Genomic DNA, 72,089 nt, shown 5'->3' on the forward strand with positions numbered 1-72,089 from the left:
GATTTGTTGGGAATTCACCTTTTGTGCTGGTATATGGAAGGGAGGCCAGACTCCCAATTTCATTGGAATCCCCATCCTTGGAATTGGCTCTCCAGCTGGAATTGATTGAAGATAATGCCATGTTAGTAAGAATGGCAGAGCTGATTGAACTAGAAGAAAAGAGAAATAAAGCTATGCAAACCCTAGAGATACATCAGCAGCAGATGAAAAGGAGTTTTGATAAGAAAACTAGGGTCAGAACCTTCAAAGAAGGAGATTTAGTTCTAAAGTGGGATGCAGATAGGGAAAAACTAGGAAGACATTTCAAATTTGATGCACTATGGAGTGGTCCCTATCTGATTGCTAGTTGCAAATAGGCTAATGCATTCCAGCTGAGCAGGCCCAATGCTGAAGTTTTGCCCATTCCAGTCAATGGGATTTATCTTAAAGCTTGTTTCTGATGAGAGTTGAGTTCTTGTATATAGGTAGTTTAGTTTCTTTCTATTGTTTCCTGCTTTTCAAGAAGTGCATGGGCACAACCGTCTTCTTATGAGGTAGCAGATTTTGAGGTGTCTCAGGTTGCAAAGGAATTTTTGTTTTTGTTTCCAGTTGCAGTTGCAGTTTTTTTAGGATTTCATGTTTTGATCTCTCACAGAAGGGTCACAGTATGCACAAACCCATTTTTTGACTCCATAGCCCAATGGATACATGAGGCCACTGGTCATACACATAGCAGGCTTGTGTCCCCTGTGAGTCGCCAGAAATGTTATCATTTGTTTGCTCCACCAGGATTCAATTTTGAAATGTCCAACCCGTCCAACGGCTAGTCCCAGAATTAATATTATTTTAATACCTAAGAGACATCAAAAAAATCTAAGCGATCAAACCTTGTAAAAGTTTCTACGGCCCGCAGGTTCTCCATCGCCAGATCTGAGGAGATCGACAGTCAGCGCTTTGTCACTTTTCAAAAGTTGCACGGTGGATAGCATAGCGACATCGTGCCCTGTTGATGCATGTCTGGTGGGTCCACCTCACCGAGCAAACATGTTTTGGCGGGTCAAAAAAGTTCCATGGTACCGTGGGCGCTATGTTGCTATCATGTGTTGGCCGAAAAATCTTCATAGCGACATAGCGCCCGACGAAAATGTCTTACGGCAGGCAGGTTGTGTCACCAGGAAATGTTCACGACGAGGGGTCAATTTCACGGGTTGGAGATGAGAAATAATAGTGAGGCGCTATTTCACCATCAAAAAACTCACGAGTTTTCCAATAGCGACATAGCACCTAACAAAAAGTTGCCGCAGAAAAGAACTTTAGGCAAACGAGTTGGGTCCCATTCCATACTCTGTTTGCCTAGTTGGAAGGGTCCTCAATCTACGCTAACAAATTAGAACCTACCATATGCGTGAGAGAGAGCTACTCAATGGGTCAAGGTAGTACAGGTCGCTAGGATATGCTACGTGGACCAGTGTGGGGTTGCTACATGTGTTATGGGACCAAGGTTTCTAATGTGATCAGTAGGATCAGGCAAGTCTTTCATGGCCATAGGATCTGAGGAGATCGACGGTCAGTGCTATGTTACTTTTAAGAAGTTCCACGATGAATATGATGGCGACATAACGCCCTCCTACCACGTGTCCAGTGAGCCTCAGATGTGCTTCGTCAAATGTTAGCGAGGATCCGTCAAATAGTTGGTACGTGGCCAGTTCCTATTCATTGATGTACTGAGGGAAATGATCTATCTTGCTCGCCATCGGATCAGTTCAGATTGATGATAGGCACCATCTCGCTATGGTGAAGTTGCACAATCTTTACCATAGCGACATAACGCCCATCTGCCATGTGGATCAGCAGGGCCAGGTCTCACCAAAGTACGCCAGGTGTCATTCGATTGGGGTGTGGTTGCTGAGGTGGTTCCAGGTATGATGGGCCCAGGGTAAGAATAGTATAGTGGTACGACGAGTCTTCACGATCGTCAAATTTAAGGCCAATCAATGGTTGGCACTATCTCACCATTAGAAGCTGCACAGTGGATACCATAGCGACATAGCGCCTTGTTGACACGTGTCTCGCTGGCTCAGCCAAGGTTGGCAGTTAGTAGCGGGCGGTTAGTGTGATTTTTATAGTTAATGATAACAATTTGAAGGGTGGCGCGATTAGTTCAATAAAAGGAGGTCAACCATAGAGGACTTCCTAGGTGGCCGAACGAAAAGAAGTGATTGGCCTGTGTGGTCTAGTTGATTTGTGAAATTAGGTTGACTTTCTGCCCCTACTGATTCATGAACCTAAAAAGTGAGGGTGACCGATTTTATTGTGTGATCTGATCTTCATGATCAATGCCACTGACTTAGAAGTGAATGCAAAGTGCAAGGACATTCTACCACCATTACAGATCTATCTACTATGTCAAGGGATGTTTTTTGGCACCGTTTTGTCTTCTCCAGGCTCTTTCTCAAAGGAATATCAAATTTTTTGGTACTCAAAACCACCAGATCTTTGATTGGATTTTCAGGGTCAGAAGTTAATGCCAGTAGGTGAGAAGTAAATGTAATGCAAAATATCCTCAGTTATGCCTGAACTATAAAGGCAATTTTGTGATCTTTTCTTAGGAGGACTCCTTTCTGATTTCTCTGCTACTGCTTGTAGATTTGTAGTGTAAAATTCCCTTTGTCTCTGAGCTGTATAACATTCTGTATCATCTCCTTTAGCCATCAATGTGTATGTGCATCCATCTTGCCTCTCATTGGTGTATTGTTGAGATCTGTGGCTCGCATATTGTATCTATTTTCGACCTATTGGATAATATATAAGTGAAATCCTTTTCCTTGTGTTATTCAGTTTGGTTTCCTGATCTGTATGTGGTTGTTGATTGACATAAGTCTGGGTGTGGCTGTCTTTTGAATGTTATCTTGGTTTTATAGTGCATATATGGGCAGAAATGAGTTTGAACACTCTATTTTGGTGCATCACCTCCTTAGATTAGACTAGGTAGATTTTCTTTCATGCTCTCCTTCTACCTTTTCCTCTCCAAGAGTAGTTAGGTCCGCCCTGATAGTAAGAGGAAGCCAACCTTCTCCAGAGACTCAACCTCGCAGTTCAAGTCCCACAGCTTGGAGGTTGTTTCCATGTTTCACTAGGTTGTCCTCGCGCATAGGCCTTGGACAAGGGTGCAAACCTAAGTGACAACAACAACCTTAAAGTTGGCTCATGCAATAAAAATTGCCCACTTACATAGTAGATTTCTTATGTGTCATTGTTGCCTCTGGGTTTAGATGGAACTTGTGTCTTGGTACCTTGAGTTAGATTTCTTTCAGGTTTTCCTTGACCTAGATGCTGATTTCAAATTTTGGGATTGTTATCATGTGTTGGACTTGAGATTATCTCCTCAACATGGTGAGAGTGGACCCTTTTTGGGTTACCATGAGATCGGGTGGTAGTGTTTTTTACTTTTACCATTGAGATCAAATAGTTTGATGTCGTTGCTGGAGTTCCTTGTTCTGTATTTCCTTTCATTTCACTCTTGTGTACTATGATGGATGGTTATACCTATGGTATTGTATTTTATTCCATGGATCTTAAGCTATGATGTAATCTATTTTATGATATATATTCTTTCAACCTTTCGTACCTTGTGACTTGTACAATGGATGATTGTGCATTCTAATTATTACGAAGTGGCATTTAGGATAATTGTATATTATTTAAATGGATTTGTATTTATAGTTATTCTGTAACGAGGAATTGTTGTATATTGGATTTAGTATTAATTAAACTTAAATGTGATTCTACATCATTGGACCCTTAAGAATTGTAATCTATTTTATGGTACATGTTTTTGTGTATGTTATTGCGTTTGCTATTTTTATAACTATTGTTGTATATTATCTTTCAATTTTATTTTTTTGGCAAACTTAGTGAAACTTAGGTTAATTTCTTTTGGGTTCCCTGGTGAGGCTTTACAAACAATCTCCCCATTTGGCATTAGTGAGAAAAACACTTGTCATGATCAAAACTTAGCATGCTAAAAACTTCAAAAATATGTACTCCTCCTCAGGATGTACACCATACTTGTAGCTCAGTCTACATATTCTAGTATAACTTTCATTTTCAAAATATTTTCTGAAAATATATTTTTTTTCCACCATCAGAACATAAATCTTCTTCCTACGTCATTCATTCTTATTATTTACTTCTCCTTTACATTCCCATAATTACTTGATGATACAATTTCCCCCTTGTTTTTGTCACTTGTGCCTAGAAATTGTATTCAATTGGGGCTTAAGGAGTATACCAAAATCTTTAAAAAATGGATGGTGCCATCTTATGATAATAGCCATTGTGTTTTCCCAATTAGTCTTCAAGGTTTGAAGGACCTACTTTCCAATTTTTATCTTGGCCACCAAATTCACCATGTTATATGCAATGGATAAGTGTTGGCTATGTACAAGATCCTTTGTAATCTGTAGGTTCCTTTTCATTGCTTCCATATGAGGTAATAACCATCCTTGAATAGAAGTTACCTCATTTCTTATGTGGCATTCTTCTTGTAACAATTCTGACTGCTTGCCTTACAAAAATTTGATTTGTGTAAAATTTACCGAGACCAAACTTAGATCCTTGCCCAATGTTTTGTTGTCCTTCTAAAGATCAACATCAATCTTATCCATTCTCTCCCTTATTGATTTGTAGTATGAGGGGATTTTATTACACAATTTGGAAAATAATGTATTTTGCATTTCTAACTAATTTTTCCAAATCATTAATGAGAGTAGATAGCTCAATATATTATATTTCTATCTCTTTTGATACCTTGTCTAACATTTTGTTCTCAAATTTCCTTTCTGATCATTGCATAAATTTTTCTTAAGTATCTACATCTAGGTCATTCAATCTCTCCACTATCTTGATTATTAGTTTTCTCATCTAAGTCATCAACAACAACTGTATCAAGGAATATGTCCTTAATGTTATATAATACCTATTTATGTTGACGCTCTCTCGTCATTTCTTCTTGCTTGGCCTTCATTTCCAACAAATCACTTAGTATTCTCATTTGTTCTTCACTCAATTTTTTTGTGTCCCATTTAGGAATCACAATATCCTCATCCAAGGTGACATGTTTACCTTTGATTAGTGATGGAGACTTCATTATCTTCTTTAACCATTTCCCTTTGGAGTCTATGATCTTGTTACTTGACATTGTATGTTGTAGACCTTGTGTTTGTACTTCCAAACTTGGCTTATGTGGCTCCATCTTTCTCTTCTCGCCCTTCTAAGGAACATTACTTGGTGTTTGCTCCTCTTCTTTTATTTTATTAGTACCCAGTTGTTAGACTCATCTGTCTTATTCTTTTCGTCATCTTATGGAGTTCATTGGTTGAACTTGGCTTTCCTACCTCCTTTTCTCTCTCTTGATGAGGTCCTCAAGAACTTGGTCTATTACCTGTAGAAAATTGATCTGCTTGATCATTTAGGCACTTTTATTGTTTCTCTCCTTCTATATTTACATTAATATTTCTATTAGTGGCATCATTGTTCTTTTTCCATCGTAGTTGCAGTATTTCTTTCATTGGTCAACATACCCTATGGCTCGGCATCAACATCTTGTGCTTGACCTTGGCTAACATTTAAACTAACTGAAAACATAGGAATTGTTGGATAACTAGTGTAGAGTTTACTAGTTGTGTGCATACCTATATTCAATTTTAGGATAGTCCTTCACTTTCACAAACATGGGATTTTTGATCAACAATACTTCTTGTGCTTACTTCAATTGTGGAGCTCCCTCTTATTATTGCTCAGCTAGCACAGTCTTTTCTAGTTTAGATTCTTCATTGGTCATAACATTCATTGGATTCTCTTTAAGCTCATCTTCTAATGTATTTTTTTAAGTTTTCTTGCCACCTTTTTGAAACATGTCATCTTTGAAATCCTCTTTATTTTCCAATTCTATTTATTCATCTTCCTTATCCTCATTCTTTTTTCATCTACATGCATCAATCCATATATCTTATTCCATATAGTTTTACTCTCTTCCATTACAAGTTCAATTTTACCTTTTAGAATCATGAAATCTTAGTTTTATGAATAAATTTCTTAGTGTAATTTTTCATTTCTTTTTCAATTTGTTTCCAATTCAATTATAGCATAATAGTGGCAAGTGCTCCTTCCCTAATTCATATTTCAGTCCTTACTACAAATTGCCATCTCTCATCAACTTTTCTATACAATTCATTAGGAATCATTTTTCCTAACTCGAAGGGAGTGTATTTGAACTTCGCCATCATATCCAAAATAACTTCATCAACTTTATTCTTATCTACAACATCCAATTTTTCATACTTAATGAAATGAAATCTTGACAATCCAACACTTTCCCTAATGTTGTGAAAAATATTATAAATTATTTGAGGGGGTTTGTGCACTGCAACTCTAAAGTAACTTGTATCTTTTTATTTTATTCTTTCTTCATCATATTCATCATTTGCAATTATAGGCCTTCTCCTTGCCTTCTTCACTGGTCTTCTTGACTCTACTTCATCAATAATACTCTTCCTCTTTGTCAAGATCTTCCTTTGAAAAAGTTTAGTGGCCTTAGCTACTTCTTTCTTTGGATTGGTTGTAGCTATAGTTTTGGATGTTATTTTCCTTTTACTTGTGACCCTTGGTGGTGTAGGTGCATGCTTAGTGACTATCTTTAGGCTCTTCTTCACTTGAGGCTTGAAAATTACAATTTATTTTCTTTTACTCTTCTATGGCTTAGAAGTCACTATCTCTTTTCCCATTTCTTCTACTTCTTCTTCTTCATTTCCATTTTCCTCTCCATCCTCACTACTCATTTCCTCACCTTTTCCTTCATGTTATTTGTAGAGGTATCTCCTTCTCCTAATGCTTTCTCCAAGTTTTCAATCATATTCCTTATCTTCTTATTTATCTTTGGGGCACTGGTTTGTATAGTAGTCTTTAGATTTTCCACTTCATGCATGTTAAATATATCAGCATCCTTATCAACTTCCTCAGACAACAAAGTGGTAATTGATGTTGTCACTTTATGAATGTTAACCTCATATGGTAGAGGTCTCATTCATGCAACCCTAGGTATAATTGCTTGGGCATATGTATAATTTGTATTAGCTAGGACATATATATCATTGTATTACTGATCTACTAGGGATTGAGGAATCCTTGTCATGTTGTTCATTTTTCTCTTAAACTCTTCAAAGTATCAATCCATGATTATTTCAAAATTATCACCCATTTGACTAATGAACTCATTTATTTTTGAGTTACATGCTTCTTCTTATCCCAAAAAACATCACCAATAGTAGGAAATTAATTCTAAACATAGAAGAAAATAAAAACAATCAAAGAACCAAACTTACACAAACTATTCTTTTCTTTCCTTATACTTCCCAAGTTTTTAGCTAATTGTGTTAGTTGGAGGTCTGCAAGGTCATACCTATGCACTTTCTTAATAATTGTCCATGAAAAATCAATTGTATCACAAGGCATGCTATCAGGTCAGCTACATGATAGAATTTGTGTGCAATGAATCTTATAAACAACTCAATATTTGCATCCTTGATGGTAGAGATCCACATTCCTCTCTTGTTCTATTTTGCTAATGCATTTGCCTCAATTGCATCTTAACCTTGGAAATGAATAGTCTTCAACATTTTTGTAACTAGATAACCCACAATATGATGAATGATTTTCTTGGTAATCTTCACTGGTCCATCTTCCAACTAGATTTTAATATCCTGGATTCGACTCAAAAAATTTAGGGAATGAGTTAACCCTTTCTCATAAACCTACTTATTCTTATCTCTCAATCTTCCATTCTTGTACAACTTCTCATATGAAATCCTCATTTAAAAATCTCCTACTTCACCAATTTTTCACATATAACATGATCTCACATCATGAATCATGATAACCATAGGTGGGATCTATGATAGGGCACCTAAAGAATCATCCTCTGTCATAGTCTCTTGATATTCTCTAAATTTTGGCAGGGGGTAAGCTTCATGCTTAATCAATTGAGCATTACTAACCTTCAATTATATTTTCTTCTTAGCTATAGATGAACTTGATGCAATTCTTCTGATTTAGGGTCTAATCACAATGTTCTATGTAACTCAGTCTCAATACAACTTCTCACAATTCACTTATAATGCCAAAGGAACACACAAAATATTGTTCAAATAACTTAGAAAATACTTCAACTCAATTCTCTCTTTAAAGTCTCAAATGCAAGGTGCACAAAATGATTTAAAAAATTCACTATATAGCTCAAAATTTTAGTTTGATGACCTCATTAATACTTAGTACCTATAGTGGGTGTTTAACAATTGTCTTGACATTCTCCAAAAAACTTGGCATTCACACTTCCTTCCATTTCAATTGGAAAATACCATGACTTGGTCAATACTAATGATTATGCTTAGTCGCTTAACACTTTCATCCTCTAATATTGATATTTGATCATTGTTAAATTTTCAACTCAACATCTAAACACATTACTCAGTTCAAACTTAAAAATCTATCCTTATGCATCTAATCATATCGTAATTTGGACGTTCATGCATTCAATATTAGGAACTGGTATATGATTTGACAATTTGAAATATAGTTACATACATACCTCTTTGTCTTAGTTTGTAATCGGGGAATTGGGTGGCACAACTTAACCATTTGCACTCTTGCTTCCATCAAATTTCTTCTTCTAGGTTTGATTCATTTGGTTTCTCACTTCTTCAACATTAACCTTTTCTTTTCCATTATTCTTGTCAAAATTAGGTGTTGGTCCTTCATTCATATAGTCTTTTCTTAGGTGATCAAGATTCTGATAGTTAAAACATATTGGACCAAAATTTCTATAGTTTCCTGATCTTCCTTTGAGATGTATCCTTGCATAATTTGAAGCAATGTGTCCACACTTTTCACATAACTGATAAGTGACCCAAGTATTGTAATCCCAATTTATAGCATTTTCTTGCCTAGTTACATTTCCTTGACCTTTAGGTGTCCAACTATGTTTTGAATTAGATATGTAATATTGTGCCTTGTGACCATACTTCTAACATGTATAGAAATAAACTTCAAATCTAGATGTAGCTTGTGTCTTATTGGTCTTAGATCTACTTTAATGTGCTTGATGTCCATTCTTGTTTCAATTGAAAAAAATTCCATTGAATTTTGTCTTATGATTTGACTTGCCAATTTTTCTCCTACAAACATGTGTTGTATGGCTTGGTTTTCCACAATGATAGCATATAGGTTTCTTGTTTTTTGGTTTTACATTCCTTTTTTCTCCATGCTCTGATGGCTCTTCTTTCTTGATAGATGACATGAAATCAATATATCCTAATCTAGTAGTTCTTGGCAATATAGCTAGATAGATGAGGAATTTTTGACATTTATGACAACCTACATATTTTGGTATTACATTGTGAAATCAAAGACATAAAATGATCTAAGTATTGGACAATTTGCAGCAGCATAGAGAGAGATATGATATGTATGTGTGATAGAGTTTGAGTTAGCTCATGCATAGTTAAGAACTAATAGACGACAAAGTCATGATGATGTATGTCAGTGTGTGGATTTGTATGGACAATATGCCGATAGTTACTGAGGAATTACTAGTATAGGTAATTAATAGAACAAAACATAGCATGACAGTAAAATTGATTGTATGACTTAAGGAATTATTTTGGTAACAAAATAATTACTTATCCATGATGTGCTGACATCCTATATGTTAACCAAGAGTTACTTTTATAATTAGCCAAGCGTGTGAAAGCTTCAAGGCTGACTGATCAAGAGTTTTGATAAGTTTGCAAGGTATAAGTAAAGATCATATCTTGTGTAGCTAATGTGAAGTGAATAAGTGCTCTAAACTATTGTGAAGGAAGTTTATATGATATGTGATCTTTTTATAATGCAAGATCTAGTGTATGATTAGTGTAGTACCCCAAAATTGGCTTATTGCCATGATCACCAATTATGGTCTATTTCTGATCAATTATAAAGTCATATTTCATTAGAAAAATTCTTGTTCTAACATTCGCTACTTGACTTAATTGTCAGATGAAGAAAACCCTAATCTGCATTCATCATATTTTCCTATTTAATTCCTATAGTACGCACTCATATTAGCTACATTAAACCTATTTTACTTCAATTTAATTTAATCTAAAAGTATTCATACTTTATTAAATTAAATTATACCCTAAGGCTAATGTACTACAAAATTAAATTTGTTTAATTTAATAAATATGCCTATTCTAATTAATTAAACAAAATTATTTAATTAAATGGAGAAGCTACTTCTAAATTAGTTAAACAAAGTTATTTAATTAAAATGGGAAGTTATTCCTAAATTCATTAAATGGAGTTATTTAATTAAATGAGAAAAGTGTCTCTAATTAATTAAATAGAAAAAGATAATTATGAGAGCATATCTTATTTTTTAAAATTAAATATCTCTCCTGATTTTCTCTTCAGTTCAAGAATGGAAATTCCTAGTTCACTGCTAATCAAATTAGAAGTGACCCAGATCACTTACTCTCATACTAAAGTCTATTTGAGTTGACTGACTCTTACACTTAGCTCTAAGCCAGTTAACTCCCTCTAATTTGGAAATCTTCCACCTTAATTGAACCTCATCTTCAATCCTAACCATTGATTGAAATTGATCTCAACCGTTGATGGATTCTAGGAAAGTCTATTTAACAGACACTCATTTCCTCATTACAGGGGTTGAATTTTCATGCTATCGAATTGCTGTCGCATTTTGCACTCACTTAGCTCAATACATTCTCACATATTTTCATCATTTAGCTTAATTTCATTTAGCATTTAAAATGTATGCATCTAATATAGTTTATTTTAAAAGTTCTTAAGTTAGTTTGCATTATACATTTAGAGTAAATTTGCACATTCATATAGCTTAATTGCATTCAAATCCTTCATTCTTAGAGGGTCTAGTTGCCTACACCTCAATCTTGAGGATATTAATAGGAAAAATCCCTTTAGATAGAAGGAAATAGGTCGACTCGTAGGGCTAATCTTGGTGAACAATCTCATGTTCATTCCAGGATGAATCTGCGTATAATGATCGTGTTGAAGTGTCTGTGAGGTTCAGAGGCCCACATTTCACAGGTACAATTAGGGGATTCACAAAGTGCATTAGTGAGACAATATTGTATGTATATCTATACTTCTATAGTTACTTATTTGTATATTGCATGTTAAGGCAGTAGGCTCTTCTTGCATACATTGTAATTGTTCTACAAACTCCTAATAGGGTTGAAGAAACTCTTAATAGGGTTGAGACTTTTAATAGGGCCCAGTCCTCGAACAAGCACTCAAGACACTATATGTATTTGATAGACTCCTAATAGGGTCAATTTCATTAACAAGATTCTCTTGTTTAGTGGACCATCTTGTGGGGTATCATCCCCACCAAGGTTTCCCTAGTTAAAAAATAATGGTGATATGAGTTCTCTATGTGTATGGTTTTATTTACTATTCAACATTGTTAGTTTACTTTCATATGCATTTTATAAAGTAATTAACAATATTTAGTTGTGGGAAAAAAATTTTAGAATCCCCCTCCCCCTCCTCCCCCTCTTAGTATTATCTATTTCTAACAATTGGTATCAGAGCCTAGTTACTCAAAAGAGGCTTAATATCTTGAGTAAGATCCCTCTAGATATAGAATAGTTAAAGAGAAATCTTCAAGAAGCTCTTGAGAAAATTGATCTACTTACTAAAGAAAGAGATAACCTGAAAGATAGGTATGAAGATGCAAAATTTTACATTGGCAAATTGAAAGATAAGATTGATGATCTAAGATCTAGGAAAGGAATCAAAAGAGAATATTAGTGAGAATGATGAAGTAGGAAATCTCAAGAATGAAAATGTGATCTTGAAACATGAGTTGAAAATTGTTGAACTTGTGTATAATGAAGGGTGACTATATGATTGAACTAGATCTGAAATCTAAGAATGAAGACCTAAGATCCCAGTTGTCTCTAGTAACATCTTAACTAGATTCTATTAAGATAGATAATGCAGAATTAAAAAAGTACAATACTATTGTGAAAGGAGAATTGACACAAGATAAAAAAAAGTTAGAGAAGATTTATTCTAGTAGTGAGAAAATTGATGAACAACTATTTTACCAAAGATCATCTTATGATAAGATAGACCTTGGATATCTTATTGGAAAAAAGTCAGGCAAGAAAATTGAAGTTAGGAAAGAACTAGATCTAGTTGTTGAGATCCCTAAGCCTAAAAAAACTTATTAGATTAGGATAGAAGCAAGCATATCCATAGAAGTGTCTAAAGATATTGAGCAAGTTAACTTGTCTGAGAAACATGATGAAGCTAAGAAAATAGAACAAACACTTATGAAAGCTTGACATGAATTTAGAGGTAGATGTTTTATATGTAATGAAGTTGGTCATACAAAGAGATATTGCACTGGTAAGTCCTTTAAACCTATCACTAATTTCTATTATTATAATTGTCATGGTTATGGTCATAAAATAGTAGATTGTAAGAAACCTAACTTTGATAGTAGTAATGGAAATAGTAGAATGTTAAGGGACATTAACCCTATAGGTAATGAAAGAGGGAGATTACAAAGTAGATCCAATGATGGCGAAAGACCTAATAGAGAAAGGAACTAGATTGTATTTTACAAATGTAACAACCTTGAACATATTGCAAGGAATTATAGAGAACTTGATAGTTAGAATGGAACCAATCAAAGAAGGAATGCACCTATATGTTAGTTATGCAATAGCTTTGCACACACAACAAGATTTTGTAGAATGGATAGAAGAAGTTTCAACAAGAATCCTAATTATAGAAGGAATAATAACAGAAATGCTAGAAGAAATGCTAATTTCACTGATAATAGTCAGAGGGAAGCAATTATGAAAGATAATAATCCAAAAAATTCTTATATAGTTTTAGAAGAGTGGTATTTTGATGCACCTGGTGGAGGATTGAAGTCAACAATTGTTTGTGACTCATCCTATTTGAAGCAATTTGAGAAGAGGCAGGGTGTCATTTGATTAGAAATAATGTTAGAAAGTTAGTTAGAAGTTGCATAGATAGAAGAGAGTATAATACATAGTGAGGAAGCTATGGTTAAGTGTGCAAGTGTTTTTATGATCATAGTAAGTTGTACAGAAGAAATCAAGCTTATTGGTAATAAGAAATAGATTGTGAAGATAAAGTAGATATGCATTTAAGGGTAAGTGCACCAAGTTGTGGTGCCAAAAGGGGGGTATAAGTGGACACCTTTTTTCTGAAATCAGTAATTTTTGAACTTCAACAAGAATTTGAAGATAGTTACACTCAAAATTTTAAGATATGACAAAAACAAAAGTAGTAGTCATTTGAATCTAGTTTCTAAACTTCTAATTTTTTTTCAAAATGGTTTAGTTTTAGGTCCTTAAAAAAGGGGGCCACAAAAAGTGGTACTGTTTATTCCAAAAAAACATAACACAGTACAAAGTATGGCCCCCCTAAAATTTTAACTTTTTTTCTTGAAATTCTTTAATTGCTTTGGTCAAAAGTTACCTAACACTATGTAGTTTATCCCAGATTTTTCAGGTAATTTTATAATGTGTATTTCTTTTAATGAATTTTTTAATTAGACACATCCCAAAAATGTAAAATATCTATGTGCTCCCCCTAGAAATGATTGAAAACTAATCCAAAATCAAAACTTCTTTTTTTCAAAGTGTGTAGAATGGAGACTAGTTTCTAAAAAACTAAGTTGCAAAATTCAATGAATGAGCTAAAATCCATAGCCCAATTAGTACATGTTGGTTTTTGAAAAAAAATGGACATATATTAAAAATAAATTATAGATGAAAGGCTTGAAATAGTTCAAATAAAAAATAAATTATATGGTTATACAGCTAACATAGAGACCTACAATGTCATGTAACTTGATTTTATCAATGCTCAACCACAAGGAAACTTGAAGGAGAGAACACAATAAAAACCAATCATTTTTTATATATTTGCAGAAAAACATGTCTCAGACTGGTTTACAGACTCCAAACCTTTGGGTTGGATCCACAAGGAAAAACAAAACCTTAGGCTTGGTAGAATGCAAAGCTTTGAATAGCATGTGCACACTATAATACACACACTATTTAAATCTTTTTAAATTTAAGTCTTAATAGTGCATGCATGCTTTAGTGTGCATGCACTATTGAGACCTAAATAGTGCATAGCGATGGAAGGAGAGAGGCAAAGAGAGAGAGGAGAGGGGGGATGGGTGTGTGTGGGTGTGGGTGTGTGTGTGTGTAAGAGAGAGAGAGAGAGAGAGAGAGAGAGAGAGAGAGAGAGAGAGAGAGAGCGTAGGGGATGGGAGAGGGGAGAGAGAGAGTAGGGATGGGAGAGAGAGGAAGTGAGAGAGAGAGAGAGTATAGGGGTGGAAAAGAGAGAGTATAGGATGGGAGAGAGAGAGAGAGAGAGAGAGAGAGAGAGAGAGAGAGAGAGAGAGAGAGAGAGAGAGAGAGAGAGAGAGAGAGTAGGGGTGGAAAAGAGAGAGTACAAGATGGGAGAGAGAGATTGAGAGTAAGGGATGATAGAGAGAGAGTAGCTAGTGGGAGAGGGAGAGAGAGAGGAGGATGGGAGTGTGTGTGAGAGAGAGTAGGGCATGGGAGAGAGTGTGAGAGTGTGAGAGAGAGTAGGGGTGGTAGAGAGAGAAAGTAGGGGATGGGAGAGGGGAAAGAGAGAGTAGGGGATGAGAGAGAGAGAGGAAGTGTGAGAGAGAAAGGGTGGCAAAGAGAGTACGAGATGGGAGAGATAGATTGAGAGTAGGGGATAGGGGAGAGAGACTATAGGTAGTGGGAGATAGAGTGGGAGAGGGAGAGTGAGAGAGTGAGAGAGAGGAGGATGGGAGTGTGTGTTTGTGAGAGAGAGAGAGAGAGTAGGGGATGGGAGAGGGGAGAGAGAGTAGCCTGAGAGAGAGAGAGAGAGTAGATGGTTGGAGAGGGAGAGGGAGAGAGGGGGGAAGGGAGTGTGTGTAAGAGAGAGAGAAGGGGATGGGAGAGAGAGAGAGAGAGTAGGGGTGGAAGAGAGAGAATAGGATGGGAGAGAGAGAGTGAGAGAATGGGATGGAAGAGAGAGAGTAGACGATGAGAGAGGGAGAGTGAGAGAGAGGGGGATGAGTGAGTGAGAGAGAGAGAGAGAGTAGGGGATGGGAGAGGGGGACAAAGAGAGTGTAGCCTGAGAGAGAGAGAGAGAGAGAGAGAGAGAGAGAGAGAGAGAGAGAGAGAGAGAGAGAGAGTAGGCAGTGGGAGAGGGAGTAGGAGAGGGAGAGCGATAGAGAGAGTAGGGGATGAAAGAGGAGAGAGAGCAAGAGAGAGTAGGGGATGGGAGAGGAGAGAGAGTGAGAGAGCATAGGAGATGGGAGAGGAGAGAGAGTGAGAGAGAGTAGGGGATGGGAGAGAGAGAGAATGAGAGAGAGAGAGTAGGTGGTGGGAGAGGGAGTAGGAGAGGGAGAGTGAGAGAGAGAGACTAGGGGATGGGAGAGGAGAGAGAGTGAGAGAGATTAGGGGATGGGAGAGGGGAGAGAGAGCAGGGAGAGAGTGAGATAGAGTAGGGGATGGGAGAGGAGAGAGAGAGTAGGGGATGGGAGAGAGGAGAGAGAGAGTAGAGGATGGGAGAGAGAGTAGGTGGTGGGAGAGGGAGAGTGAGAGAGAGAGTAGGGGATGGGAGAGGAGAGAGTGCGAGAGAGAGAGTAGGGGATGGGAGAGGAGAGAGAGTGAGAGAGTAGGGGATGGGAGAGGAGAGAGAGTAAGAGAGTAAGGGATGAGAGAGAGAGAGTGAGAGAGAGAGTAGGCGATGGGAGAGGGAGTGGGAGAGGGAGAGCAAGAGAGAGTAGGGGATGGGAGAGGACAGAGAGAGTACAGGATGGGGGATGGTGGGCTAGGGAGAGATTTATTTTCACATAGTGTGTATGCACTATAGTGCGTACAAGCTATAGTGCATACACACTATGTGAAATCACTAAAAAATGGTCATAAAGCAAGTTTGGGCCCCTGCTGATCCATATTCTACTCTTTTTCTATTGTGCATTTTGTTGTTCTGGCAAAAAATGCAGGTTTCAAACTATTGGAAGTTAGCAAACACTATTTTAAGACTTTTTGAAGCTAGCAAACACCAAATTCAATCATTGGATACACTATTTGAAAGCTTTTTGAAAATTATTTCTATAGAAAAGGTTAGTGCAGTCCTTTTTAAATATTGTTTGTTGATATATAGAGACAAATTTGATGATAATTTGACATGTTGTTTAATATATAGTGAATTCATTGAAATTTTTATGTTTGAATGAATTTTTATTTGAAAATGGTTAGAAATTTGGCAAGTTGCTTGATATATATTGTGTATTCATTAAAATAATCGTAATTTTAATATGTATTTGAATGATTTTTAATTTACAAATTGTAAGTAATTCAGATGTTTGAATAATTTGACATATAGAAATCATCATCATGCCAAGGAAGAAACCAAAAGCTCAAACAACAGAAGAGAGGGAGGTAAATTTGGATTAAAAGATATAAAATGAAACTACTACGTGAATGAAGAAAATTGCAAAGAAATAATGAAGAATTGACTTTTGAAGAGGAACAAGAACCACTGATACAAAGAAACAAAGAGAAATAATTGGAAAGACAAAAAGAACGAATGAGACTATTACACTCAAGAAGAGAATTGAATTGTGAAGCTACACCATCTTCCAATGTTGGAGTCATATCATCCTCTCATGTTGAAGAGACAATAATTTGTAGATCTAATGATGTACACGCTCCATCATGTCATGTTGAAGGCATAACATCAACATATCAAGTACATGATATTCCATCTTTTGCATCTTATTACCAAGGTACATCATCTTTGGTTCAAGGTACACAAAAAACTCAACCTTATGTTGATGTTCAAAATGTTGAGGGAATGGAAGAGATTATAACACCTTCTAGAATTCATTTTAGAAGACCAAAATATTTGATTGATATTGATACTAACATTTTGAAATCAGTGCTTGACAAGATTAGCAAGTGTACTTGTCAAAGAAAAGTTAATCATATGTGGAGATTATTCTTTGAAATCGTTGATCGAATATTTTTGGAAAAATAACACACGTGTTTCCCCTAATCAAAGAGATGTTGTAAGAAGGAGGATTGGTAGCCAAAATCACAACCCACATGCAAAAAATAATTTGGACTCAACTTAGAAACAATTTTTTGCAAAATTTATTGGAATGTATCCTCAAATTTGAATAAGTCAAAGATTTTTTGAGAGGGTAAACCTTTTTATGTGAAGATAAATCACACACACACAACTTGTTGTAGGATACATATTGAATTTTCTAACCATTTTGATATTTTTAGGCATACATGTGTGTTTTCGCATTCTAAGTTTATTTTGCAGGATTGTGATAGCCACCAAGATCTTCAAGGGAATTCATATCCAACATTTTATGTGAAATAGGGGATGGCTAAAATTTTTACAAGACATCATGCTTGGATGGTACATGCTTATTTTGTGGTTCTTTGCAACTTTTATCAGCTTGTGAACATATGGATAGTACACATGGAATTGGAAATGAAATAGTAGATTATGAAAAATTTAAGATAGTGACATATGCTCTAAAAGATGGGAAACATGGTAAAAGATGTGATTTAGTCATTGAAAATATTCCAGTGTATGAGTTCATGAATTTTTTCATGAAAAGATTATTTATGAGTATGCAAGGCATTCACATGCTCGATAGTTGGATTTACAATTCAAGTTGTGCACGGATACGTTTCCACTAGATACCATTGTTTTAGTTGTAGAATTCATAGAGAAATATACACGACAACCACAAAATGAGGTGCAAGCAAAGTATTATACTTCTCAACAGGTTTCCATATTTGTTAACATAACATTCATGCATTCACCTACAAGTATAGAGGATGACAGGAAGATTTTGAGGGTGTACCATTTTTACATCAGCAATGATCGATCACATTCTACAAATTTTGTATATGGTTGTTTTCAACTATTTTATGGAGATCTGGCTAACAGGGGCATACCATATCATCAACACATTACTTGGTCAGACAATTGTGCATCTCAATTGAAGAATGCATGGATGTTCTATTGGTTGAGTAGGATGCATAGGTTGTGTAGAATTCAATATATGTGAAATTTCACAGAGGTTGGTCATGGAAAGGGAGAGCACAATGGTGTAGGCACATGCATCAAAAGAGCCTTAGCTCATGAATAACTAAAGTACAAAGATGGAACAATATTGATAGATGCAAAATCCATCATCTAGTGGTGTAACACTACAATGGGGCATATCTCAAAGCTCGTGCGAGGTGTGGATGTGATTCTAGGTCCTATAGGACCATGTTTCAAAGACCTACAATGAGCTCTCTAACTTTTTCGAAATCTTACTCTATTTTGATTTTTTCATGCCATCTTGGGTGATGCTGAAACTCATAGTGTTGGCCAGTACAAAGTTTCCAATTGCCAAATCTACCTCACTATTTGTCATGGAATCAAACTATCTATTTTGTTAGCTCTGAGTGGCTAGGTAAACCTTAGCCCCAAGCTCATCCAGTCATTTTGAGTGCTCAAACATTCCCATAGGGTAGTGATCTTTGATGGGGTATATCTTAGAGCTCATGTGAGGTATGGATGCAACTTTAGGAGCTATAGGACTATGTTGTGGAGACCTACAATAACCTCTCTCACTTTTATTAGATCTTACTCTATTTTGATTTTGCAATGCCATCTTAGGTGATGTTGAAACTCGTAGTGTTGGCCATTATAAAATTGCCAACTGCCAAATCTCCCTCACCATTCATCGTGGGATCAAACTATCTATTTTATTAGCTATGGGTGGCTGGGTAAACCCTAGCCCCAAGCTTGTCCCATCCCATTGAGTGCTTGAACATTCTCAAGCATGCCGAACCAAAACATCACTAAGGGTCACTAAATGCCATAGGGCAATGATCTTTGATAGGGCATATCTTAGAGCTCATGTGAGGTATGGATGCAATTCTAGGTTATATAGGACTATGTTGCAAAGAATTACAATAACCTCTCTTTCTTTTTGGAGATCTTACTCCATTTATATTTTACAATGTCATCTCAGGTGATGTTGAAACTCGTAGTGTTGGCTAGTACAAAGTTGCCAACTTCCAAATCTCCCTCACTATTCATCGTGGGATCGAACTATCTATTCTGTTAGCTTTGGATGGTTGGATAAACTCTAGCCCCAAGCTTGTCTAGTCTCATTAAGTGCTTGAACATTCTCAGGCACACCAGACTAAAACATCCCTAAGGGTCACTAAATTCCATAGGGAAGTGATCTTTGATGGGGCATATCTTAGACCTTGTGTGAGATATGGATGCAATTCTAGGTGCTATAGGATCATGTTATAGAGACCTGCAATAATCTCTCTCACTTTTTGGAGATCTTACTCCATTTGATTTTGTGACACCATCTTAGGTGATGCTGAAACTCATAGTGTTGGCTAGTACAAATTTTCCAACCATCAAATCTCCCTCATTGTTTGTCGTGGGATCAAACTATCTATTCTATTAGCTCTAGGTGGTTAGGTAAACCCTAGCCCCAAACTTGTCCCATCCCCTTGAGTGCCGAAACATTCTTGGGCATGCCGAACTGAAACATCCCTAAAGGTCACTAAATGCCATAGGGCAGCAATCTTTGAATGGGCATATCTCAGAGCTCATGTGAGCTATGGATGTGATTCTAGGTCCTATAGGACCATGTTGTAGAGACCTACAACAATATCTCTTTCTTTTTCAAGATCTTGCTCCATTTTGATTTTGTGATGCCATCTCAGGTGATGTTGAAACTCGTAATGTTGACTAGTACAAAGTTGCCAACTGCCAAATCTCCCTCATTGTTCATCGTGGGATCAAACTGTCTATTCTGTTAGCTCTAGGTGCCTAGGTAAATCCTAGCCCCAAGCTCGTCCTATCTTGTTGAGCACTCAAACATTCTTGGGCATGCTGAACCGAAATGTCCCTAAGGTTCACTAAATGCCATAAGGCAACGATATTTGACGGGCATATCTCAGAGCTCATGCAAGATATGGATGTGATTCTAGGTGCTATAGGACCTTGTTGCAGAGACCTACAATAACTTCTCTCATTTTTTGGTGATATTACTTTGTTTTGATTTTCTGATTCCATCTCGGGTGATGCTGAAACTTGTAGTGTTGGCTAATACAAAGTTCCCAATTGCCAAATCTCTCTCACCTTTCTTTGTGGGATCAAACTATCTATTATGTTATTTCTGGGTGGCTAGGTAAACACTAGCCCCAATCTCATCCTATCTTGTTGAGTGCTCAAATGTTCTCAGGCATGCAAACCAAATCATCCCTAAGAGTCACTAAATGCCATAGGTTAGCGATCTTTGACTGTGGCAACTGGATATGTCATCTCATCCAATGATAGAGACCCATGATAGAAGGTAAAGGGGTGATCATACACATCATTTTGAAATTTTTTTTATGGTAATAAGGTAATCCTTGTTTTTAAGGTCAAGGAACTTGAGGTCACCTATAAACCCAAATTGCCTTCGTCCTTCCAATTTTCCTTTTTTTGTTGTTTTTGTTAATAAGTTGACTCAATAAGTGTTTTGAGAGTCATTACAACTTATATAGCTGCATGTTATCACTAAATGGAGTTAGTGGAAGATGTTAACAATATTATTGGTTGTCTTAATAGTCATTTCATGGGTTTAGAACATAACCATTTCCTTTTGTGAAGAGTTGTCTGAAAATCAACAAATTACATGTTGTTGCAAAGAAAATACAGTCATAGGATGTTGGAAGATTGTTTTCACTCATAGGATGTTGAAGAATCTCTTGGAAGGTGGTGTAGGAGCACCCTTTCAAGGCTCCCACCATATCATTTTTGGTGTGATGAACTTCTCTAAAGAAGGATGTGAATACAATAAGGGCATTTAGCTCATGTTTGTGTGTCCAATCTAGGATAGGTCTTAAAGTTTCCTCTTTGGTCTCTGTTGAGAATTGCACCTTGAATTTGGGTTGGTATAAATCTTAGCTCTTTATTGGGGGAAGGTTGATTTAGGAGTTTTTATTTCATTTTAGGCATGGTTGTGCATTAAAAGAACCTTCCAAGGTGGACTACTTGTTTAGAAGACCAAAGTGCAGGAACAATGCATGTTATGTAAATTTGCCACCTTATGGAAGGGATGTTATTATGAGTTTGGGGATTCTTAGGTGAAGAAAGATAGTAAAATTTTAACTCCTAAGGATGTTTTGGAAAGGCATAGCATGGTCTTCAAATGTGATTCAAAACAAGATTAGTTGAGCAATAAAAATTGCCCCAAAATTGTTTGCAATTTTTAAAAGTTGCTGAGCAATTTTTTCCAATTGTTGCTAAAGACTTACTTTGTAAAGAAGATTTGAAAAAGACCTAAAACCTATCTCTAACTCAAGTATAAACCTATTTATTCTTGGAGGAACCCTAATCAAGGGTTGGCAACTCATTTCTGGTACGAATCTGTACTGTTAGAATGTATGTAGCAAACTGTGACTATTTTAGCACAGATTTTACTGGTTTTTAATCTTGTTTGGAGAAAAATCACATGGCTATTAATCTTTTTTTGCATGTTTTAGTTGTATTATTTTTTATTTTCCATTTTCCATGCATTATTTATATTTTGTGACCAAGTTTTGAAAGGTTTTGTAAATTTCTTCAAAGATACCTGTCTGCTGCCAGTTTTGGAGTTGTATATGATGAAAGGGATATAAGTCTTTTCGCCACAGTGGAAATCCCTTGCTCTTCTAGATTTCAAGGCTAAAAAACCTAATTTATTATATTATGCAACCAAGGGCCCTAAAATTGAGTGCAAATAATTCTTTGACCAAGCCCTAGGCGAGCTAGGCAATGCCCAACTAGGGACTATCAACAAAGAAAGAGTTCTCGAGAGCAAAGATTGAAGACTAAAGACTTGAATTTTTGAGGGATTGAAGAGGGGTATGAGGAGGCTCTAAATTTTTGAGGAGGTGTATTGATGAAGTGTGGAAGGTTTCTTAAAAGTGGGGACATCAGGCAGCCAAGAAAACCCTACCAAACACTCAATTTTGCTATTTTTGTTGTACAACCTGTAGGCACCCTCAGACCCTAAAAATACTTGAGCATGGGTACTATGTATTAATTTTTCTTAAGGCCAGAGGTGTTGAAAATCCAAGACAAAGGAGCTATTGGCTCAAGAAATCCGAGTGGAGGCCTAATTAGGGGCTCTCCTTGTAGCCCTTTTGTGAAGAAATCTTTAAATCGAGTACAAACCCATTGTTTTTATCCATTCAAGCATAGTACAAGTGTTCCAATAAATTGTTAGGACATTATGGAAACCTTGGTTGGATTGGGGAGTGCTTTGGTACCCTAGTAGACCTATAAAACCTTAGGAGGGATAGTGTTCCTAGAATAGTAAGGGAGTGATGTTGCAAGTTTGGATCAATTAACCTGGTGAGAAGGTTGGGAAAGGTCAAGGGATGTTCTAAGTAGCAAGAGATCCTATAGACCACATATGTGTAGAGAAAACACCAAGATTGCATGGGGACGGTGGTACTGGTGGTACTTAGGGTATAAGGATAGGTACGAGTATAGATATTTTTTATAATAGGGGAGGGGGGTACTTGGGTATGTCAAACTTTATTTTTAATTATACTTTTATATGTATAGAAAACCTAAATTTATGAGTCATGACAATTATTTTTCAAATCAAGAATAGTGATAAAGTTTGCAAATGTAATTTATTGTTTTCAATTCCAGATTTGTTATATGTTTGTAATAATAATTTATGATAAATGTTTAGATGGATAACATAGAAGGAAAAATTTAAACATGAATAAGAAGATCATAAATCATATGACAATGAAATATTGCAAATGATAAATTTTTGGCTTTAACACTGATAAAGTTTATTGTTGATCAATATTGTATTAAAGTTTCAAATTGATTAGGTATTGAATTAAGCTTGATAAACAAATAACAGAGAAGGAAAACTTTAAACATGAACAAGATCATAAATCATATGACAATGACATATTGGAAATGATAAACTTATGCTTGAATAGTGATAAAGTTTATTGTTAATCAATATTCTATCAAATTTCCAAACTGATTAAGTATTGAATTAAGCTTGATAAACAACGAGCTGATACACAAACAAAAAATTGAAAAAATAATCAAAAATCTCAATCAAGGTCCTTAGCTATGATGCTCTTCACCAAGTACCTGGTACTTGGGATATGTGTATCCAGTACTTGGGTATGTGGGTATGAGTACCAAGGGTGTGGGTACAAGTACCCATGCAACTTCACAATATATTATGATAACCAATAATATCATACATGAACGAACATATAATATATTATGATAACAAATAATGTCATACATGAATGAACATATAGTATATTACGATAACCAATAATTTCATGCATGAACGAACATATAATATATTATGATAACCAATAATGGCATACATGAACAGACATATAATATAAAATGATAACTAATAATGTCATACATTAATAAACACATAATATATTATGATAAGCAATTATGTTGTACATGAACAAACATATAATATATTAACCAATAATTTCATAAGTCTAATAATGTCATGCATCAAATATATGTCATACATCAAATATAAAATGTCATGTATACATCAAATGTATATTGAATATGTCCACTGACATAAAATCAAACATATATGTCCATTGATGCCTATACATGTGTGTCTATCAAATATATCTTCTCCTTCCCATGAGGGGAAGGAAAAATATCTCTAGAAGTCTTTGGTCATCATGTGGAGGGAGATGATGGGGATGATGGGGTCTTCCTCACATGCTTGCTCATCCTCTTGTTTAGGCTCTTCTCTAACTCGAGCTGATACAAAAAAAGTAGATATGAATCAATAATTATTATATATTGAAATCAAATATATGTACATACAAAATTAATTATTTTCTTACCACCATCATATAGTCACTTTGCAATTCCACCCCAGAGGCTCGTGAATGATCGGGTGTAACAAGGCCCTCCAACAATTCAATCAATATAATCACTTATAAATAACATTATAAATTTTGATACTAACTTTTTTAAACAACTAAAACCAAGAAAATTCTTTCATAACTTAGTCAATGGCTCTGAATTAGCCATAACTGCAGCCACTCCATGATCAATGGACTGCCAAAGATGAGGAGTCTCAGATGTCAAGAGCTACATGTCATACAATACACATTACATGTAACATGAAACATGAAACACATATAATCAAATGAATTAAATTAACATGAAAAAAATGTACCTTTACAGAGCTCATATCATGCCTAGGCTTAGAGTCCCTAGTGAATGTCAATGGCCCAGTAGAGAACTGGTGCACATGCATAATTTTTTTTTCAATCCTTCATATGTTTACTTAATAAATATATGTATTAATTTAAATGATTAAATCGATACATGCCTCTAGACTCATCAATAGGACAAAAAATGGGGTCAGGGGATCTCTACTAGTGTCGCCAACACTCTGACCCTGAATTTTGAACAATGTCAATACATGCTAATTAATTAGTCATTTACTATACATATGAAATGTGATCAAATTAGTTTATTGTAATTGTAATTTATCTGTATGTCAATGCCAAATGTCTCATTTAGGAACTAATCAATGATTATCCCATCATCCATACTATCTCCAGCATGATTGCCAAATGTGCATAAGGATCCACATGATGTGCACATGTGACTGCGATGCACAAAAGGCTCCTCCTCAACTAATGGACTCGTACAATGAATGAGGGTCTGTGTCAAAGAATTAATAGTCCCTAGAGTGTTGGCCTCTACATGTTCATTCACAACTAAAAGAATAATCACATGCTCACCCTGTGGCTTGACAATAGGTGCCCTAACTATGTTAGGGTCATGTTGTGCCCATCGCCTCTCAAGTGATGACCCCTCACCTCTACCCTGAGATTCTAATATATCAAAATAATTGGGGATCTCCCCAAGGACAAATTCACAATACAATTTCCTTAAGAAATACATTGTGACCTCATGATTATTGTAGGGAGGGGCATCAAAGACCATCCACCATCTATCCCAAAAATTATTTCTAATACCATCATGTGTGCACCAATGGATGGGGAACCGTTTAGTTGTCTCTCTAACAGTATTTTGTTCACTAGGCATTCTAAACAATGCACAAATGCTACCTTTTGGTATATCTTTTTTTTTTACATCTTGATATGATCATTTGTTTGCATAATGTTTTTTTTGTTCCTCCCTCTTTACATGTCAAATATCTAACTAATCACTAACAGAAGATACATGGGTCATAATGGACTCGAGGAAGGATGCCAATTATGCTCTCATTGGATTAGTTTGTCCACAAGCTTTCAACCTACCAATGAATACTTGTAATTCATTTTTCCCTCTTTCTATTTCATTTATTATGTTGTCTTGTGTGCAAGGAGGAGGTCTTCCAATCGATGTAGGTTGGAAAATTTCTTGTTCTTGTTTTGGAGGGTTTTGATTCTCATCTTATTGAGGGTTTTGGTTTTGATCTTGTTGAGGGTTTTGGTTTTGATCTTCTTGGGAATTTGTTGGTTAATTATTCACATTTCTTGATAAGAAACTAATTGCAATCTAAATTAATTAATTAATTAATTTAAAGAAAATTTGAAAAAAAACCTACAAAACAATGCAAAAACATATAAAACAATGCAAAAACAAGGGTAGAAAACATACGATGTGATCTCGATCTCGAACTTCGATAACGGGGAGGCATTTTGAGGAGGTGAGTGGCAAAAATCTTCAATCTTCAACTCATGTATCTGCTGTGAGGAGGAAATCTTGCAAAATAAACTTAAAATGAAATGGGTTGTGGGTTTGTAGCCCATTTATAAAAAAATTTGTTTCGAAAAGCATGTACATGCTATAGCATGTACGTTCTTTTTAAAACTAGAAAAAAAAAGGTGTCATCTTTTTGGCACCACAACTTGGTGCACTTACCCTTGATGCAAAGTTAAATTTAAAATAATTTAAGGATAGTGAACTAGATTTTTAGTACTATTTGTTTGTGTAAAGAATTTGGAGCATTTGTGAGTGATTTGACATCGAATTAAAAAGAAAACTAAAGTGTTTGAAGTGGTAAGTTGAAGAAGCCCTAATACATGATAATCGAGGTATTTTATGAAGCTTTCAGTTGGAATTTTTAGCATAGTCAATTAGCATAATGGAGAGCCAGTTTGTATGTGATGTTAGTGAGAGGCCAAGGTATAAGTTTAAGAAGCACCCATTTGTTTCTTTAATTGATGATCCTTTGGGAGCATTCTCAGAAATCCCACCTAATGTACTTCACATAGAAGATGTTAGAAGCTACATTCACTATAAATTTTAGAGTATTGGAATGAAGATATTCATATGGATGTAGGTATTATGTGTAATGGAAACCTAACCTTGAAACATGAGTATGCATACTTGAATGATTTGATCTGATCAAGTATATGTTTTATACAGAATTTGATAATCATGAATGAAGTAGGATTATTTTGAGTAGAGTACATGAAGAGATGTTTTGGGTAGGTGGTATACCTGTTGTAATTGACAATGACCTAATTCATAAGGTCACTAGACTGAGCAATGAAGGTTGTAATCCAGTAAAAGATAGAAACCTCAGGAAGATTGTCGAAAAAAATCTGAAGACCAAATTTGATGGAAGAAATGTGAAGGTTGATCTAATTAAGGATACTAGAGTTAGAGTGTGGAGAAAGATTACTAGATACAAGTGTAATCATAGTTCAAGGGTGAATTATGTGCTAGTAGGATTTTTACATGTAGCATATGTGATGTTTATTGAAAAGAAAAAGTTGAACATGTGTGAGATTGTTCAAGTGCAATTGTTGGACAAAATTGCAAAGATAAAGAAATCTAAGAATGTGGTTTTTAGATTTGAGTCTTTATTGATCCATGCTAGGATTAAACTTAGTTAGAAATAACAGTTACATGCAAACATAACCAATATCAAAAAATAATAGATTACACATAAGAGAACACAAGACACCAAGATTTAATGTTGTTCACCAAATCCCTAGGCTATGTCCACCAACTACAAGTACAATATTATTATTATCCATTGATTACATCCTAGTTACAATCCATAATCCTTTATAGCTCAATATTGTTGTAAGAACCAATATTTATATCACACATTATGAAAATCCCTAACCCTAAGCCTTTTTATACAAGCTATTTACCACTTACAAAATTAGGGCTAGAATAATAGACAAATACTAGCTGACACCTTTTACAATATAAGGTCATTTTTGGCTTCAAAAACCCCCAAGGGGGCATTTCCCCTTGACCCCACCCTTATCTGCAACAAGGAGCACACTTGGGATGCTACCCCAGGACCCCACAAGGGCACTACCCCCAAACACCCAGAAAAATAATATGGGGAGAAAAATGTGTCAAATAAACTTATGAGCTTGATTAGGCTTCACAACACAACAATCTCCCACTTGGAGACTGATCAGACTCCACAAAAATAACCTCCCACTTGGATATTGATCATAGCATTGCTAAACCTATAGCTCCCATTGGAATATATCAAACCACCCTAGACTCTGATGTTCTTTTATTTTGTTCAGTCTAGAAGACCATCTAAAGCTGAACAAGAGTTCAACTTCTCCCTTGTTACTACCTTAGTAAAAATATCTACTGGATTATCATCTATATGTATCTTCTATAGATTTAACTATCCATCATCCAAAACTAACCGAATGAAATGTTACTGCAACTATATGTGTTTTGTCTTTGAATTCAGAACTAAATTCTTTGCAAGATGAATGACACTCTAGCTATCTGTGAGCAAGTAATTATCCCTCTATGAATTTCCCAACTTTTCCATGAAGAAATGAAGCCATATCATATCCCTAGCTACCTCTATAGCAGCAACATACTCTGCCTCTATAGTGGATAAAGTATTAACTTTCTACAATCAAGAAACCTAGTTCACAACTGCCCCACAAACACTAAATACATAACCTGTAGTACTTTTCCTAGTATCAATATCCCCTACCAAATCTAAGTCAACATATCCCTATAAATTAGTAGTAGAGCCCCTAAAATGTAGACACTTACACGATGTGCCTCTCAAATATTTGAGAATCTATTTAACTGTATTCCAATGCTCAATTATTTGATGACTCATATACCTACCAACAACTCCCACTATATGTGCAATATCTGGTTTAGTACATACCATAGATACATCAAGCTTCCTATAGTTGAAGCATAAGGTACCTTAGAAATATTAATCTCCTCTTCTTGTGTCTTGGGACACATCTCCTTAGTCAACTTCAAATGACTAGGTAAAGACGTGTTGATAGCTTTAACATTCTCCATAGAGAAATGTTGCAACACCTTCACAATATAATCAACCTAAGATAATGCCAATTTCCTATTCTTCCTATCTCTACAAATCTTCATACCAAGTATTTGTTTTGCTACCCCCAAATCCTTCATAGCAAATGAATGTGCTAACTGGTGTTTTAGCTCTATAATCTAATCCATGTTGGACCCCGCTACAAGCATATTCAACATATAAACATAAAATAATATAGCTGTCATCACCCAACCTCTTAAAATAAAAATAATGATCTAAGTGACACCTACTATATCCATGCTCATGCATAAACTTGCCAAATTTCAAATACCATTATCAAGGTGCTTGCTTCAAGCCATATAAACTTTTCTTCAATCTACACACTAAGTTCTCCTTACCTTTGACCTCAAATCCCTATGGTTGAGCCCTATATATCTCTTCATGCAAATCACCATGAAGGAAGGTTATTTTAACATCAAGCTACTCCAAATACAAATCTTCAATAGCCACAATACTTAAAACAATGTGAATAGAAGTGATTTTAACAACAAGAGAAAATATCTCATCAAAATCAATGCCCTTTTTATGTGCAAATCCTTTTACCACTAACCTAGCTTTAAATCATTTCTTACCTCCATCCTCTTCTTTTAACTTGTGAACCCATTTCTTTTGTAAAGTCTTTTTATGTTTAGGCAACTTGCATAAATCTCATGTCTTATTTTTCAACAAAGAGTCCATTTCTTCTTTCATTGTAGGCTCCCCCTGAATCTTTGCATCCACCTACACAACTTCATCATAACATTTAGGTTCACCAACATTAGTAAGTAAAATAGGATACAAGGAAGGAGAAAATCTTTCTAGATGTCTACTTAGCCTTGTTGATCATCTAACATTAGGGGTGTGTGGTATTTTTTGTTGCAATTGTTGTAGATCACGAGGAACTACCAGAAGATCATCTTTTGGAGTATCATCCAACACTACATAATCATCTTCTTTCTTCTCATGTTGCTGCAATAGATCTTTGTACAACACTTTCTCATTGAATATGAAATCCCTACTTCTTAAAATTTTATGATTTTTAGAATCCCAAAGCCTATAACCAAATTTATCAATGCCATATTCAATAAATACACATCTCTTTGACATAGCTTCCACCTTGGTTCTATTTTCAAAATCTATATGAGCAAATGCTTCACAACCAAACATTTTGAGAAAAGAATAACTCACCTTCTTACCAATCCATGGTTCCTCTAGAATAGCACAACCCAAAGGAGTAGAGGGACCTCTATTAATCAAATATACAATAGTATTGATAGCCTCCACCCACATGTTTAAGAGCAGTCCTGCATGCAACCTCATGCTCCTTGCATGCTCCATAATAGTCTTGTTCATATGTTTAGCCACTCCATTTTCCTTTGGAGTCCTTGGAACAATTTTCTATCTATGAATACCATTAGCGAAGTAATAATCTTCAAATTCATGACTACAATATTCACCACCATTATTAGATCTGAGACATTTTAATTTCTTACCAGTCTTATTTTCAACCAAGCATTTCCATTTCTTAAAAGTTTGAAATACATTAGATTTATGTCTAAGGAAATAAACCTATACTTTTCTAGTTGTATCGTCAATAAATGTAACATAATAATGAGAGCCAAAAAGGAAAGATGTCTAAGCTTGTCCCCATACATCTGTATGCACAAGCTCTAATCTCTTACTTTTCTTTTCCTTCCAATCTTCACAAAACTCACTCTCTTTTGTTTTCCATACATATAACTTTCATAGAAATCCATATTAACACATTTCATACCTAGTAAAATTTTCTTTTAATGAAGTACTTTCACATCTTTCTCACTCATGTGTGCAAGTCTTTTGTGCCATAGTGTTGTATCAGAATCTATAATAACTATTTGTGCTCCCTACTCAACTGCAGCAATTGTTCTTGAACATTCATTTTCCTCTAAAACAATCAAAATAGAAAGAACAATATGACTTATACAAAGATATAAGGTTCTTACTTTCACACCTTTTTCTACTACAAGGGAATCTTTTGAAACCATCTAATTTTTATCATTAAAAGTAGCTACACAACCCTCATCACCAAGTTGCCCTGCTAAAATTAAATTCCTACTCATCCTTGGAACATGTCTTACCTCATGTAGTAGCCCATGATTCCCATTCCGAAACTTAATCTTAACTTTTCCCTCTCCAAAAATATGATAGGATTCATTATCCCGAAATAAACAAGCCCAAAATCCCTTCAAACATAATAATTAAAATAACCTCTATGAGGTGTAGCTTGAAATGAAGCACCATAATCTAAAACCCATGAATCATCAATACTTTCTAAAGACAAAAGCAAAATATCCTCTTCATATTCTTTACTTACCACATTTGCCTCCTTGTTCCCTTCTAGTTTATCTCCTTCATTGTTCTTTCGAATCCATCAATCTTTCTTCTTATGCCTTGGTTTCCCACAGTACCAAAAATCTCTCAATCCTTTGGATTTAGACCTCTTCCCCTTTGACTTTCCTCTTGATTTCTCACAATTTCTAGAATTATTTTCTCTCTTAATTTTTCTACCTCTGCTTCATGTGTTTAAAACACTTCCTGATGTAGATCCACCTGAGGTTTTCCTGGAAGTTTTCTCACTCAAAATAACACTAATCACATTTTCATATTTTAGGGTATTAGATCTAGAAATAAAATTACTCACAACCATTACTAAGCCATTCTAGCTTTCAAATAAAGAACACAAAATCAAGAGAGCCCTAATTTCTTCATCAAAATTAATACCCACAAAAGATAACTGACTAGTAATAGTATTAAACTCATTTAAATGATCTGCAAAAGATTCACCTTCTATCATTTTCATATTAAGAAAATGTTTCATGAGAAATACCTTATTTGAAGTAAAGGGCTTTTCATACATTTTTGCTAGGGTTTTTGTCAACTCTTCCATCATCTTTGCTTTTGTAATGCTAAAGGTCACTGATGGTGCCAAGCACAATCAAATACTTCCAAGTGCCTTTTTGTCTAAAATCTCCCATTCCTCATTTGTCATAGATCCCTAATTTTTAGTTTTTCCTTCCAATGGCTTCCATAAATCCTTTTGATAGAGATAGTCATCCATTTGCATCTTCCATAATTGAAATTTCTACCCATTAAACTTGTCAACCTTCAACTTACCCTCATTTGCCATCGCTCCCACTCAACCGTGAGACCTTCTTGTAGAGGATCACTAAAAAAAATGATAATCATCTAGCTCTGATACCACATTTTAGGTTTAACCTTAGACAGAAATAACAGTTACATGCAAATATAACCAATATCATAAAATAATAGATCGCACATAAGAGAACACAAGACACCAAGATTTAATGTGGCTTACTTAATCCTTGGGCTACATCTGCCAACAAAAAGTCCAATATTATTATTATCTAGTGATTACAACCTAATTACAATCTATAATTCCTTATAGCTCAATACCACTGCAAGAACCAATTTTTGCATCACATTATTAAAATCCCTAACCCTAAGCCTTTTTATACAAGCTTTTTGTTGCTTACAAAATTAAAGCTAGAATAATAGAAAAATAGTAGCCGACGCCTTTTACAATATAAGGTCATTTTTGGCTTCGAAGGCACTACCCCGAAAAACCCCCATGGGGGCATTGCCCTCGATCCCACCCTATACTATGACAAGGAGCGCACCTAGGGCACTACCCCAGGACCCTGCAAGGGTGTTGCCCCTTAACCCCCATCTTGGCAGTGTTTCAACCAAACACCCATAGAAATAATATTGAGAGAAAAGTGCATTGAATGAATGAGTCTGATTAGGCTCCACATCATAACAATCTCCCACATGGAGAGTGATCAGACTCCACAACAATAACAACCCATTCATTTTTCCATGCGACCAAGCAACTTCCTGGTATGACTAATTGGAATAGTAATGAGTGCACCATGAAGTTGATCACTTAGTATTATAGGGAAAAATGTGAAGATGTCAGGGATAAGGAAATTGAAAAAATGATGAAGGACTTTAAATTGAAAATGACATAGAGGTAAAGAATCCCTCCTATGGTAGATAAATACAAGGATGAAATGTTTTTTATGGTAGAAATTGATACAACTTGTATGGAGGTAGTGGAACCAAGAGTTAAATTCATAGAACCTATGGGTTGTAAAATGATTGAAGAACTCACTGAAGGTTATGCCAAAATTATACTTCAATCAAAAAGGCATATTGAATACCCTAGAGGGGGAACTCATGAAGAAATGATGAAGGAAGTTTACTCTAAACTTCACAACAAGGAAATCAAGAAGAATATTGAGAAAAGGATAGAAACCATTCTTAAGGAATCAAGAATGACAATGGAGGAATTTGATGAGACCAAGGGTATAGCCTTGGAAATGAGGGCCAACAGTCAAACAGAGGTATTGGTAGCTACTCCTATTGCCATATCAGCACCTTCAGAGAGAGTGACAGTAGTAGGATCTACTTAATAGATACCTATTACACCCTATGTCGTAGTTGCACAAGTACAACCTATTAAGGAGTAGTCTAGAAAAAAGTAGAATCATGATGAAGATGTGGTAGTTATAGCATCTACATAGAGGAAATCTAAAATATTGGTGAAGGTAAAGCAAGAACCTACACCATCCTCTAGAAAGAGGACCATGCAAACCACTAGTAGTTTGGGTAAGAGAAATAAAATATTGCAAATTAGTGAGTCTTATGATTCTAAGGAAGAAACTAAGGAGAAAGTTGTGGAATAGTTGGTGAAGGAAGAACACCATTTGATAAGAAATCCTGGAAACCTAAGGTTGAAATTTTGAAAATGCAAATTATTAAGAATGACAATTTTGTTCAGTTAAATAAATATTATAGGTTGTATAGTAACATGGGTAGAAGGCAGTTAGAAATACTATAGTGAGGAACATGATTTTGAGAAATAAAAGATTTGATAGTATTCAGAATCAAATTCTTGAAGACTTGTACAGTAGATCACTAAACAAGAAGAGAAGAGTAGTAGAGGAAGATATAAAATTGACAAAAAATATTATTAAGAAATTGTGTGATGTTAGCACTAATGAGGATATAGAAAGAATTTTGAAAGGTATTGAGCCTTTTTTGAGGAACAAGAGAAGATAAATTCCTCCTAGTAGTAGGGAAAGATACAAAATTGACAAAAAATATGATTAAGAAATTATGTGATGTTAGCACTAATGAGGATACATAAAGAATTTTGAAAGGTATTGAGCCTTTTTTTAGGAACAAGAGAAGAGAAATTCTTCTTATGGGAGGAAATTATGAAGAAGTAAACAAGGAAATTGAGGGATCCATGGTCCATTATATGAATTCTACGCCAAAAGCCATTAAGGAGAGTGTGAAATAAGAGAAAGAAAGCCCAGTGTATGTTGAGGCCAATACACCTATTGATGTTGAAGAAGAGGATGACTAAATTTAGATAATTGACTCACCTCCACATATAGTTATTGGGACTGAATCCATGCAAGCGGATAACACTCACATAACACTAGATGATAAAGAAAATCAATTTGTAGAATATGGGACCAACATTGTTGGTAATATCATAGCCTACTCTAGTTCTAATAAAGAGGATGATGTGGAAGAAGAGAAAGAAGTGAAGTAAGGAAGATGATAGAGGAATCGGAAAGAAAGAAAAAAGACATAAGGAATGAGGAAGAAATGAAGATAATTGAACTATAGCAAAAATGGAAGGTTGTAATGCAAGAATCAACATTCTTGCCCAATCTAAGACATGTAGAGATATAATCTAGGAGGGTATACTTTCAATGTGAAGCTGACATACCCTATATTGCACCAACAATTTCTTTTATACAAGAAGTTACACCCTCTTTAGCAACTACCAAGTAGCAGTAGTGACTAAATTTTTAGTGGTATCTAATGATGATGACAACTAGTAGGGTCTGATGACTTCTTTGAGAAAATTATTAGAGAAGAATAAGTCTATTAAGACTTTAGAGAGAACTTTGGTAAAAGTTTTGAACATAATGTAAATGATAGTACATAATACTGTTGTAGAACCTGATATTCAAAAGAAGGCTAAGGAAATGATAAGATCTTTTGATGCAGAGTTCACCACTTTGTATGATATTGCTTTAGTGCAAGCTTAGACTAAGCATGATGCATCACTATTTGACACAGTATGCACCAATGTCATAAATGACTTGTAGAATTTGAATGTTTACATTAAAGAGATGAGGGAGAGAATAGATGAAGGAAAGAAATTGTATGGACAATGTGTAATGTCATACAATCATCTATCACAATTTGATAACCAGATCAAAGGCATAATGAGTGAGCTTCAAACACTCACTATCAAATTACAACAACTAGATGTAAGCGTTAAGGACATTGAAGCAAAAATTGAGAAAGTTCACAATTCTATTAGAGGCATTGAATCTAAAAAGGAGAAAGTAATAAAAATATTCTCTATCCTTAGAGAATATTTATCTCTTCAAGTTAGTATTTTTTAGAGGCAATTGGAGGAGTACCTTATAGCTAAGGCATCCTATGAATAATTTTCCTATTCAAACTTAAGCACACTTGAAATTGCATCATATGTATTATGTGAACTTATTAGTATATCTAATACAGTCAAAGACAATTGGAGGAAGGAACTTGAAAAGCTAAGACTTGGTTTTGTAGATTGTATATCCAGAATTTCAAGTTGAACAGAGAATAGTAACATAATTTTGTTTTGTACATATTTTGAAACCTTTGTCATTGATGTCAAAGGGGGATAAGATGTAAATGTAAAGGAAAATTGTGTGTGTGTGTGTGTGTGTGTGTGTGTGTGTGTGTGTGTGTGTGTGTAAGGGGGAGCTTAGTTATGTATATAGGAAATCATTGTAAGAGAAGTGATGAGAAATGTAATGATCCATCAAGACACGAATAAAGTGTTCAAGCTTTGAAGGCTAGTTTTCAAAAATTACTTATTGTATTTATTATTGTTTTGTATAACATTATTTTGGGATTGAGCCAATTTTCCCAAATGTTTCCATCAATTCCAAAGGAAAAGATTGTTGGCAATATGGCTAGATAGATGAGGAAGTGTTGTTATTAATGGAAACCCACATATTTTGGTATTGCATTGTGAAATCATAGACATAAAATTGTCTAAGTATTGGACACTTTGCAAAAACATAGAGAGAGATTTGGTATGTATGGACAATGGAGTTTGAGTTAGCTCACACGTAGTTAAGGACTAATAGACAATAGAGTCATGATGATGTATGTCATTGTGCATTATGGACTATACAGTGATAGTTAGAGAGGAATTACCAGTATAGGTAATTAATAGAACATAACAAAGAATGATAATAAAATTAATTGTATGGCTTAAGGAATTATTTTGGTAACAAAATAATTAATTAGCCATAATGGGCCTACATCCTAGATGTTAACAATTGTTTTGGTAACAAAATAATTAATTAGCCATAATGGGCCTACATCCTAGATGTTAACTCTGAGTTACTTTTATAATTATCCAAGCATGTGAAAGCTTTATGACCAACTGATCAAGAATTTTGATAAGTTTGCAAGGTATAAGTAAAGGTCATATCTTGTCTAGCTAATGTGAAGTGAATAAGTGATGCAAACTATTGCGAAGGAAGTTTATATTATATGAGAGCTTTGTATGATGTAGGATTTGGTGTATGATCAAAGGATTCACAAAGTGTAGCAGTGAGATAGTATTGTATGTATATCTATACTTGTGAAGAAACTTATTTGTAGATTGCATGTTAGGGCATGGGCTCTTCTTGCATACATTGTAATTGTTCTACCAACTCCTTACAGGGTTGAAGCAAATCTTAATAGGGTTGAGGATTTTAAGAGGGCCTACTCCTCTAACAAGGACTCAGGAGACTACATGTATTTGATACATTCCTGATAGGGTCAATATCCTTAACATGATTCTTTTGTTTAGTGGATCATCATGTGGGTATCGGTCCCACTAGGGTTTTCCCTTGGCCAGGGTTTCCCTAGTTAAAAAAATAATGGTGTTATGAGTTCTCCATGTGTATTATCTATTTCTAATAGTACTAGCATGAGGTCTCCTTTTTTCTTTTAACTGTTCATCAAGTTTTGTCATAGCCTCACCATTTATGTTCATTAATTCAATTATTTTCTTTTCATCTCTTAACTCATATTTCAATTGATTTTTCTCAAATCTGACATTTGCAATCTTTTCCACCTTCCTAGAAATCTCATGATTGATACTTAATAACTTATTGACCATATCAAATTGATAGTGTGTTAGTCATTACACTTCATGGATCCTCTCATCAAGACTTGTATCCATTATCTTGACTTCTTCATCCTTTTTCTTTTAGTCGGTAACCATCACATAGCCTTACTAATTTTATTTTATGTTCTCTTTTTAGTGCTCTTACCTCTTCATTTAGGATGTTATTCTTCTCAAATATATCAGCTATTATTTCATTCGTTTCACTGGATCTTGCTTCATCACATAAGTCTTCAATGCATTCCTCCTTGTATTGTGTGTTATTTTGTTGGATTTCCATATCCTTCCTTTTGTTCAAGTATTTATTTAGTTCCTCCTTTGCAACCTTGACTTGCTCAAATGCAAGCTGCAAATCAAACTTTTGATTCTCAATCACCTTTTTCAATTTGTAGACTTCCATCTCCAAGATCTTTGACTCTCAAGTAGTTAGAATTATTGCTTAGAGAACTAAGCTCTAATACCAATTGTTGGAAAACTAGTGGGAAAGTATGATACTGAGAGGGGAGGGGGGCTGAATTAGGATCTTCAAAACCTTTACTTTTTTCAAACATAATCCATGCTTAACATCTTTACCATAAATAACATAAACCTTAACCTTGTATTTAATTAAACATGCAACTTTATGTAATATCAGATCTAACAACTACTTGCATGAATAAATCACATAAACACATAATCAACACATGACACCAAATTTATTAACTAGAAACCCTCCAAGGTGAAGCCAAAACTATAGTGGGGATGGCACCCAAAAAATATCCACTACTACAAAAATAAAGTGTGTTGGTTAGGGCTACGAAGTTTGATCACTTATAATTATCTACCCTATGAGGGGTCTACCTAGTTATGAGCTTACAAGATTTTTAAGTCTACCTCAACTAAAGGATTTAAACTACACAATTAATTGAGCATTGTGTTAAGAGATTTACATAGGCTTATTAGGACCACTATGTTAAGAGATTCACCTTGATATACTTGTTAGAATGTAACAGTACCTTGATCTTTTAGTTTGCACTTGAATTCTAATACAGATCTTCTCTTTCCAATTTGTAATCACCTCTTTGTGATTGATACACAATGACTACTCTCTACACTACTCAGTTTCCTTACTTTACAACTTGTTAATTCACCTTTGGCTTCACTCACATACAATCCTTCAACTCTCACTAACAAAATTCTAGCTTGGAATCATGCTTAAATAGTCATCTTAGAAGTTTCTAGATCTCAAGCAATGATCTAGATTTATCCTTTTTGTTGCTTATTCCTTCCAATTTTTTGATTGGTTGGGATTAATGATATTTAATTACCTCCTTTATTAACCCCTTGATCATTAAAACACACTTTTATCTTAGCAAAAATAGTTTACATAATATTTTGTGTCATTTTAAACATATATCCAAAAGCTGACTAACTTGGCACATATACCTTATTATGTTTGGTTATGCTTGATCTTTATGTTGTCCCTCAGCACATACTATACTCAGCTTTTACTATATTTCTTGACTCCTATAGCACTTGGCTCATTGTATAACTCGACAACCACTGTATAGTCAAAAACTTGTAATTTTCTTGGTAGTCACTATTTCTCGGCAACTACTAAATGTATGCACTTCTTCTTTACTTAACTTACTCTATATAGAGTATATCAGTCACAGTGTTGACCGACCAACTCTTCTTTGTAAATGACTAAGTGTTTTGCACTAACTTAGAATACTATGATTTTATTTAGGGTCAACAGGTTGTCCCTGAATGTATGAAATGAATTAATCCAATAATATATCACAAACTTTATAATTTACATTTATTGGAGTTACTATGGGTTTCCTTCCTTTTATGGAAGACAAATAACAACTAATTAAAATGAAGTTTTTGGTTAGCTAACACTTATTGGCTATCTATATATTTTTTAAAAGGTTTAGCACATCATTGCTTTGACCATAATAAATAAGCTTTTATTGATTGTTTGCCATAATAGTGAACTAGTGCGTAAATGAATATTAAGTAAATCTAAATAATTATGGATTTTCTTATCGATCATTTCCATTAATAATGATTGGGAAAAATACATGTTACATCCAAAAATTTTGACCTAAATAAAAATAATTTATAGTTGTTGAGATGATTAGTTAAACCAATCATTTCTTGTGATCATGTGAAAATAGAAGTTATAGTTAACCATTTATTTCATGTGAACTTGATTGTTAATAGTTATTATGTATAATTACTTAATGATAATGGTAGTTAGCTATTGTTTGTCATATATTTGATAATGGTAGTTAGTCATTGCTTGTTATATTTATTGGATGATGGTAGTTAGTTTTTGTTGCAAGTATCTATGTTATATTATAGTATTGATTTAAAATAGAAGAACTTGTTATTATCGTGGAAATATTTTATAGGTGGTTGTAGAAGCACACAAAGGGGAGAAAGCATTTCTAAATGGGAATTAAGGAATGGGGTACTACTTTAGTCCATCGGCCCAATTGCCAAGTATGGTCTTTAATTACCTAGGTAAGGATCTAGGGACTTAATAACATGGTAACTAAGAATCCAAGTGATTGGCACACATAGTTAAAGTATGCCTAATAGACTATCATGGTTAGAGTTAAGAATTCTTTGGGCACATCCCCTTATTTTTTGGTCTATGGAATAGATCCTATCTTTCCCCTCAATCTCAAGATTATAGTACTAAAATTCATGAGGGGATTTGGTTAAAGTGTTGATGGAATCCAAGACAAATTTATGAACCTTTTAGATTTGGAAAAGAAAAGAATATCTCCACTAGAACACATGTCAAAGCACCAAGATGTTTTCAAGTGTTGGTTTGAAAAGAGAGCCATAATAAAGGCTTTCAAAATCTTTGACCTTGTTCTCATGTGGGATAAAGCAAAGGAGAAATTAGGAAGTCACACTAAGTTTGAGCACCTATGGATCGACCCATGCTAGATTGTTTAGGAGTTAATATTTTTAGGTTGTCCACACTTGAGGGCGATGTTGTGATGTGGAGCCTAATCAGACTTGGAGGTTTATTTAGCATAGTTTCCCCCTAGATTATTTCTACGGGGGGTAGCACCCCCAAGATGGGTTCTGGGGCAAAGCCCCTTGTGGGGTCCTGGAGCTATTGTAAAATGACTCTACTAGTGTAAAAGGCATCGGCTGCTATTTTTCTATTAGACAACTTATTCTAGCCCTAATTTTGTAAGCAACAAAAGATTGTATAAAATGGCTTAGGGTTAGGGATTTCATAATGTACGATGATATTGTAGCTTCTTGTGGTTGTATTGAGTTGTAAGGGATTGAGGATTCTAATCACTAAATAATAATAATAATAGACTTTCTTTTTGGTGGATGTAGCCTAGGGATTGGATGAACCACGTTAAATCTTTGTGTCTTGTGTTCTCTTTTGTATGATTTATTATTTTTTGATATCGATTATATTTTCATGTAACTGTTATTTCTATCCGTTGTTGATCCTAACAAATGGTATCAGAGCTAGACTATTGTCATTTTTTTAGCCTAGACTGTCATCTCTTATTTTTAGTTATCCTCTATAGGTTGGTCTCATGATTGAGTGGGAATGAGAGCAGATGAGGGTAAGTTGGAGGTTGAGAATTTTAATGAGTAGAACTTCTAGTTATGGAAAATGCAAATGGAGGACTATCTTTATCAGAAGGATTTATGACAACCATTGGAAGGAAAATCCAAGAAACAAGGAAATTTGATAGATAAGGACTAAGACATTTTGGATAGAAAGGCACTTGGAAATATTTGATTATGCTTGGAACAATCAGTGACATTTAACATTACACAAGTGAAGAAAATGGAAGAGATGACACAAACCCTAGAAAAATTATGTGCAAATCCCTCTGCTTCAAATAAGGTATTTCTCATGAAGCGTTTATTTAATATGAAGATGATAGAAGGTGGATTTGTTGTAGGTCATTTAAATGAGTTTAATACAGTTACTTCTCAATTATCTTCTATAAATTTTGATGATGAAATTAGGGCTCTCTTGATTTTTTACTCTTTGCCTAAAATTTTGGATGGCTTGGTAATGGATGTTAGTAATTCTATTTCTAGATCTAATACCCTAAAATTTGATGATGTGATTGGTGTTATTTTAAGTGAGGAAAATTGTAGGAAAATCTCAGGTTGATCTACATCAGGAAGTGCATTGAACACATAAAGAAGAGGGAGAATGATTGAGAGAGAAAGTAATTCTAGAAATTGAGGAAAATCAAGAGGAAAATCTAAAGTGAAGAAGTCTCAATCCAGAGGACCAATATATTGTTCATACTATGGGAAACCAGGGTATAAGAAGAAATATTTTTGGACTCGAAAGAACAATGAAGGAGATAAAATAAAAGGGTACAAGGAGGAAAATATAGTAAGTAACAAATCTAAAGAGGATTCTTTGCTTCTTTCTTAGAAAGTGTTGATGATTCTTGGGTTTTAAATTATGGGGCTTCATTTCATGCTACACCCCATAGATGTTATTTTATTAATTATGTCCAAGGGGATTTTGGACTTGTTTATTTGGGGGATAATGAACCATATCAGATTATTGGAAAGGAAAAAGTTAAGATTAATTTTCATAATGGGAATCATTGGCTACTACATGAGGTAAGACATGTTCCAAGGCTGACAAGGAATTTAACTTTAGCAAGCAACTAGGTGACGAGGTTACTAGTGGTAATATGGATAAGTAGGATGAGTAAGGGTTCTCATTTATGGTAACATATATCTCATGATGAGATGATAGAATTTAAAGATGAAGACCCTATAATCTGATACAAAAAATTATCTAAGTGTTAGATAGTTTTAATATCAATATAGAGATAGTTTTTGATATTGCAAACTCTATAGTGAAAATTGGCACATGCGCAGTTGAGGATAGGTAGTATAGAGTTTCATGGTGATGTGGTCAAGAGTACATATCAATATGGGCAGTATGGAACCAGTTATAGGTCAAATACCAATAAGGGTAGTGAACATAACAAAACAAGGTATAACAGGAAAGAGTTTATTGTGGGTTGAGGAATTATTTTTGGGAACAAAATAATTGCGTAACTTATTAGGGATGACATCCTGGATGTTAACCCTAAGTTATCATGGGATAATTTTTTATTTAGCCAAATGTGTGGAAGCATCAAGCCAACTAAATAGAGTTTTGTAAAAGAGAAAGGTATAAGTAAGAAATTATTATTTTAGAAGTAGTGCAGTGTTAATGCGAATTATGTCATGTGAATGTAAACTATTTATATGACATGCAAACTTATGTGAAGGACTTATGATGGAAATTATGATGTAAGAATAGAGATATGTGAAGTACAATAGTCAGTAGTAAAGAGGTTATTGTATCTATCTCATTCTATTTAAGGCATTGAATTGTATAATTGCATGTTAGGGCAATGGGCTCTATAATTGTATTACCAACTCCTAATAGGGTTTAGGCTTTTAACAAGGCCTAGTCCTCTAACAAGGACTGAGACAGTATATGTACTTTATAGACTCCTAATCAGGTCAATATCCTTAACAAGATTATTTTGTTTAGTGGATCATTTTATGGGTACCATCCCTACCGGTGTTTTCCCTTGGCCAAGGTTTCTTTAGTTAAAAAATATGGTATTATGAGTTCTCTTTGTATATGGATCTATTTACTGTTCAACATTATTGGTTTACTTTCTTATGCATGTTGTAAATTATTTAATAATATCTAGTTGTGAGAAAACATTTGTATAATACTTCAACAGGAACCCAAACTATAGAAGGAACAACAATAGAAATGGTGGAAGGAATGGTAGTAGCAACATCAATTAGAAGGAGGCACTTAAAGAGTATGTTGAAGAATTTAAGGAAATATTTGTGAAGGAAAATGATCCATCAAGTTCACATGTGGTCTTAAAAGAATAGTTTTTCAATGCACCTAATGAGATATTGAAATCAACCATAGTGTGTGATTCATCTTACTTGAGTGAGACACTTTTCTATTGAAGACAAAGCATTGAAAAGATGGAATAGAAGTTAGAGGTTGAGTTAGATCTTGAAAAGTTAATAGAAGGCTAAGAAAATTGCAAGGAAGCTCTATTAAGAGAGAAACTCATTTAGAGATTGTATGAAGTCATACAAATGAAAATAAGTTTATTGGTTCACAAAGGATAGTTTTTATGAAATTGGGTAGATGCACAATCAATGTGAAGTTCAATTTGAAAAGATTTAAGGGATGCAAACAAGATTTTGAGTACCAATTGATTGTGTGAAGAATTAAGAGGCAATTGAGAGAGATTTGAAAAAAAACAAAAGGATAATTTGAAGCATTCATAGTGTGAAGTAAGAAAATCCCTAGCTACGCAAATTTCAAGTATTTTATGAAGCTTTTGTAGTTGAATCGATTGAAATGGAGAATCCTACTATGTGTGATATAAGTGAGAGGTTGAGGTACGTGTTTAACAAACACTCATTTATATCTCAAGTAGATGATCCCCTAATAGCATTTTCACAAGTTCCAAAAAATATATTGCATGTAGAAGATATCAGATCATATATACATTGTAAATTTATATTGCTTTGGAGATAATGACATTCATAAGGACTTAGACCTAGTTTGCAATGGAGACTTATCCTTGAAATGAGAGTTTTCACACCTGAAGGAGTTTAACATGGTGAACTATATGTTCCATATAGATTTTGGCAATCACAAGTGGAGCAGAATCATTTTGAGCCAAATCCATGAAGGAATGTTCTAGATTGGAGATATCCCTATCATAATTGACAATGACATGATACATAAGCTAATAGGATTGAGAAATGAAGGTACTAATCTAGTTAATGAAAAGAATGTGAATAAAATGGTAGAAACTAGTCTAAAGACTAAATTATATGGAAGGAACATGAGGATTGAACTCATAACTAGTGAAACTGATGTAAGGGTAATCGGTAAGATCGTTGGCTACAAAATGAACCACAGTTCTAGGTTGAACTCGGTACCTATTAGACTTATCCATGCAACATACCTTATGGAAGCAAAAAGAGAGAAAGATAACATGTGCGAGATAGTAAGGCATAAACTCTTGGATAATATCAAGAAATTGAAGAAGACAAGGAGTGTGGTGTTCAAGTTTGAAGCACTACTTACACGCCTATTCTTCCAAGTAATTAGGTTGTTCCCTGGTATGCCTGATAGAGAATGGGATAATAATCAGTGCACCATGAACTTGGTGACTTACTACTACCAAAAGAAATTAGAGGAGATAATGGTAGTTGATATAAATAGAATGATGAAAAGTTTCCAAGAAACAATCAATCAAAGATTCAGGATTCCACCCTCACTAGTGGAGAAGTACAAAAATGAAATGTGTTTCATGGTTGAAACTGATGTCACATGTATGGAAGTAGTTGAACCCAAAGTCAAATTCATAGACCCTATGGGATATGAAATGAGTAAAGATGTCATTGAAGGGTATGCAAAAATCATACTCAGATTAGAGAAGGACAAGGAAAGTCCTAGATGGGAAACATATGAGAAAAAGATGAGAGAAGTTCATAGTGAACTCTATAGCAAGGATATTAAGAAGAAGGTAGACAAGAAGATAGAAGCTATTTTAAAGGAATCTAGTATGACTAGAGAATAATTCAATGAGGTCAAAGAGATTTCCTTAGAAATGAAGGCAAGTGGACAAGAAGAGATATTATTAGCCACACCCCTAGCAGTAGAAGGACCTTCTGAAGGAGTTACTATAGCAGAGTCATCTTCATAGATACTATTGTACCTTATGCTATAGTTGCTCAAATGCAACCTACCATAGTTCAAATGAAAAAAAAATTATGAAGAAGTGTAGATAGTTGAGGAGAAATCGGTCACTCCTTTGAGCATAAGGAAGTTTGAGAGACTTACCAAGGTTGAAACTGAACCTACAGATTTCCCTAGTAGAAAGAGAGTCAAATAGCAAGCAAGTAGACCAAGAAAGAGAAGAAAATCTCTAAAAAATTTTGAATCAGAATATGATGAATCAGAGGATGAAGAACAAGATGAGGACAAACTTAAAGAGAAGTTGGCAAGACCCTAGTTAGAAAGAAGCCTTGGAAGCCAAAGGTAGAGAATCTAAATATGAAAATAATTAATGATAATAAAAAAATTCAATCAAATAAATATTATATTCTATACAACAACATGGATAGAATTCAGTTAGAAAATGCAGTAGTAAGAAATATGGTTCTAAGGAACATAAGATTTGAAGCTATATAGAATAGTATTCCACTAGATTTGTATAACATACTGGTCAATAGAAGGAGAATATTCATAAAAGTAGAAAATAAAATTAGAGAAAACTTGATAAAGAAATTTTGTGAAGTTAATATTGATGGTGACATGAATGAAATAATGAATGGTATTGAGCCCTTGTTGAGAAACGAGAGAAGAGATATGCTCTCGATGGGGGGAAACTATTAAGATGTTAATAAGGAGACAGAGTAAGCCATTTTCAAGTGCATGACCTCTATGCCTAAGGTCACAGAGAAGAGAACAAAGTTAGGGGGAGTAATCCTTATGTGTTGAGAAGAGTGTACTAGTAGCAGCAACATAAAGAGTAAAGGAAACTCAAATAACAGATTTGTCTTCACAGATCTCTATTGGGACTAACACCATGCAAGTTGGTGCTACAAAGGTGACAATAAACGTCATAGAAGATCCTTTCAAGGATCTTGGGCCAAACATTGTTGGAAATATTATTGATTACTCTAGTTCTAATGAAGAATAGGAGAAAATAAAGAGTGAATCAGAAGAGAAGAAGAAAAAGGAAAGTGTAGAAAAAGGAAAGAAGCAGAAAGAAGAAGAAAGAAAGAAAAGACAAGAAGAAGAAAATGAAAATAAATAAGAGGAAAAGAAGAAATAAGAGAAGAAAAGAAAATGAAAGGAAGAAAAAAAAAGAAGTAACAAAGAAAAGAATGAAGGAAGAAGAAGAGAAGAAGAGAAAGATGGAAGAAGAGAAGAGAAGAGGAGAAAAGAAAAAGGGAAATGAAATAGTAATCAAATGATTCTCTATATTTAGATAACATATATCCTTGAAGATTGGTATGTTACAAAGGCATTTAGAAGAATGTCTTACTACTAAGACATCTTATGAGAAGTTTGCATATATTGATTTAAATGTAGTAGAAGTAGAATCCTATGCATTGTGTGCACTATTGAGTACTATAGCTCAACATTGAGAGACACATGTAAGAAAAAAATGGAGAGTTTAAGGATAGATTTTATAGATTGTATCTCTAGAATATCAAGTTAGGCTACAAGACATAACCCAAATCTCGACATGTAAATAAGTTTTAACACCTTTTTCATTGATGTCAAAGGGGGAGAAGTATATAGGAAAATTGTATAGAATAAATATAAGTAACAGTTATATACTAAGGGGGAGTAGTATTATTAGGAGATATAAGGAAAATATGGTTATATGTGTAATGATCCATAGATTTTCAAATTTTGAAATTTTTGTAAAGTTTTTGTAAAGGCCAAATTTTGAGGAAGTTTTGAAGTAACCTTTTGGGACTTAGCCAATTTTCCCATATATTGCCATCAATGCCAAAGGGGGAGATTGTTGGAAATATGGATAAGTAGGATGATTAAGGGTTGTCATTTATGGCAACATATATCTAAGGATGAGATGGAAAAATATGCAAATGAAGACCCTACAATCTGAGACAAAAAATTGTCTAAGTGTTACACAGTTTTAATACTAATACAGAGATAGTTTTTGATATTGTGAAGTCTACAATGACAATTGGCATGTGTGTGGTTGAGGACATGTAGTATAGAGTGTCTTAATGATGTGGTCAAGAGTGCAGATCAGACCAATACAAAACAAGTTACAAGTCAAATACCAGTAAGAGCAGTGAACAGAACAAAATAGAGTATAACATGAAAGAGTTAATTGAGGGTTGAGGAATTATTTTGGGAACAAAATAATTTCTTAACTTATGAGGGACAACATCCTAGATGTTAACCCTAAGTTATAATGGGCTAATTTTTTATTTAGCCAAATGTGTGAAAGCATCAAGCCAACTGGACAGAGTTTTGTAAAAGAAAAAGGTATAAGTAAGAAATCATTACTTGCAAAGTAGTGTTGTGTTAATGAGAAGTATATTGTATAAATGCAAACTACTTATATGACATGAAAAATTATGTGAAGGACTTATGATGTGAATTCTAATGTAAGATCAGAGATATGAGAAGTATAATAATTAGTAGTAAATAGGTTATTGTATCTATCTCATTTTGTTTAAGGCACTAAATTGTATAATTGCACGTTAGGGAAGTGGGTTCTTCTTGCATACATCTATAATTGTATTACCAACTCCTAACAGGGTTGTTGCAACTCCTAACAAGGTTGAGGCTTTTAAGAGGGCCTAGTCCTCTAACAAGGATCAAGACACTAGATGTACTTCATAGACTCCTAACATGGTCAATATATTTAACATGATTCTTTTGTTTAGTGGATCATTTTGTGGATACCATCCCCACTAGGGTTTTCCCTTGGTCAAGGTTTCCCTAGTTAAAAAAATATGTTGTTATGAGTTCTCTATATATGGATTTATTTACTTTTCATCATTATTGGTTTACTTTCTTATGCATGTTGTAAAGTAATTAATAATATCCAGTTGTGGAAAAAAGTTTGTAGAATACTGAGTCACCCCTCCCCGCCCCCCCCTAGTATTATTTGTTTCTAAAAGTTACATAGTTACTTTAATTATTTCAAAGAAAAATGAATGTTCAAGAATAGTTTTTGTAGATTCTAATATTTCACTATGGCACTATAGAGTTGGGCACATGAGTGAGAAAGGTATGAAATTAATTCATTCAAAGATTTTTACCAAGTCTTAAATGTGTCAATATGGATTTCTATGAAAGTTGTGTATGGAAAACAAAAGAAAGTTAGTTTTTTCAAGAGTGGGAAGGAAAAGAAAAATGAGAAATCAAAGCTTGTGCATATAGATGTATGGGGACAATCTTAGGTATCTCCCCTTTGTGTCTCTCATTATAATGTTACATTCATTTATGATGCAACTAGAAAAGTATGGGTTCATTTCCTTAGACAATAATCTAATGTATTTGTAACTTTTAAGAAATGAAAATGTTTGGTTGAGAATGAGACTGGTAAAAATATAAAATGTCTTAGATTTGATAATGTTGGTGAGTATTGTAGTAATGAATTTTAAGATTATTGACACACTAATGGTATTCATAGATAGAAAATTGTTACAAGGACTCCACAAGAAAATGGACTGGTTGAATGCATGAACAGGACAATAATAGAGTGTGCAAAGAGTACTACCCTTACATGAGGGCAGAGGTTGTCAATACTATTGTATATTTTATCAATAGAGGTCCCTCTACTCCATTGGGTTATGGTACTCCAGAGGAAGCATGGACTAGTAAGAAGGTGAGTTATTCTTTTCTCAAGCTTTGGTTGTAAATCATTTGCAGATATTGATTCTAAAAATAGAACCAGGATTGAAGCTAATTCAAATAAATGTGTATTTTTTGGATATGGCATTGATGAATTTGGTTATAGGATTTGGGATTTTGAAAATCATAAAATTGTAAGAAGCAAGGATGTGATTTTCAATGAGAAGCATTGTACAAATATTTGTTTCAGCAATATGAGAAGAAAGAAAATGATCATGTAGTGTTGGATGATACTCAAAAGGAAGATGTTCTAGTAGTCCCTTTTACTCTACAACAATCGCAACAACAAATATCACAAACCCTAGTGAATGTTAGATAGTCAAAAAGGCTAAGTAGATCTCAAGAAAGATTTTCTCCCTCTTTGCACTCTATTTTACTAATTCATATTAAGGAAATTTAATGTTATGATGAAGTTGTACAGGTGGATACTAAGATTTAGTAGGAGTCTGCGATGACAAAAGAAATGGACTCCTTGCTGAAAAATCAGACTTGGGATTAATGCTAGTTTCCTGGAGGTAAAAGGGTTTTACAAAATAAATGGGTTTATAGGTTGAAAGAAGAGGATGGAGGTAAGAAAATATTTAAAGTCGAGTTAGTTGTAAAAGAATTTGCAAAGAAAAAGGGCATTGCTTTTGATAAGATATTCTCTTCTATTGTTAAAATGACTTCTATTACTATTTTAACTATTGTGGCCACTAAAGATTTTCATTTGGAGTAGCTTAATGTTAAAATAGCCTTTCTTCATGGTGATTTGAATGAAGAGCTACATATGGCATAGCCATAGGGATTTGAGGTCAAAGGTAAGGAGAATTTAGTGTGAAAATTATAGAAAGTTTAAATGGCTTGAAGCAAGCACCTCGGCAATGGTATCTAAAATTTGACATTTTTATGCATGAGCATGGATACAATAGGTGTCATTCAACTCATTTTGTTTATTTTAAGACATTGGATGATGATAGCTACATTATTTTATGTTTATATATTAATGATATGTTTGTAGTTGGGTCTAACATGGATCACATTAAGGGGTTAATACAAGATTCAGCACATTTATTTGCTATGAAGGATTTTGGAGAAGCAAAAAAAATCCTTGGCATGAGAATTTTCAGAGATGGGAAGAACAAAAAGTTGAAATTATCTTAAGTTGATTATATTGAGAAGGTGTTGCAACATTTCTCTATGGAGAATACCCAGTTTTCAGCACACCTTTACCTAGTCATTTGAAGTTGACTAAGGAGATGTGTCCAAAGACACAAGAAGAGGAGGATGAGATGTCCAAGGTATCCTATGCTTTAGTTATAAGAAGCTTGATGTATGTTATGGTATGTATGAGGCCAGATATTGCACATGTAATGGGAGTCATTAGCAGGTATATGAGTCATCCTGGAATTGAGTATTGGAATGTAATTAAATGGATTCTTAGATATTTGAGAGGAACATCCAGTAATTGTTTACATTTTGGGGGCTCTACTACTGATTTATAGGGCTATATTGACTCAAATCTGGCAAGGGATATTGATACTAGGTAGAGTACTACTAGTTATGTATTTATTATTGGTGGGGCAATAGTGAGTTGGATTTCTCAGTTAGATAAGGTTAATTCTTTATCTACTACAAAGGTAGACTATGTTGCTATAAATGCAACCAAGGAGATGATATGGCTTTAGTTCTTTATGGAAGAATTGGGACACTCATAGAGGGATAATTATTTGTTTATAGATAGCCAAAGTGTCATTCATCTTGCCAATAAATTTTCTCTACATTCAAAGACAAAACACATATAGTTGTGATACCATTTCATTTGGTCAAATTTTGGATGATAGAAAATTAAAGTTGGATAAGATACATACAGATGATAACCCAACATATATGTTTACAAAGGGAGACACAAGGGAGAAGTTGAACTCCTCTTCAACTTTGGTTGGTCTTCTAGACTAAACATAATTAAAGAATAGTAGGGTCCAAGGTGGTTTGATATTGCAATAGGAGCTACAAGTTAGTGGTAAGATGACTAGACTCCAAGTGGAAGAATTTTGTGATGTGGACACTAATTAGACTCAGAGATTTATTCAACATAGTTTCTCCCAAATAATTTCTATGGGGGTTTGGGGGCTACGCCCCCAAGATGAGATCAAGGGGCAATGTTCTAGGTGCTCTCCCTATCACAGTACAGGTTGGGTTCAAGGGGCAACACCCCCACTAGGGTTTTTGGGGGTAGTACCCCTGAAGCCAAAAATGACTCTACTATTATAATAGGCATCAACTACTATTTTATATTAGAAAAATTATTCTAGCCCTAATTTTTGTAAGTAGCAAAAGCTTGTATAAAATGGATTGGGGTTAGAGATTTCATAATGTATGATGATATTGTAGCTTCTAGTAGTGGTATTGAGCTGTAAGGGATTGTGAATTATAATCACTAGATAATAATAATGTTGGACTTGTTGTTTGGTGGACATAGCCCAAGGATTGGGTGAACCAAGCCAAAAATGACTCTACTATTATAATAGGCATCAACTACTATTTTCTATTGGAAAAATTATTCTAGCCCTAATTTTTGTAAGTAGCAAAAGCTTGTATAAAATGGATTGGGGTTAGAGATTTCATAATGTATGATGATATTGTAGCTTCTAGTAGTGGTATTGAGTTGTAAGGGATTGTGAATTATAATCACTAGATAATAATAATGTTGGACTTGTTGTTTGGTGGACATAGCCCAAGGATTGGGTGAACCACATTAAATCTTTGTGTCTTGTGTTCTCTTCTATGTGATTTATTATTTTTTGATATTGGTTATATTTGCATGAAACTATTATTTCTGTCCATGGTTGATCCTAAGAAGGGAATGGATTTTGTTGTGATTTACTGGTCAATTCCTTGAATATAATTTCCATGGTAAGTGAACCACCCCAACTGACCTTGATTCTTGGAAGAGCTATTTCTCCATCAAAGCATTTGAATAATTGTGTTTCTATGAGGACTAAATATTGGTGTCATGTGTAGGCTATAGGATATTCTCAACTTCAAACTTAGATTCTAGGTTGATTGCTCTTAACACTATAACTCATATAAAGAAATGATTGACTAGGTGGCTTCCAACTTGGGTAGATGAAAGCCAATGTTTGTTTGAAAACCCTTTGGTTTGAGTATAGGGTTTCCCCATGATCATACCAAGATCACTTGTTGGTGTGTGATATCCCAAAATTTCACTAAAAGAGGAATACTGAAGACATCAAAATGAAAAAAGTCCAAATAGAAAGAAAACACACCATACCTTGACTACATAGTCTAATCGTGATTAAGCAATGAGAATGAATTTTTTTTTTTAAATGAGAAATGGTGTCATAAAAGGGACTTCATCAACATGTAAAACAACAAGCAAGGCTAAGAAACCATAATAGTTGCATCGCTAAACAAAACAAACATCAAGGAAGAATCAAGTGTAAACATGTGAGCTCTACAAAGTTGATCAATAAATCATTGAAATGTGAATTGCAAAAAAGGATGTCTCGATCAGATCCCTTTGAATAGATTCTTTCATCTAGCCATGTAGTGATCAAAATTTTGTTTATGCTGAGATTTTTGAAAATCTTGCTGACCTAACACTGGTTATCCTAAAACTATTAAGTATTTGTAGTGGTTGGCATTGACAAAAGTCAACGGAAGACACTAAGATCATACTAAGTGTGAAGGTTGAAGGTCTAAATTTTGAGTTGAGATCTTCTAATTTGAAACTTATAAAACCTTGTAGTTATCCTTGTGCCTTACATGTACAAATTATATTAGTATTTACAGTCATCTTCACTACTTCAGAAATGTTAAAGTGTGAACTTTTGTGTCAACTTCACAAAGATAATTTTGTTCATCCATGAATTAATTCAACATATATCTTCACCTAGTGAATTTTGGATAGGGACAAGAACCCCAATTTATCTCTTAGATACTCAAAAAAATCCTTAGGCAATGGCTTACTAAATATATCTACAATTTTCTCTTTTGACTTTGCATGAACAAGCCTTACTTGCTTCTCTTGAACTTGCTCCCTCAAATAATGATACTTGATTGATATGTGTTTTTTTCTTGCATGCATCACCAGCTTTTTTGAAATATGTGTTGCATTTGTGTTATCACAATAAATAGTAACAAGCTCAGTTATGTTTTCTTCAATACCTTCCAATAGTTTCCATATGATATTTGAACAATTGATTGCAGCAACAACATATTTAGCTTCATGAGTAGATTTTAAAATACAACTTTATTTCTTGCTTATCCATGTAATCAATCTTTCTCCTAAAAAGAAAGCTCCACCACTTGTGTTTTTCCTATCATCAACATTACTAGCCCAATCAACATCTTTCTAGACTTTAAGATTAAAATCATCATCTTGTTTATACCATAAGCCATAATCTTTAGTTCCTTTTAGATATTTGAATATCCTCTTCACAAGAATCATGTGTGTCTCCACTGGATTTGATGAAAACCTTCAAATGATTCCAATAGCATGTACAATATCTGGTCTACTATGTACAATTAGATTTATCCATTCTGAAAGTCTCCAAGATTTCTTTCACATACTTAGGTTGAGTCACATATATACATTTCCTTGTTTGATGAACTTATAATCCAATAAAAAAATTGATTTGATAAAATATTGACATCTGAAATTTTGTACTCATTTGATCAGCAAATGTCTACACAACATGTCATTGCCTCCAAATATAATATCATCCAAAAATATCTCAACAATCAACACTAAATCTTTAGATTCACATGTCAAATAGATTATTGTTATCACTTGTTCTAGTAAATGCAATTTTATTCAAATAAGAATGTATCCTTTCATACCATGCTCTTGGTGCTTGTTTCAATCTTTATACTGCCTTGTTCATCTTGCAAACCATGTTCCTTTGATCAAGTTGAATGAATCCTTCAGGTTGTTTAATATATACTTCCTCTTCAAGTATTCCATTTAGAAATGCATATTTGGCATCCATTTGATAAATTTTGAACTTTTATAAGTAGCATAAGCCAACAATGTTCTTACTCCTTCTAATCTTGCCATAGGTGCAAAAGTATCTCTATAATATATTCCTTATTTTTATGCATAACCTTTGCAAACTAGTTTTCCATTGTTTCTTACCACTTCTCCATTTCCATTTAGCTTGTTCCTTAAAATCCATTTGGTTCATTTCACATTCTTGTCAATGGGTCTTGGTACTAATGTCCATGTATTATTCTTCTCAATTTGATCAATCTCTTCATTCACAGAATTTATATAATCCTCATCATCCATTTCACCCTTAACTATTCTTGGTACAAATCAGCAATCAAATAAGTACTATCTCTTAACTTCCTTCTTGTTTGTACTCCAACATTTCTATCTCTAATAACATGTTCAAGGGCATGATTTTTTCTCATATATTCCACCAATATAGGTTTAGTTCTTTGATTATCAACATTTTCTCCACTCAGTGGGGGTTTTGTTTCATTCTCATGTTGAAGTATCTGATGCATGGGTAGAACATTCTATAATTTGAGTGATATTGTCTGGAGCTCAATTTTTCTTTGTTGTAACTCAAGTAGTGTATTAGGTGTCTCTTGATACACATACACAAACTTTTTATAATCTTCAAGTTCCTTATTGATTTCCACATCATTCTTCTTTGCAAACTCAGTAATTCTTACATTTGCACTTTCAATCATCTTGTTAGTAGACTTATTCAAATATTTATAAGATTTTCTCTTAGATGAATAAGCAAGGAATATACCTTCATCTCCTTTAAAATCAAATTTATCATTCCTTGCATCCTTGTGAATAAATCACCTACTTCCAGATATTTTTAAATAACTTACATTTGGTGTATGACCATACCAAAGTTCATAGGGTGTCTTGTTAGTTCCTTTCTTCAATTGAACCCAATTAAGAGTGAAAATATGAGTACTAATTGCTTCTCTCCAGAATATCTATGCAACATATTTTTTTTATCATTAATTTCCTTGCAAAATCCACAATTGAGATGTTTCTCTCTCAGAAATGCTATTTTGTTACAATGTACTTGGTGCAGATAATAGTCTCTTAATACTAGTCTCAGCACAAATGTTAGTGAATTCAACATACATAAACTCACCACCTCTATCAGACCAAACATTTCAAATATTTACTAGTTTCCTTCACAACTCTAACTTTATATTATTTGAATATATCAAAAGCATGTGAATTCACCTTCGTGAACATAACAATCATGAACAAACAATATGAAATATATGTCACCATAGTAACTGTCAACACCTATTGGTCCACATAGATTAGAATGCACCAATTCTATGATATCAATTGAAGTGTGTGTATTGCTTGGAAAACTAGATTTTTTTCATCTTATTGAGCTCTCTTTACACATATCAATCTCTATTTTTTGTAGACTTGACAAGCTTGTTACTCTTTCCTTCTACTAACTTTCACCATGTTCTCAAAGTTTACATGACACAACCTTTAATGTCATAACCATGCATCCTCAACTTTAGAAAATAAACATGTCTCAACATCAAGATCAAGGTAAAATAAGTTACCTCTGATTTGCATTCATGTTCTAATCAGATTACCTTTATCATCAAAGTGTTGAAAATAATTGATCAATTGTATATTGTCATTGATGTTACACAAAATGTCATATCATTACTAGTCAATGTATTCCAAGCTCACTTGGGAAATAAAGATAGTTCACTATGTCTGCCAACCATTCCCATGTATGCCAAGTTCAAAAATTAGTGTCTACCAAGTTCACTCAGGAGACAAAGGAAAGATGGATGATAACAAGTGTTAACTGAGATCACTTGGTTAATAAAGGAAATGTTGGATGGAACCAATGCTAACCAAATTCTCTTGGTTAATGAAGGAAAATATATTTTGGTTAGTGTCTACCAAGCAAGGTCAACTAACGAAGGATTTTCTTGTTTTGGCATATTAAGTTTAATTAATTTGTTTGTTGGTTCTAGCCAATTGAGGAGATGAATATTAAGTATTCTAAGTTGTATTCAAGCTAACTTGAAAATTTGTAAGATATAAATATAAGATCAAGTTGAGGATTGAATGTGTGCAAGAGAATAGAAGATTTGAAGATGCTTAGAGGAAGAAAATTAGAAAGATAAGTAGAATATCCTTGTGGAGTTGCAAAGATTCATTCAATTAGAAAGGATCAAGTATAAAAGCCCGAATTGAGATCTATAATCAACAATTCTGTTGCATCAGAAATCAGGTCATCTCATTGTTATGCTTTAACCATTGTAGCAATGATCTGAATCTCTTAACAGAGTTTCCTTAACAGTTGTTTGTAAATCCTCTAACAAGGTGGCATTTCTAGATTGAAGTTTTTAAAACCTCTAACAAGGCCACTCCTAATAAGGTGATTAAATCCTCTAATGGGATCACACCTAATAGTGTGTTTTCTAACCATTAATAGGGTTGGCTCCTAATAGGACTCACTTTAGAAGAGTGAAAATAGTAACTATCTACTTTGCAATTGGTGGTTTTTTACAAATTGGATTTTCATGTTAAAAATTACTGTCACTTATGTTCATGTTATTTCTTTTATGTGTATAAAACTAAGGTAAAGGTTAATCACTCTTAATCACATTAAGATTAGTATATTCAATTATTGCCAAATTACAATTAATTCTCAGTGCTAACCGAGTTGCAATATTTTCTAGTGTTAACTGAGTGCCTCTCCTTTTGCCGAGTAATAGTATAATATAGTTTAATTATAATTTATGTTTTAATTTGTATTGACATCTAAGAGATCTAGGATTTAATTTTGTGAGGTAATTGATTCACCCTTCCCCTCTCAGATACTCCTCTTATATTTCCAACAATTGGTATCAGAGCTTTTGGTACTTGCAGAAAAAGTTTCAAGGACCTAAGCTAAAGATCAAGATGTCTTATAGAAGAGAGATTCCCAAATTGAATAGAGATAACTTTTTGACATGGCAGAAACTCATGAGGCTACAGTTGGCAACAATTAGAGATTTAGGAATAAATATGGGTATGTGCGAGATCATGGTGTACCAAACTATGGCTTTAAGTGGCAGTGAAAAATCAACAAATCAGGATTATGTCAACTTGACACATAATTTTAAAGTGGTTACGGACTTTATATCAAAAAGTTGTAAGAAAATAATTCCCTAGGACCCCTAGGCACATATGTCGTCATGTAATGGGTCGAAGACCTATGATCCCCTTCGACCCATATGAAGTATTCTAATATGTCCCTAGGGGTCCTAGGACCCCTAGGGACATATGTCATCATGTAATGGGTCAAAAGGGGTCATAGGTCACACTATCACCCCCTTTGACCCATCCGTAGGGGTCCTAGGACCCCTAGGGACATATGTTATAATGTAATGGGTCGAAGGGGGTCATAGGTCACAATATGACCCCCTTCGACCCATATGAATGATTCTAATATGTCCCTAGGGGTCCTAGGACCCCTAGGGACATATGTCACCATGTAATGGGTCGAAGGGGGTCATAGATCACCCTATGACTCCCTTTGACCCATATGAAGGATTCTAATATGTCCCTAGGGGTCCTAGGACCCTTAGAGAAATATGTCATCATGTAATGGGTCGAAGGGGGTCATAGGTTACCCTATGACCCCCTTTGACCCATATGAATGATTCTAATATGTCCTTAGGGGTCCTAAGACCCCTAGGGACATATGTCATCATGTAATGGGTTGAAGGGGGTCATAGGTCACCCTATGACACCCTTCAACCCATATAAATGATTTTAATATGTCCTTAGGGGTCCTAGGACTCCTAGGGACATATGTCATCATGTAATGGGTTGAAGGGGGTCATAGGTCAACCTATGACAGCCTTCAACCCATATGAACGATTTTAACATGTCCCTAAGAAAATATGTCATCATGTAATGGGTCAGAGGGGGTCATAGGTCACCCTATGACCCCTTTCGACCCATATGAATGATTCTAATATGTTCCTAGGGGTCCTAGGACCCCTAAGGACATATGTCGTCATGTAATGGATCAACCTATGACCCCCTTCAACCCATATGAATGATTCTAATATGTCCATAGGGGTCCTAGAACCCGTAGGGACATATGTCATCATGTAAAGGGTCGAAGGGTGTTATAAGTCATCCTATTACCCCCTTCGACCCATATGAACAATTCTAAGGTTGAAGGGGGTAATAGGTCACCCTATGACCCCCTTTGACCCATATGAAGGATTCAAATATGTCCCTAGGGGTCCTAGGACCCCTAGAGACATATGTCGTCATGTAATGGGTTGAAGGGGGTCGGTCATAGGTCAACCTATGACCCCCTTCGACCCATAAGAATGATTCTAATATCTCCCTAAGGGTCCTAGGACCCCTAGGGACATATGTCATCATATAATGGGTTGGAGGGGGTCATAGGTCACCCTATGACCCTTTTCGATCCATATGAACGATTCTAATATGTCCCTAGCAGTCCTAGGACCCCTAGGGACATATGTCATCATGTAATGGATCGAATGGGGTCATAGGTCAACCTATAACCCCCTTTGACCCATATGAATGATTCTAATATGTCCCTAGGGGTCCTAAGACCCCTAGGGACATATATCATCATATAATGGGTTGAAGGGGGTCATAGGGTGACCATATGAATGATTCTAATATGTCCATAGGGGTCTTAGGACCCGTATGGACATATGTCATCATTTAATGGGTCACCTATAACACCCTTTGACCCATATGAATGATTCTAATATGTCCTTAGGGGTCTTAGGACCCCTAGGGACATATGTCATCATGTAATGGGTCGAAGGGGGTCACAGGTCACCCTATGACCCCCTTCGACCCATATGAAGCTTTCTAATATGTCCCTAGGGGTCCTAGGACCCCTAGGGACATATATATTAATATATATATTATATTTATAGATTATAATACTAATAACATAATATATTAATAACATAGGTCATAATAACAATATATTATAGATAATAATAATAATAATAATATTTTAATAACATATATATATAATATTACATTACTATATTTAATAAATATATACTAAAAATAATAATAATATAATATAATAATATATATTATATTTATAGGTTATAATAAGAATAACATAATATATTATTATATATTAATAGATTATATGTTATATCTTTACGTTACGTTATTATATATATAATATATTATAATATATCTTTACAAAGTAATATAACTCAAATAATTGATAACTCGCAAACTATAACCCACATATTCATTTTTCCCTCCAAAATCTTTTTGGGAGCATATCGGATATCTGATTTGAAATTGGATATCAGATTTGTTATTGAATATCCGATATAACTGTCATCATTTTCTAACATATTCCCTGTCCCTGCAGACCTGACAACATCACTTTTTAAGGTTTTTTTTCATGGGTTTTACAAAAGGTCACGTTTTGGGACCCAACCAATCAAAGAAAGTTTGAAAATATAACCTTAGGTGTCTGATATTGTCATTTGAATGGGGAGCAACAGCTGTCAAAAAGCTAAACACAAAAGGAAGGTATCCAATGAAGACATTACAGCATATAGTGAAAGGGACAAAATGGAACATCAAAGAAAAAGACAAGGTATATTAAATATCAGTCAAGTTGACGATGAATTAGTCGAAGGTGAAAGCATAGAGTCAAATAATGAATATGTATAGTTGGATAATGAAAATGTACCTATTGAAAATGATAATGGTAGAATTGAAAATTTTGAGAATGAAAATTTTGAGGATGAAATCCTACCAGGTCATAATGCAAATTCAATAATTGACAATTCAAACATGACAATGCACAAGAACCTTACATATCTCCTAATTATAATTGAGATGAAGGTTCTAGAACACCAAAATGGATAATTAAAATTGATGAAATGATTATTACTAGTTTGGAAGGGAAAAAATTAGAAAGAACCATTCAGTTATGGGTTTCAAGACTATATAGGATATTTTTCAGCAACAAGATAGTGGTAGAGCAATGTCAGCTTTTCATGCACTTATTAAAGATGCAAAAGATGAGACCTATGCTTTCAAAATTGAAGATTCATGTCAATAAAATGTTGGAAAGAAATTCCATTATTATGAAGAATCTTTTCAGTGCTCTCAATAGCATTGGGAAAAATAGCAGGGAGAAGGATAACAGAGCTACTTGAAGGGTTATTACAACCTCTTTGGTAAGTCATCATTTCAAAAAGGGTAGATTTATGAGACAAACTTGTATTGATTTGAATCTAAATTGTACTACTTTGAGAAGAGCACTTAGTCAATGAGAGAAAATTGATGATCCTCTTCAAAATGAAACATGGGCATTTGGTGGGAGACTTCCACATTTTGATAAGAAGCTTTTCGATGATGTGAAGGAAGAAATTAGAAAATTTTGGCACTCTAGCTTACGAGCATCACCCAATGCTAAAGATGTGTTAAAGTTGAGAATTGGCATTAGAGACTGCATGCCACATCCTAAACACTATTTGGAGGTAAGTCAAACTATGTTGTTCAAACAATTTAGAGAGAGCCATCCAAGTCTTCATATATCAAAAAGGGCTTTTGAATCTTTGAAGCCATTTTATTGTGTGCCACTCAAAATTTGAAATACATGTTGTTGCAAATATCATGTTGAATTTTCTATGCACCATGAACTATTACGCTCCATTCATTCTACTTTTCATAGTAGAGAAATGTTGGAGGATTGTGGTGCTAGTGGGCTTCCAAAATCATCAAGAGACTTGCTAGATCAACTTTTATGTCATAGAGTTGATGGTTGTTTCTTTTATAGAAATGCTTGTTTAAATGAGAAGTGTTCAGAATGTGGTGGCTTATCCAAGTTTGACACATGTTTCCATGAGGGGTGCAAACAAGATCTTGGAAAGACAATAGTGAAAAAAAAAAGGTATATGAAATAGTGAAATACACATTGAAGAGTGGGGGTGAGAGCTCTAGATGTGAATTGGTTGGAAAAGATATCAATGTGGCTAGTTTTATTTTAAATTTCAAGGAAAATCTTTTCTACAAGTATGCAAGACATAGTCATAGGTCTCAGTGGTTGGATCAACAATTTAGAATGTGTAAGGAGACTTTTCCCATTGGCACAATTATATCGGTTGTTGATTTTGCTGAGAACTACACATTGCAACCTCAAAATGAGACATAATCTCAATATTACAACTCCTTTCAGATTGTTATTTTTGTTCACATAACATATAGGCATGCCCCTAATAGTGTGGAAAATAATCAAAAGATTATTAGAGAGTATCATTTTTATATGGGTGATGATATATCTCACTCTTATAAATTTATGCAACATTGTTTCAAGAATTATTTTGATTTCTTACATGAGCATGCAATTGCTATGGATGGACATATCATTTGGTCATATAACTGTACAAGTCAATTCAAGAATGCTCTCATGTTTTATTGGTTGTGTAGGATGCACGTAGAGAGAGGGGTGCCTCATATTTGGAGTTTTTTCGAGTCCAGCCATGGAAAAGGGGAACATGATGCAGTAGGGGCATGTGTGAAAATTTTAGCAGTAGAGCTTCTTGATGCTCATAGCATTGTTGATTGGTGTAGTTTAGCATTATCACTGGGGGGGAATCTTGATTTAGTGGTACTCAGGTTTGTTTGGTTGGTTGAGGAAGGGTCCATAGCTGATAGATCAAATTGTGCAATAGTGAGAGTCTCATAAAAAATGCATTCATTCTGTAGCTTTGATTCTAGTACATGGGCCACTTGGACACGATAGCTAGCTTGCTTTTGTCCTAGTTTTTTTCAGTGTGATTGGGATCACTATGAGTCAAGTGAGTGGGTGGATACATGGGCTCCACATTATCTTACTCCATATTCAATCATACCCTCTATCAGAAATGATGACATGGAAAGTTCAAGTGAGTATAACCATCTATTAGATCTACTTCATCCAGGACATGTCTTTGCATTGGTTGCACCACAGGGGAATGATGAGAAATCTTATTATTGGTTATCACGTTGTGTAAGAGGTCTACAAAAACTTGCACAATCGATCATAGATGATGATGGATTCACATGTCCTACTGGTTTAGTGGTTGTCACTGGAACATGGTTGCAGACATACATGCTTAGAAGGAATAGAATTCCTGCATTTGAAGACTATCAGAAGCACAAAATAATTCTCATATATTCGCATCTTATTATAGCAACAAATGTAAAGTTGTTGAAGCATCAAGGAAGACCAAAAGTAAAAGAACTTTTTACTGTTACTAATGCTGATCATGAAGCCCTATTGGAGACCCTAAAACAGAGAGAGGACCCTACTGGAACACTCAACTATGTATATTTACTTCTTATGTTATTTTATTCATAATGATTCAATGAATTGATGATTATCTTGTTTAATACAATAAGTTACTAATTTTTTTATGATATTGGAATATAGGTACATCATGAAGAAGTGGTGGTGTTGGGGAGAATTCCTAAGATTTATGATGTATTATGACGTAAAATGTGAACTTTTTTTGTATATGGTTTTTGTAATAATGAAAAAGATAGGTTAAATTAGTTGCACATTCTAATTTTTATTTTGGTAGGTTCTTTGTAAGGAATTATAAGAGGAAGATATTGAACAAGTTCTTGCAAATCATATTTGCATGTTATACAAGGCTATAAAGACAATTTTAAGAGCATTTATAACTATATGAAAGATAATTTCTTGCGGATATCTTATTTTAAGTTTGGCTTTTTTCTTATTTGACATAGAGCTAACATTATGATTATTAAAACTATTTTTATCAAACAAATCAATTAAGAAAAATCTAGAAAGTACGGATGAGCAATTAGAATACTTGATTTCTTAAAAAACAATTTGAGGAAGGTGTCAATATGTTTGAATACTCATTCGCAATGAGGCATTGAAACAAAAAGTGATTTTATGATGCTAATATTGTGTAAGCCTTTTACTACAAGTCTTATCAATGCATTTCATTATTTTTATGGTGTGAGGTTTCTATTGTATATTTTACTTATTATTTTAGTCTAATAATGTGATCTTGTATATTGTCAAAGTCAAACCCTTGTATATTGTCAACATTTGGGACTGAAGCAACATGTTGCATTTGATCCTCTCCATAATCATCTTCATGTTCAAGTGCATCATGGTTCATAGTGTTTCTCCTTTTTGTTGGTTCATTATGGTTACCATGCATTATTACAACCATACAAACTCTTCCTCCATTGGTAAAAAGTGTGGCAACAATGCTTAGCAAATTGATTTTCCCCCTAATATTAACTTGCCTCCTATAAGGTGTAGGGATAGATCTAATGATCTCCCTATGACCATACACTTTCGTAATGGATACAAGACCCCATGGTGCAACTATAAGCCTTGGGCATCAATTGGTCCAATAAAGTGGATTTTTGGTTATCTCTATGTTTTCTAGGTAGTCTAGGTGTTTATAATAGTAGTAGGGTCCCTAGGAGTTTGTGGAATCCATTTACAAGCAAATTTGCAATAAAAATTGTCTTAGCACAAAAATTGGAAAAAGTTGCTTAGCAACTTTTGCAATTTTCTTGACAACTTTACAAAATGTAACTCCTAATAGCAAAATCCTCATTATGCCCATTTTGAGGGAGGTTTTCATATTTGCATTGAATTGGGTGCATGTGGTTTTGGGTGGTACTTGTGGAAGGTAAGTCTAGAAACCTTTTTTAGTGTTTGTTAGGAGGAGTATCCACTCAAGGAAGTAGACCAAGTCTTTTGTTAAATCCTTGTGAAAACCTTGAAGGTTGTGTAGGAGTTGGCTTGATCCTTTCTTATATTGTGCTATCTTTGTATCATCCATGGTCAAGGAGTCCCCTCCTTTTATTAATGTAGCTCAAAGTTCATAAAAACTATCAACCTACTGAATGCTCTTGAGAAATGGATCCATCTTGCATTCATGCTTAGAATCATTAGGAAAAATGCATATACTCTAAATTTTTAGTAGCAAGGTTCTCACAAAAAACTTTTACAATACTATAAAAATAATCTTCTAAGCTTTGGTTAGCTACCATCTCCAAATGAGATATTCATTAATATGGTGATCTAACATCACCAAAACATGTTGAGCTCTTAGACCCACCCCTTGAAACAAGAGTAACATCGACAAGAATCCCTTTGCATGCAGTCTCAAGCCTCCCAAATGAACTAGTCATTACCAAGGTGGTTCAACATCACCCATTAGTGTTGAACCCTTAGGCCCATCCTTCCAACTAAGAGGAAAACTGGTTCTTAGTCCAATAGCATTAATGAAATACAAGGTTGTTGATCATCCACATACCTACTACATCTAATAAAAAGAATTTTCAAGAATGCATGACATGTTTCCAAATGCATATCCATAAAAGTGCACAAAAATGAAATTCTATAATATTAAAGGATGCTAGTCCCTTTGCATACACCCTTTAGCATCTCTAGAAGAGCAAGTGATTTCCATGTGGATTCAATATCACCCAAACATGTTGAGCCCTTAGGTACACTCATTTAAATTAGTAGGAAAATGGATTGGTTGTCCAACTATTCTCATGCTAAGAAAGCTTGTTAATCGATCACATACCAACCACATCTCATCAAAAAAAAAAAAAAAAGTAATGCATACATGAGTTATGCACAATCACTAACCATTCTATGCACTATTTTATCAAATAAATACATGGAACACTAGTGCAAAGCACCTAATAATTTTTCTTTTCTTGATGTAATAAGTTCTAGGGATAGATATAATGATCTCCCTGTGACAATCCACATTTTTAATGGACACAAGACCCCATGGTGCAACTATAAGCCTTAGCCATCAATTGGTCCAATAAAGTGGATTTTTGGTAAATTCCATATTTTTTAGGTAAGTCTAGATGTTTAGAACATTATTAGGGTCCCTAGGAGTTTGTAGAGTCGATTTGCAAACAAATTTGCAATAAAACTTGTCTTATCCCAAAAATTACAAAAATTGCAAAAAGTTGCTTAGCAACTTTTGCGATTTTCTTGACAACTTTTCAAAATCTAACTCCTAATGGCTAGAACTGTTCAAATCATCAGTGCCATTAGCTCCAAGTGGGTGGGTGAACCCTGATGGCACCCTTTTTCTAGCCATGGAGACCATCCATCATCCACGGCCACCCCGTACTGAGGAGTCTCCAAGGTGCTCTAAATGTGTTTCAAGGTCAATCTTTTGAGGGTCATAACTCAGAGCTCATAAGGGCTATTGATGAATTGACAAATGCTACAAGACGGTGATGTTGAGGCCTAAAATAAACTATCTCATTTTTGAGAGATCACATTTCGTTTGGATTTGGCACAATGATCTCGCTCGATGCCAAAACTCACAGTGTGCCTTAATTCATAGGTGCACCATAGCGTAACTTTGAAACTGTTGATCTTGGCATCAAATAATTAGTGCCATTAGCTCTGGGTGGTCAAGTGAACCTTAGTCACACCCTCGTTCTAGCCACAGAGACCATCCATCGTTCGCAGCCACCCTGTACCAAGGAGTCTCCAAGGTGGTCTAAGTGTGTTTCGAGGTTGATCTTCCAAGGGTCATAACTTGGAGCTCGTGAGGTCTATCAATGAATTGTCAAATGTCATAGGATAGTGATGCTAAGGCCTAAAATAACCTATCTCATTTTCAAGAGATCACATTCCGTTTGGATTTGCCACAGTGATCTCGCTTGATGCCAAAACTCGTTGTGTGCCTCAGTTTGTAGGTGCACTACAATGTAACTTTGAAACTGCTGATCTTGGCATCAAATCATCAATGCCATTAGCTCTAGGTGGGCAAGTGAACCTTAGTCATACCATCTTTTTGGCCATGAAGACCATCCATCATTCGCAACCACCCCATACCCAGGAGTCTCCAAGGTGCTCTAAGTACATTTCGAGGTTGATCTTCTGAGAGTCATAACTTGGAGCTCGTGAGGGCTATCAATGAACTGTCAAATTCCACAAGACAATGATGTTGAGGGCTAAAATAACCTATCTCATTTTTTAGAGATTACATTCTATTTGGATTTGGCACAACGATTTCGCTCAATACCAAAACTCACAATGTGCTTCAATTCATAGGTGCACCATAGCGTAATTTTGAAACTGTTGATCTTGGCATCGAATCATCATCACCATTAGCTCTAGGTGGGTAGGTAAACCCTAGTCACACCCTTGTTCTAGCCATGGAGACCATCCATCGTCTGTGGCCACCCCGTACCGAGGAGTCTCCATGGTGCTCTAAGTGTGTTTCAAGGTCGATCTTCCTAGGGTCATAAATTAGAGCTCATGAGGGCTATCGATGAATTTTTGAATGTTATAGGATAGTGATGTTGAGGCCTAAAATAACCTATGTCATTTTTGAGAGATCACATTCCATTTGGATTTGGCATAGCAATCTCGCTTAATGCCAAAACTTGTAGTATGCCTTAGTTCATAGGTGCATTGCAACATAACTTTGAAATCACCAATCTTAGCATCGAATCGTCAGTATCAATAGCTCCAAGTGGGTGGGTGAACCCTAGTCACACCCTTGTTCGAACCATGGAGACCATCAATCGTTCGTAGCCACCCCATACTGAGGAGTCTCCAATGTGCTCTAAGTGTGTTTCGAGGTTGATCTTTCGAGGGTCATAACTCAAAGCTCGTGAGGGATATCAATGAACTATTGAATGCTACAAGACAATGATTTTGAGGCCTAAAATAACCTATCTCATTTTTGAGAGATCACATTCTGTTTGGATTTGGCACAGCGATCTTGCTCAATGCCAAAACTCGCAATGTGCCTAAGTTCATAGGTGCACCATAGCGTAACTTTAAAACCACTGATCTTGGAATTGAATCATTAGTACCATTAGCTCAAGGTGGGCAGGTGAACCCTAATCATACCCTTATTCTAGCCATGAAGACCATCCATCATTTGCGGCCACCCCGTACTGAGGAGTCTCCAAGGTGCTCTAAGTGCATTTCGAGGTCGATCTTCTGAGGGTGATAACTCAGAGCTCGTGAGGGCTATCAATAAACTGTCGAATGCTACAAGATGATGATGTTGAGGCATAAAATAAACTATCTCATTTTTGAGAGATCACATTCTGTTTGGATTTGGCACAGCGATCTCGCTTGATGCCAAAACTCGTGTGCCTCAGTTCATAGGTGCACCACAGTGTAACTTTGAAATTGATGATCTTGGCATTGAATCGTCAGCACCATTAGCTCCAGGTGGGTGGGTGAACCCCAGTCACACCCTAGACCATCCATCATTTGCGACCATCCCGTACCAAGGAGTCTCCAAGGTGCTCTAAGTGTGTTTCGAGGTCAATTTTTCGAGGGTCATAACTCAAGGCTAGTGAGGGAAATCGATGAACTATTGAATGCTACAAGACAATGATGTTGAGGCCTAAAATAAACTATCTTATTTTCAAGAGAACACATTTCATTTCGATTTGGCATAGCGATCAAGCTTGATGTCAAAACTCATAGTGTGCCTCAGTTCATAGGTGCACCACAATGTAACTTTGAAACCGTTGATCTTGGCATTGAATATTAGCACCATTAGCTCCAAGTGGGGGGGTGAACCCTCATCACACCCTTGTTCTAGCCACAGAGACCATCCATCATCTATGGCCACCTTGTACCGAGGAGTCTCCAAGGTGCTCTAAGTGTGTTTCGAGGTCGATCTTCTGAGTGTCATAACTCAAAGCTTGTGAGGGCTATGGATGAACTATTGAATGCTATAAGATGGTGATGTTGAGGCCTAAAAAAATATCTTATTTTTGAGAGATCACATTCCATTTGGATTTGGCATAGCGATCTCCCTCAATGCCAAAACTCACAGTGTGCCTCAGTTCATAGGTGCACGACAGCATAACTTTGAAATCGTTGATCTTGGCATCGAATTGTCAGTGCCATTAGCTCTGGGTGGACGAGTGAACCCTAGTCATACCCTTGTTCTATCCATGGAGACCATCCCCAAGGTGCCCTAAGTGTGTTTGAGGTCAATGTCCAAGGTCCTCAACATCATATTTTTTGCATCAAATATTGGTGATGCACTCCCAACTTGTGTGGAACTACTACTATAGAAAGACTCATCAATCCTTACTAATTGATTTCTCTTATCTTTGTTTTGATTAGAGGAATTTGTGTGCTTGAGTTGACATTGAGCCATTGTGTGCACTGTTTGCCCACATGAGTAACACTTGATGGTTCCATGACCCCTACCTTGTCCACCTTCAATACCTCTGCCTTTATTAAATGGCCTCCTCTACCCTCTAAATCCTTGGTTTTCTCTTTGTGAACTTTCACCTCGGATAATAAAGGTTGTTAAAATGCTATTAAAAAATTATTGCATTTGAATCAAATATAACAAACATAATCAAAATTAATGATATTCCATAAACATGAACAATACACATGATCCACAAAAAATTGAACAATACTAGATACTAAATAAATATGTATATCATTGTGCACATAAATGACAAAAATATATATCAAAATACATGTATCCATTGACAAAATTTTACACAAATATATATCAAAGGTCATGTATCCATAGACAAAGTACTCAAATATATATATATCAAAATACATAGATCCATATACAAAATGTGGCTCATCATGCCATTAGAATGTGTATAATATCAATGTTTTTGTATACAATGTGGCATATGCCATCTCAAAATGTCTCATGATGCATCCTACGATAACTATACTATCCTAGGGTGTTGATGGATGATCAAAATGCAGCCTCTTCGCCACACTACGTGGACCAGATGCCTCCTACGTAAACAAAAAAGGAAAACCCAAAGTTAGACTACTAAATTTATATGATTCTTTGTATCTAACATTGAATTACTCAAATGCATAATGATATTTTTTGTAATGAAGAGTTATACTATCAAAATTTCATAATAAATACCTCTCTCGTCAACCACCTGTGCCAGTTAGGAGTCCTCTTGTATGCCCTCGGTAATGCTTGTACCAAGCTGATTGTGGGTTGTATATGTTCAAATACATTTGTTAGATGAATCTACAATTTAAACTATAACATTATAATTCATAGCATGCTAAATTTTATAACATATTTAATCATGAATTCAAACTACAACTTACTATTGTAGGCTCCTCCTCAGGAGAGAGTGGTCTCATCATCAAATCTACATAACTCTCCCGTCGGACCTCATGTGCACTAGGAGTCTCCTATGAGATACAAAATAGTAGTTGTTAATATCACAGAAATCAATTTTGAATTTATTTATGAAGATAAGGAAAATAAGAAATAAATGATACTTATACATATAATTGGGCTCTCAGTGCAAATGGAAATCCCTGATTGTCTACGACACAAAATCTGTACAGGCTCATCGCTAGTAGCCACACCCTATATACAATAAAGAATGTAATTAAATGGGATTACAACAAACATTTTACAAGAATGCATCGATATTTAATCAAATGGAAAGCACCTAATTACCTTTCCTTTGTCAATGTGTGCTGACTCACCCCCTGCACTTTGTCCCCTGGGATAGGTGGTACTTACAAGATAAACGAAAGATTAGCAACCATATATGCTATAATATTAAATAGAAAAAAAATGTGAACACAACATAATATATCATAGATGTCTCAAGGACAAATGAAATGGTCGAGAGTGTGGCATCATCAATCTGTCTGATCTCCTCCTCGGTCATCAACTAAACATGAATGAAGACCACAATATGTAAAAGTCAGTATAGCTTAAAAATTAAAATTATGCTATTATAAAAATTAACTTTAAATCGCATATGTCATAACAAAAAAATGTATACACATACTGACACTAAAGGAATCCATGCCTCTGCATTCCCCTCCTCTCTCGCATTAGGGTCTGTAGCCTCTGTGCATGTGTTTGGTGTATCCTCATCTAATACAAAATGATACTCAAGAAGATCACCTATGGGACTCAGACAAATATTCTTACATGTAATGCAAGTGTGAGGCACACAAACATGTGATGAGCTAGTCGATGATAAGCTGGCAGCAACATCATCAACACGAGGAGGTAGGACTGACCTAGCCTAAGATACGAATGGCTCTGATGGTCTAAGAGCTAGCCTCTACCATAATATCTAGATGCTACACTCGAGGAGGGGGGGAGATATTAGTGGGGGGGACAAAACTGCCAACTTTCTTTTGTTGGGAGGAGGGTCTATCCTAAGGAGCTCCTAGTCCTAAGCCCATGTTGGGCTTCATGCTCCAATAGTTCACTTTAAGTTTCAACACAAATTCTACATATAATTTTCCAAAGAAGTAAAATGGTATGTCTAAAATTCCATGTGGAGGAATATCAAAGACCATCCACTAGTGATCCTAAAATTTTGCACGTATGGCGTCATTTGTGCGCCATTTAATTGATAGTTTGGATTATTTTGGGTTGACTAGTTAACCCATTTTCGGGTTTGCAAAAAGGCTAGCCAAATCCTCTTTGGTTATATTGAGGGTTGCAACCTCATCATAGTCCAAACCATCATCAAACATCTCGTGCATTTCATCACGCCAACGAAGAGTGGCATTTTGTTGGTTCATAAGGGTTTCAATGTTATCCACTATGGTGTTTAACGTGGATCATATAGGAGCCAATGCGGGTACATTATTATATGTTATATGCAAACCTCTCAATTCAGTGAGATTTTCATTTATCAAATCCTCAATTCGAGGAGAGTTTTGAGGGGGTAGAGGATCATTTGGTGGACAGTGGTGGGGGGTTATGAGGAATATTATTCCCTGCCTTAGTCTCATCATTTTGATAAGCCATTCCTATTGAATCGCAAAACATAATATATATATATATATTTTTTTTTTAAAAACCTTAATTTTAACCATTTTTTTCAAAAAAGCCCTAGATTCAACTAAAACAAACAAAATCATGCTAAAATCTATTGAATTTAGGTTAAAAATGAGTTTTTTTTTTTTCAAAAAAACACACCTTAATATCTGATATCCAATGCTATATCATATATCCGATCGCTTGGAAATACTGGCCCCCAAATATGCAAAATACAGGCCCGCAGGTCTGTGATTTTTTTTTATGTGATAGTGCAGGTATTGGATATCTAATATAATATCGGTATCCGATATTTGTTGCATATATAATATATTAATTATAACATATATTATATATTAATTATAATGTACTACCTTTTTATTATATATTATATTATAATATATTACATTTTTATTATTATATTATATTATATATATATATATATTATATTACATTATATTATATATTATATTACATTACTATATATTATAATATAAAATATTATATTATATTATTATAATATAATACATTATTATATTATATTATTATAATATAATACATTATTATATTATTATAATATTATAATATTATTATAGTATAATATTATATGATTATAATATAATAATATTATTATTATAATATTATATTATTATTATTATTATTATATTATATTAAATAATATATTATACTATTATAATATAATATTTTTATGTTATTATAATATTATAATAATAATAATATATTATAGTATAATAATTATAATTATTATATTATTATAACATTATTATGTTAGTTATCGGATATCTGATATGATATCGGATTTTCAAACTCTATTTTTTTCACATTGCCACTTTTTGGCACACCATGATCCTGCACATACCCATATCTAGATGTCAAATATGTGGCTCCTACTGGAAATATGACTTGTAAGGACACTCAGGTGCGGAAATAGCTTCCTACACTAATCCCTTAAGGAAAGTATTATGTGAATTCTTATTAAATCCTTACAAGTTCATATTTGATATTATATAAACAATAATATTGTAGTCAACCATGAATACAGAAAACAGACAGAGAAAGAAAATACATAAAAACAAAGATATGTCGGTGGGAAAAAATCTTTTGGTAAAACAACCCCACCCCTCCAAAACCTACACAATGTATTATCTTCAACACAAAGGTTAGAACACACTTGCAATGCAAGTTCGTTTAGGACACAAAAGACTAATCCAATAGCAACCAATAATACACTTTTCACTCCCTCATATCTGCAACCCTAAAAATGCTTATATCATGCACTTTCCATTTAAGGGAAACTTCCAAAGAATAATCGTATTAGGGTTTTACCATTCTGTAGAAAAGTAGAAACCCAAAATATTTTTGGGGGGATGCCTCGAACCCCACGTGCTAGATGGAGACTCAAGTGTATAGTACTCAATGATCAATTGCCACATGTCTTCATGTCTTCACCCATCATCAAATCTTCCAAAGATAGCTCTTAAATGTCATAGGAATCTGTCATAACCATTTCAATCATGATCTCCTTACACATAATTCAAGATGCCGACACATGAAAGTGGAGTGACACATCAACATGCCAGCTAGACATGTACACTCACACTTAATTACACTATTTGCAAAAAAAAATACATTTATAAAACAAATAATAAGAATAGGAATAATCCAAGGTTGAGACACCTTACTCCTAACATGACTATTGAAGAAATTGCAGAGAAGAAGAGTCATAATATCATGATGGTCAACATTGCTTCATCTCTCAATTATGTTGAATTTGATGAGGCCAAAAGTTGCACTTATGCTCATGAAATGTGGACCAAACTAAAAGATATCTATGGAGGTGACAACAATGTAAGGGGAGCCAAAGAAAAAAGTATTAGAGGCCAGCTTGATAAAATGAAGATGAGAGAGGATAAAAACTTTGCAAAATATGTTGAGAAATTGAAAGCAAGTGTGAGTGCAATCAAAGCATCTGGATGAGACATTGATTACAAAAC

The sequence above is a fragment of the Cupressus sempervirens genome, chromosome 5 (genome assembly GCF_028749045.1).
Source record: "Cupressus sempervirens isolate cs-2001-9-10 chromosome 5, ASM2874904v1, whole genome shotgun sequence".
Classification (NCBI taxonomy): domain Eukaryota; kingdom Viridiplantae; phylum Streptophyta; class Pinopsida; order Cupressales; family Cupressaceae; genus Cupressus; species Cupressus sempervirens.